Below are 72,089 nucleotides of genomic sequence, written 5' to 3'. Positions count from 1 at the left end.
AGCTGTGCTTATAGAAACAACATCTGAAAACATCATTAAAAAATAAATAGCACATCACACAATCAGAAAAATGCATGCATACGATTTCAGAACCCTCCCCAAATCAGGGCAGGCCTGTCTTCCCAAGGAGAAAAGAATGAGCCCAAGGCCTCGGCAGCCCACAGCCGCTGGAGCTATGGTGACACAGAGGGGTGCAGGGAGCAGAGGCCCGCAGGTGTAGCAAAACAAACTTATAACTGTGCATGCTGCTGTTTGCAAATGTCCAGCATGCCCCACTCTGCATTTTGCCATCTGCCATTCAAAGTGTGAACTTCTGCTGGCTGGGATGATGATAAGGTTGACTTATTTTCCTTTTTAAAATTCATCTCTAATGTCCCTTTTGAAATGCCTCTGAAAAGTTAAAAAGACACCAGTTTCTTGCCATGAAACTATTGGGAAGAGTGGAAAGTGTTCCGGGCACATCCTGACTCTGAAGGTCCATTGCGCCCAGATTCCTGGCAGAGCAGCCCACAAAGCCCCTCCAGCCCAGGGCTCTCGCAGGTGGTGGCAGCTCTGGGGATTCTGTTTACAAATCATTAATGAAGTGACTGTGGCTCTTTTCACTTGCTCACACTTTGAACTGCTGGGAATGACACATTTCTAAATGGGGACACAAGAGCAGAGGAAGCCCACAACAGCCTCATTATGGGGGCCACACAAACACTGGCATGTGGGGTTTGGATTAACCCCATCAATTCAGGAGGGACAGGAAAACTCACCAGTTTAGGTTGCTAGGCAGGCCAGGCTGGTCCCCGAATTGTCCCCTCAGCCCCTGACCCACACTTTCTTCCTGCACCATGAAAGGCTCTTTCAAAGCCGAGGTTCCAAGCTGCACAAGAAGTGGAAGTCACTGCATTCTCTGAATGAAATAAATGTCTCTTTTTAAATCCTATAAGGTTTGTGTAAGTTCTCCCCAGTACAGCACCATTAGGATTCCGAGGAAAGACGCATACATTAGACTACACTGTGTCCCTTTTGTGCTCCAAACATCCACTCTCTCCTGCCACTGATAGAGTTTAAAAGCTTAAACAGAGTGGGGCTCCTGCTGAGGAGACAAGCTGCAGGGCCCACTGAAGCCACCTTTGTGTTCAGCGGCCCTGTGTGAATACACAGCATGTTGTCACTGGTGAGGGCAGATGGCTCCAGCGGGCCATTCCCGCAGGAGGATAGAGCAACACAGAGAAGTTTATTCATTTAGTTCTTTCATCACAATCAAACACTTCTTGGACTACCAAATTTCCCAAAGGCACACAAATACACCCCAGGGGAAATGGCACCCACCCTATTTGCAGGGTTCAGAGGTGTCCCTGCGGTGGGAGAAGACATTCAATTACTTTGCCCCAAGATGTCTCTCTCTCTCTCTCTCTCTCCTCTCTCTCTCTCCTCTCTCTCTTCTCTTCTCTTCTCTTCTCTTCTCTTCTCTCTCTCTCTCTCTCTCTCTCTCTCTCTCTCTCTCTCTCCTTCCTCTGTGAAATGCTCGTGGAACTCATGGTTTCATAAACTGCTCAGGAAATCGCCGAGGAATATGGGGGAAGCGGTTCTGGTCCAGGATGTTTTCACGTTGTATTTTCAGCTGCAAAGAGACTTAAGTTAAGTGCCGCATCAGGGGTTGAATGAGTGGTCAGGGAGATTTAAGACTGTACGTAAATTGTCAGACTTGAAAGCCTCATTTCAAGTCGTATTATGTTCTCTCTTTTAGGTTGGCAGGTGCTCGTCTTCAACAAGCGAGAAAGATTTGCATCTTTGCCCTCAAGTTGTCAAGAGATTTCAAGCATAACTGGAGCTCCCTTGGTTTGGAGAGAAAGGAGAGATGAGGAGTCCTACTTCTGAATGTTCATATAATTTTTGATTTGCAGGAGGTGGTCCTGCTGACTGGGAAGATGGAGGAAGGGTCTCTGCTGCTTGGATCCTACCACTGACTTACCTACTTCTTTGATGAAACCCCACCAGTAGTGTCTCTGAAACCAGAAACTAATAAATCCATGAGTAACCCCATATTTTATGTCCTAGGGTATATTCAAGTAGGCTAACATCTGAGGGCTTCTGAGAAGCAAAGGATTAAGCAAAACATTATTAAATGAGTGTATGTGCAAAAATGTTTTCCTGGAAAATTCTCAGAGCCAAATTTACATTTCTTTTTAATATAGAAAAAAAGGATTTCTTTGAGCTCTAATTTTTAAAGTCTTAACTTTTTGGATTTAAACAAGGAGGAGGAGTTTATTTTAGAAAATGCATTGATCATTTACTAGCATTCTCAGAACTCGTCTAGCCAAAAAAAAAAAAAAAAAAAAAAAAAAAACTCAACTCAAAGGCACTTAATCTGTTTTAGGTTATGCAAGAAAAGCAAGGGCATTATACATGGGAAGACAACATTCTTTCCCCACCAGCGCAAATTTATTTTGCAAGTTAGAAGTATAAAAGTAACCTTAGCATAAAGTCTTTATACATAAAGTCTAGGTTATCAGGGAAAATATAGCACAAAGCTAGCATTCTGAACTTTATTAACATGGCTACATACACCATTTACACATGTAGATCAAACCATATTTAATTAAAATGCTAAATATATAAAAAATTATAAATGAGCCTATTCTGGTTTGTATGCTTGTATATTTATCTCGATTTAGTATTATCATATGTGTGGTGTTGATATAAGCCTGTGGGGGTTTTTTTGTTTGTTTGTTTTGTTTTTAAGTTCTATTTCATTAAATGTAAGACTGGGATAGAGCTTTACGAAACAGAGAAGATGCTGCTTGGCACGCCTTTTAGGAGAGGGTGTAAATACCTCCTAATGCATTACTGGAATCAAACACTTGACATAATTTAACATGGGCCATGTTCTCCCAGCATGTAAGTTAATACTTGGGTGTAAGGTCATGTCTCTGCACATTCTGTAAAACAGATCACAGAACAGCAAACACAGTTTATACCGTTCCCTGCTGTCAGTCTTCACAATTAATACAGATGGCTCAGCCACATCAGCTAGTCATCCACCTTCATCACTCAAGGTGGCTGAGGGGAGCCCATGCCTGGTGTCTGGGCTGCAACCCTTTGGTTTTGAGAAGGACCTTTAGGGGATCTAAAGGGAACAATTGCCTTGTGATTTGATCATCTTTTGTCAGATATTAGAACACAGAGGCATGGGTAAATTTGCAAAGTTTTCCAAAAGGCTTTACTAATAAAGGTGGAGGGGGAGATTCAACCTTAATAAAATATTAATTGATTAAAAGAGCAATTTTTATTATTTTGTATAAGATAAACTCTGGATTGAAGATTTTAATGTTCATTGGGAATTTTTTTTTCTACTGTTCTTCCTTCAACAAATAATTTGTTTATACATCCAAAGTATGCTACTAATGAATTGTTACAAAATATTCTCTGAGACTATAGAGTGGACTGACTTTGTAGAATATAAAAAGGTATAAACTAAATATGATGGAAGACAAAGTCAACACAACATTGGAAATGAGAGAGGTAAAGGATGAGTGGTATTCCATTTACAATTGCTGCATAGTTAAACTCCCAAACTGTGGTGTGCTACCACAACCATTTGGTTATATTTACAGATTCTCTTTGTCAGAATGTCTTGCTTTTGCACCATGATATCTGGGGCCTGAGATAGGAAGAGCTGAAATCAGTGTGACTGGAAGACTGGGGGGCTGGACTCTGATCACTCACTCATCACATATGTGTTGGTTAATTCTGGGTGTCAGCAGGGACCTCAACAGGGATTGTCCGTTGGACCTCTTATACATGGCCTCTTCATGTTGTTTGAGCTTCTTTCTAGTATGGCACCAAAGAATAAACAGATTTCTTACCTGGCAACTTAGGGCTCCATGGGTGAAGTCTTCTGCTAACAAGCTTAAAATTTCATTGTTTTGTTTTGTTTTGTTTTGTTTGCCCTAGACATGAAACTCATGCAAAATCACGTATGTTACATCTTCCCCTTACATCCTAGAAGTAATGCAGAGGTTCAGATTCAAGAGGAAGAGAATTAAGAGTCCACCTAGTAATAAGAGAATGGCCAGGTTCTAGAAGAGCATGTGGAATGAGAGATATCATTGTGGTCATCTTTGAAAAATACCATCTGTCACAAATGGTGACTAATGAAGCTCACTGTAGAGAATTGGAAACTAACAGCTTCGAGTGGAAAGAAAAAGCTATAAAGATGATAGTTGTTTCTTGCTTCAAAGCTTGGTGAGAGCAGGCAACGGAGGTACCAGATACTGCTGAAGGCCAGAGTGTAGAGGTCCTGAAAACTGGACCAATCTTTTTAAGGCGCATCTGCACTCCCAGATTCCTGCCCATCCATTTTCAGTCAGAAACCACTCTTCTCTACTTAGGCAGTGTGGAGAAGAGGCCTACTGGGATCATTGAATGGGACAGCACTAGTCGTAGTTCTCTAGGAAACCAGTGGTCAATAACTGTACTAACTGAACCCAAACTGGTGATTAAGTGAAAGTTTGCATTCCCAAAATATGAAAATCTATGGTCTCTTTTTCAATAGCTCCCCAAGTTCATATTTTCTTCCCTAGAAGTTACTGATGATTCCTTTCTGTGGTAAAAAGTTGAAATTGGAGAAAAGAGACAGATGTTAACATCTGGATATTCCTAGTTAAATAGACCCATCTATCCTCCATCAACTCAAAATAAAACCACCAACCAGAAGATTCTATCCTTCATCCAGAGCCTGGAAAGACTTTTCAAATCCCCTTCCCTACGCATGAATAGAGAGCCAAGAAGCACCAGACATTCAAGGAAAGCCAGACACCAGCATAGACAGATGAAAGGACATAGTAAACAGTGACAGAGCAGGGAGTAGAAGACAACTCAAAGTCTTTTCATCCACAAACTAAGAACCAGATTCTATAAAAATAAACATCTAAGAAAGAAGAAAATGTTCAGTGAAATTAATATATGTAATATATAAATGTTTATATATAATCTAAAAATGTGTTTATGTTCCTATATGATATATAAATTATACATGTGGAAATTTAAAATAAAACAATTGAATGAGAAAAATTTGAGGAAATCTTTTATATGGTAAACCAAAAGACAAAGAGATGGAAAATGGGAGGATAAAAAGAAAGAGAAAATTAGAGGAGCAATCCATGAGTTTCATTATCTGACAAATATAGAAAATAAGAAAATTAAAAAAAAAATAGTGTTATATCAGATTCCATATGAAGATTCAATTGGTCACTCAACACAATGAATGACTAAAAAACAACTTTAGGTATACCCATTTTTACAAAATTTGAGAGATGTCTGAGATTTTGTTGCCTATAGTTTCTTCTCAGGTTTTTATGTTTTTACTAGAGGCCCAGTGTGTGAAATTTGTGCACAGGTAGGGTCCCTAGCAGCTGTCGGCTGCCAGCTGGGGTCTTCCTTCATTCTACGCCGTCCCCTGGTGGTCAGCGCACATCAAAGCGAGCGATTGAACTCCTGGTGGCTCGAACTCCCCAGGGGACACTTTGCATATTAGTTTTTTTTATATATAGATGACTTACATTTAAGTCTTTTATACATTTTGTGTTTATTCTTGTATATGTTGTTAGTTGATGGCCTACTTTCATTTTTTTTCTATGTACCTGTCCAATGTGGTCTATATTTTATTTGGCTTTCAATTTGTCTTTATGAAATATCCTAGTAAACAAGTACAGTCAAAATGTAGTCTCTTACAATAAATCAGTTTATTTGTCAAATCTAAGGAGATTGAAATGATTTTTTTTCTCTGTGCGGTATGTAATCAACTTGTCATACAGTGAGGGTCATTAATTTCTTTTGTATTTAATTATAAAATACTTGGAATATTACATTTTATGAGGTGATTATTGTCTAATTCTTGCTAGGGTGCATTTGATTTCCTTTAATTTAATAATATGTGTTAATGCTTCCTTTTAATGGTTGTAAATTTGAAAACTTCATAAATTAATACATAAACTTTTTAAGTGTATATATTTATTGAAGCATGTTGTTCATAATTTAAAGGGTCTTTTCAGAATAAGTATTTATCTTAGTATTTTCAATAACATAAATTTACAATTATTGAAAAAGAGTAGAAAAATGCTAGATGACATATTCAATCCCCAGAGAATGCAATTAAACCTTGTTGTTACATTTTTGATAAGTGACTTATCCTCCTTGAATTTAAGGAAAGAGGCAGGATGAAATTTGAATTCTTGGATGACTCAGTCAGATTTCAATTCTTTGACTTAAGTATATCCAATTGCACATCCATTTATCATTTTTAAGTGCAATGTGTGTGAATGTGTTCTGAACTCTTTTGATTAACTTGGCCAAGTTGTAATCACTCTTAAAACCATGCCCATCATTAGATTGGGTTGCCTGACCTGGGTTTGCTAAACATTCACGAGGTATCCAATCATCACCTGAACATTAGGAAATGCTAACCACTCATATATGTGATGATAGGAACAAATTATTTAGGGTCAAAGGTTTTTGTTCTGATTTTTTCTCAAGTTAAAGGCAAATACCTCTCACATATTTTGAGTGTGGGGAATCAGTGGTTCTCTTTAAATCAGCAGAAGTTGGGATGTGTCCAGTTTAATCATGTACATTATCTCTTGCTTGAGTTCTACCAATATATTTAATAACCTTACTGGGTGAATACTATAGCTTTTCAACATATTGCCCTAACATTTGAGGTTTGCAGTTACATCATGCATTTGGTCTGGGGCCTTCTAAATTGAAAATAAGGTACAATCTTTCAATAGAATGTCCTCCTTCTGATGTAAAATTAAGACATAGGTATTTTTTCCCTTTCTTCTTCATTGCTCCAAACTGTGTCAGTTGTTACTGAGTGCCCCATAACTGTATTTCCAACAAAGATTACACAGATATTTTTGTCTAGCTACATGTCCTGCAGGGCTGTTCTGTGGTCTTCCGATCAGTAAAAATGTAATAACATTTTCACATAGTCAATATTTAATTCTGTAAATGCAACTGGTAGTTGTAATCTAGGTTATTAACCACACGGTGATTTATGACAGAGGGCAGACAGTGCCAGGGCTAGAGCAGTAAGAAGGTCCTCTGGTGACAATAAAAAGGTTATAAATTTCATAGCTCTGCCTGAGAAATGTATTTATATCCTATATTAAGAATAGCTTTTTATAAATTTTAATGATCCGTGTTATTAATGGGTCTGTCATCATCACTGCCTGTATGAGACTACAGTCCTTGTTTATTTCTGTTACTTTTCCATCAGCTGAAGGTCTTGTGAAAAAAAAAAAGCTCTTATTAGCAATTTGCCAAAAAAATATTCAAGAGTTATAAGCCTATCATTGTTTCCCTGGACTGCAAAGCCTGTGAGTGGTAGTTTGCATAAAGTTTTATGACCAAGGCACAGGTCGGGCTAATTGGATAGAGCACAATCGGAGCTCTATCATGTTTACAAAGGCCAAGTCAATATGCAGAAATAAAACCAAGGCCGTATCAAAATGGGAAATGTAGGGATGGAAATTGTCCTTCACTTCAGCTCCCTGTTCATTTGCTGGGAGCCCTTTTGCCTTCCAGCTAAGCCTGTGAGTGTACACATGCATGTGCCCAAGTGCAGCTCAACACCCTTCCAAGCCAACTCACTCCCACATCCACCCCCTTTCCAACTTTATGCCATAATGCATGTGAAGAATGAGAGAAAGGGCTAATTTTGGAAATTTGGAAATAGGATGTAATCTCCAGGGTGCAAGGTGTTCTCAGCTGGTGGGGCTTGGCAGTGTTTCCTATACTCAAACACCATTTTTTAAAACCAGATGTTTACAAAGCAATCTTACAACAGGTTTTGGAAATTGCTCCAAAGACTTCCTACAAGCAACGTAATGCAGTTAGAGAATGGGCTGTTTCCAGTTACATGATTTTAGTGTCAATCCAAGCCATGGTTTTACATCCAAAAGTTACACATGTAAAGGGAAGGATGATTGAGAGAGGCTATTTAAAACAAAGGAAACAAATAAAATTTTCTTATGTGCAATGTTTTTGACCATTGTTCTTTATATATAATACTAGAGGCCCGGTGCACAAAAATTTGTGCACTCGGGTGGGTCCCTCAGCCCGTCCTGTGCCTTCTCGCAGTCTGGGGCCCCTCAGGGGCCCCTTCCACTGGCTGCTGGCACCAGTTTTCCTCTGGCGCCCGGAACCCAGGCCTTCGCTCTGAGCCTGGGAGGGGCCAGCATGTCGGGCTTTGATCTGTGCTGGCCACTGGGGCCCCAGGGGCAGAGCCAGCGCTGCGGGCTCAGCACTTAGCTCTGCGCCCACAGTGCGGTCCCCGGGGGTTGAGCCGGCGAGGCGGGCTCAGCGCTTAGCTCTGCGCCGGCCGAGTGGGCCCCAGCAGTGGTGCTGGCGCGGCGGGTGAGGGGCTTAGCTCTTTGCGGGCTTCGCTCTTCACTTGCCACATCGGCCTTTGCTCGCTGCACCTGCCCATGGCCAGCAGGCTTTGCTCTGTTGCTTGGTGCCTACATATGCAAATTAGCCGCCATCTTTGTTTGTGGTTAATTTGCATATCACCCTGATTAGCCAATAGGAAGCATAGCGAAGGTACGGTTAATTACCTTTTTTGTCTTTTATTAGATAGGACTAGTTTATTGCAGTATAACTTTATTTCAGTTAAATTATTAGGGGCTACATTTTTAATGAGTAATTTTCAAGTTGTTAAATAGTATCTCTGTATAGACAAAGGTTTTGAAATCTTTATTTTGTGGTTACTCTAAATTTTAAGCTGAAAAATAATCTCTACATTTTCTTAATAAGAAGGTATAGATTAGGAATATTAGAGAAGACAGTTCTTTTAGACACTTGTTAAAATCTCTTTGCCAGCTCTGTGCATCCCATTTAACCACATCAGGTACGTAATGCCAGGTGGTTTCCTCATTAGTGATGCCAATCTTGAAGGTAATAACAGACTGACCTTGCCATGATAAATGAATGATTTTTTTATTATCAACTCACAAATAATGGTTTTGGTTATCCATTAACAAGCTTTGCTGGCATTAATTGCTTTTGGGGGGTTTACAGAATAGTGATTCTCTAATACTACTATTCTTTTCCTTTATTCGATAACATTATTTTATAAAGAACTTTCCTTTATCAACTGGGGATGAACTACTGTTTCTCTCAGAGGAAAATACACCTATCAAGACCTATGCTTAATTCTCATCAATTTTTACAACTAGATTTTGTTGTAAACTTTGTAAATAAGGCACCTTATCTCTTTTTGCTTTCCTCATATACCATGGTCTCAAATACATTTTTTTCTTTTTTATTATTTAGTGTACATTTTGTTGCCAAATCAGTCTGATTTTGTTATTGGTCACCAGATCAATCTACCTTTAGTGTTCTTTTGATATGCTGAGATTTTCTGGCACAAGACATCCAGGTTCATTTGCTTATTGCATGCCTCACACACAGAATCATCCATTTCTACAAGGAACACTTGTTCCATTTAGTGAGGTATTGTATTTAGAAAACAAGTTGTGGGTGCAAGGTGTGCTCATTACTGCTAGGTGTTATAGCTTCTGGACCTTTCAGTGTACAGAGTAGTAAAAATGCAAATACATTTTGAGAATATATTAATATGTTCAAATATAATTTAAACTGATAATACTCTTATATTTGTATCTCTTTTCCCTTAAACTGAAATCCATGGTTTCTAACATTAGTATATTTGTTTGTCTGCTTTATGCAATATATGAAATGATTTGAAAAATCCTATGCCATTGTTAATGTATTCAATAAAACCAATGAATGAGGTTTGACATATTTTTGATTCTTTTGTTGTCTTTAGAATCTGATACACTGAAGCTGACACAGTGTTCAAATAGTATGTAGAACTCTTCTTTTCGCTGGGTGGTTATGTTGTCAATCTGACATGTTATTGGTTTTGTATGTCTCAGTTTGTTTTACTTTTAGGTATTGGCTTTTCCTCTTTTTACTTTAATCACCTAATGTCATACATTTGCATGGTTTAAATAATAAAGCTATAGAAAGGGGAATATTCAGAGGATCCTCAAGTATACACCAACCCTCACCAGCCAAGTCACATCACTTCTGGTTATCATTCAAATGCTTCTTCATGCAAATATATCTATATACTACATTTCCCTATTTTCTCTCTCTGATATTGACATTTTAAACCTCACTCATTGGTTTTATTGAATATATTGACAATGGTATATTTTCAAATCATTTCATATATTGCATAAAGCAGACAAATATACTAATATTAGAAACCATGGCCTTCAGTTTAAGGGAAAAGAGATACAAATATAAAATAAAATTGTTAATAACCTCTAGACTATCCTCAATTTTTGTATTCTGATTTTTGTTTTGTAAATATCAGAGTGGAAAAGTTAGGCAGTGATCAAGAGTTAGGAACCTAGAGTCAGATAAGTTTGGCTTCAGGCCTGCTTCACTATTTACAAACTGTGATTCTAAGCCTCATTGTAGCTCAGTTTCCTTCTCTAAAATAGGGATGACAGTAGAATCTATATCACAGGGTTGTTTGATTATTGAGTTAATTTTTAAAGGTGTGTAGAACAGTGTCTTGCATATAGTGAATGCTCAATATTTTAAGGTTCTTAACTAGGGAGAGAAGGGAGTAAATTGACCTTGAGGAGACACTTGGCAACTTCTGGAGACAATTTTGATTGTCACAACTGGAGTGGCAGTACTACTGATGCATCATGAATAGAAGACAGGGATTCTGCTAGACACCTTACAGCACACTGAACAGAAACTCCCAAGAAGAATCACATGGCCAAAACACCAACAGTGCTGATATGTGAGTGATAACCAAAGGAATCATATTTCCTTTTTTAACTCATGTGTTTATATTAAAGAAGATAATTTAACCCTCTCTACCTGAAAATAGTTACTAATAGTGTCCTGCTGTGTCTTTCAGAAACATGAGAATATTATTCCGAATATTTCCCCTCTTAAACATGTGACTCATTTAGAAAGAACTTTCCCTTAGTAGAAAAGTAACTTTTAGAACAGACTAGTTGCACAGAATTCCCTTCAACGTTAAAGGGAGGAGTTGTATGTGAGGAATAAAGAGCAGAGTATGTAACCTTTTTAGTTCTTAACAAAGTTGCAATCTTACTGTCATGAACCCAATAGCTTAGTGAAAAGGTCACAATTAAAGAATGGTCTTATTTCTCTATTCCATGGAAATAGGCTGAAAAACAGTAACTTCTCATGTAACTAGGTATGTTTATTATTTTAAAAACAATTATGTCAACTCTTTAGGTTTTCTAAAAATTGTATTTTTCTACATATTCTAAAGTTTAGGAAAGAATACATTTTTAGGGAAGAAGATTGGCCTATATAGATTGATTTCTTTAAAGTGTCTAGGTTTAATAAAGTGGACAGGGACAATCTGAACATTGGTGTTAAAATACTAGAATTCAAATTTCAGAGTGGATGGAGACTCCTTTGAAGACCTAAACCACTATATAATGCAGACTTTATGTGAGTTGGAAGAGAGCTATCATTTTGATGTTAGTGTTCAGGAAGTTGTGTGTTACAGTTGAAAGAGCTACAATTTTGGAACCAGGTCTGGGCTCAAGAGTCAGACTTTCTAAATTCCAGCTGTATGGCCTTGAGCCAGCTACATAAACTGCTTTGAGCTTGGATTGCTTCATATATAATAGGAAGAATACTCTACAAAACCTTTTTGATATGATTCAATAACTTGAACAAAACATCTAGCACAGAACATGCATATAGTAGGTACTCAAATAAATGTTAGTCACTTTCTTACAGCAAAACATAAAGATGCTATAATTATGACTTATAATACAGAGATTCAGATGTGTTATACCCCATTTCAGGCATCCCCAGATCAACAGAAAGAGGACCATGCAGTTAATGGAACATGGCCACACCTCTGATAAGAGGACAAGGTGTACAGAGGTTAATAAGCATCTTACCTCTCATTGTGGTTAATTTAAATATGCGATTAAGTGTCATGCTTGAGTATGTATCAATAGTTAGTATAGGGTCCAAAACACTACTTTTTAAATTCCTGTTGTGATGTAAAAACTACATGAAATGATTTTACTATATCTTTAAGAAATCTAATGCTTTATGGGAGTGCAAAAAATGTCCACCATGTCAAGAAGCAGAGACAGTACATTCTGAAAATCCTCATTCCGAACTGTCTCTGGGAAAACCTAGTTGAATGAAGAACAAAGGTAGACCTGACTGCGTACACTGAATAAGCCACATAGCAATAGGAGGAGACAGGTATTATTCTGAGAAGGTAGTAAAACTTTGGAACTAGGTACTAAATCTGATTCACACTATCACAGCATTTTAATGTGTAGGACAGGTACAGAAAGGTGGGAACTAAGATTGTCTTCATGATTTAAATGGCTTTCTTGTGCCACGTTGTACACAGAGTGTATTTTGATTAGGAAAATTGTGAAAACAGTAGAACTGATATTTTCTGTCTTTGAACCAATGAGTGATAAAATATATTGATAGATTATAGAATAATTAAAATATCAGAATGGAAAGTAAATTCAATGGGTCCTTAGAGAGTTGTCATATATTTAAAATATAAGTTTTTGTTTGTTTGTAAATAGCTGGTTTTGTTTACTTTGTGTTTTTTTTTTTAGAGGTTTAGTCTTTTTTTATTTTAAATTAGATATGTAAAAACAGGGCTTTAAACTGAGATTAATGGACTCAGTTTAGAGTTTGGAAGACTAGAATGCAAAGTTTGTACTTTTTTTGGAGGGGGGAAAAAAGGATGGATAACTTTCAACAAGTTTTTAAATATGTTTTGGATAAAAAAAAATATTTCAGGAATAGTCTCCGTATACATGAAACAGTATGTTAGATTGTCTTACATGAAGATTCTTGGTATATTTTATTTTATTTATTTATTTATTTTTTAAGATAATTTGTTATATATATATATTTCTATTCTTTTTTTTAAATTTTGTTTTATTGCTTAAAGTATTACAAAGAGTATTACATATGTCTTCTTTCCTCTCCCTTGACATTCCCCCGGCCTCCCCTACCCTCCAGTGTCTTGTGTCCATTGGTTATGCTTATATGTATGCACACAAGTCCTTCGGTTGATCTCTTACCCGCCCCCACCCCACCCCCCATGGTCTTGTTTACTTTGGAAACACTTATTTTCTAGACTTTGAAACATAAATTTAAATATTTAAATACACAGGAGAGTACATTTTTATAACCTTTCCAGATTTGACAATATAATGTTCATTCACTCTAAAAACAAACAGCTATTGATTAGGAAAACCTTCAGTCTATTACTAATCTGGGGTATCCCATCAGGAACCTCTGGGCACCAGTATTACATAGACTAACAGGACAACACAGCATAACCACATGGGGAAGATTGGATCATGATCCTCAAACAAAGGGGTTACAGAATTTCTTCACAAAAAAATAAAAATAATATTTCAAACACTCTTCTGTTTTCTAGGGCATGTGTTTCAATATCCATTCCCAAAGAAAAAACATGGCCCATTCCCAAGCTATGGAGAGAGGGCACCATGCCTCTGCCTTGGCCGCTTCAGTGGTACCCATGTTTATATTATTTTTCTCTACAAATTTGGTTTGGTGAACTTCTTTGTGTTTAGGTATTTCTGCCTGTCCTATTTCTAAACTGGGTTCTGGGTTCTTGGTGGGCAGTAAAATGGTCTCTGTTTCCTGTACAACCCAAAAAAGATGCCTGGTCCAGTTTCAAACCCTATGTGTTTAGTAAAACATCTTACTAATTCAAAATGAATTCTTATTCAAGGAAGTTCATTCCACTATCCAATTAAGAAAAAAACATTATTGTTTTGGCCAGGTCAATAGATGAGAATATTATCAAGCCACATTTTTCTGGGTAGCTGCACGATCAAATTACTGGACAATAACCTATAACTCCCATACCACATGCAGAGTGCTGCCTTGTACCTACTGGGTTCGCTCTGAATATTTGCTGATTTAATTTGATGTCCTGGTAAATATATATTCAAGACTAGAATAATTTATATGCACTAATGTGAACATAGACTTCAGTTTGAAAAACTGAAAATAAACATAAGTAGACAGATTTTAACCAGAGATTTTAAAATTCACGGTAAGTAGTAATCTGTCGTCATCATCTCTGCTGTGACATTTGTTTGGAGGTCAGGAGGGGCTCACATAAAGGCATAATATTAGCTTCTCATCTAGTTTAAGATTCTGGGCAAAATAGTTAAGACCTGGAATCTAGGCATTGTGCCAACACTGCTGGGTGAGTTTCAACTTTCTTATAAAATCTACACATAGCGAAAGGTAGCCAATAATTCAATGTCACTCTTAAAATCTGCACTCAGCAGCTCAATCTAAACTTAAATTAATACCTTTATATACTCACATACAATGAAGAATCCACCTATCATCTAGTAATTTGTTCTAAAAGACTGGGCATAGAGTATGAGTTATATGTGTTAGTTCCCATAAACTGAACTATAGGAAAAGTTAGTTCTCTAAACCTTGAATCTACACTCAAGGGGCTGTTAGCTAAGATAGCATTATAACCAGAAAGACCAGACTGCAGTGGTCACTGCCACCAAGGAAGATGTTTTACTCATCAACACTAGATATGTTTCTACTTTAAGTTCTAAACATCAAAGATGGCTTTTTCTTTGGAAGGCAGGGTCATGATAATCAGCACAATTGATGTCAGTAATAAGCTCTCATTAGAATTGTCTCTTTGCAAACACCACCACTAAGCATGTGCCATGGACTTACCATCCCACAAACTACTCTCACATTTTTTAAAATATATTTTTATTGGTTTCAGAGAGGAAGGGAGAGGGAGAGAGAGATAGAAACATCAATGATGAGAGAGAATCATTGATCAACTGCCTCCTGCATGCCCCCCACTGGGGAATGAATCCCAACCTGGGCATGCGCCCTTAACCAGAATCGAACGCGGGACCCTTCAGCACACAGGCCAGTTCTCTACATGCTGAGCCAAACCGGCTAGGGCAATTCTCACATTGTAGTTCTTCCTTTGTTAGTCTTCTTAATAGGTTGTCAACAATGGTTGTCTTACTTAACCTTTTCTGACTTTTGTCTTTGAAGTGGCCGGTTATATTTTTGACATTTTTAAAAGAGAATAGACCTTTCCCCATACACTCAAAATTTCAATGAAAATTAGTGAGACCCTAAGGGCAGAAGGAGTTCCAAGACGTAGGTTTGGTGACCAGTCCATGAAGTTGGACTGAAGCAGGGAGGAATTCATGAAAACAAGGTCTAAAATATCTGATTTCAGTTTAACTCAGTCACCCTATGAAGACAAAGTCTGAAATTGGGCAAAGAACCTGGTTTCCAAAAACAACATATGCAAAATGAGGGCATCCATTTTATCTTTAATTTGTCCATCCATTTTCAGAGAAGCTGCAATTAGGCTGTAAAATATTACCCCAAATATCAAAAGACCCTTTAGATTTCAGAGATCTCTGGTGGAAATGGCTTGATTTTAACCAATTTTCAGTCTTGATATTATTAGTTTCTTTTTCAAACTCAGAATGCTTGACCAGTAAGTTTATAACTTGGCCCGGATAAGAAGCAGTTAGTCTAGGTTTACAGGACCTGAGTCAAGGGTGGCCGTGTTCGGTTTGGAGTGCTCACTGATCAAATGGTTCCTTTGCATTTCAGTGAATGAAACTGCTCTCAGGTTTCTCCCATGGCAGTCCTGAGGTGCACTCTAAGGAATTCACAGTATAGAGCAGTGGTTCTCAACCTGTGGGTCGCGACCATCGGATAACACATATAGCATATCAGATATTTACATTACGATTCATAACAGTAGCAAAATTACAGTTATGAAGTAGCAACGAAAATAATTTTATGGTTGGGGTCACCACAACATGAGGAACTGTATTAAAGGGTCGCAGCATTAGGAAAGCTGAGAACGAGCCAGCAGTGGGGATTTCTTTCATCTTTAACACCATTCCTCTCCATTTTAGTCTTATGTCCTCAGCCCTCTCTAACTCCTAGGGCTTTTTTTCACTCAGTAATGACTAAGATTCTGACGAAAATGCCTTCTGCCTTCACTGAGTTGCTACAAGAAAGCTATTTGAAAATAGAGTTTGGCCTGATAATAAAAATGTATCACCCCAAAATAACAAGGCCCTCCTCTCACCTCCTCCTCTCACCTCCTTTTCTCACCACAACCAGCTCTGCCCAGTGGTGCTGCAGGATAGAGTGCTGGGCAGTAAGGAAGGATGCTCACCCTCAGGACTTAGTTATCACGCCATCATCAGACACCCACCCGTGACTGCTGGAAGGCTCATCCACCCCGTGTGCTCAAATCACCTTGTTTTTGTTGTTGTCTTTGTTTGTTGTTTTTACTTTTGCTTTTTGTGAATGTCAAACTATTATCACAAATTGACAGTAAACTTAGCCACTTCTGATCATTGATCCTGATTATTAATATAGAAGTAATTATAGGCTCAATAATATTCTGAAAACAATCTGCTTACTACTTATTGTATTGCCCTCACTTTCAATTATTAGAGGAAAAACATTGAATGATGTCAGACTGTGATTTCCTCAGCATTGCCCACTGAAAGCTTGCTCTGGGTGTCCTGGCTGACCAAAGGCCTGCACACATTCCCATTATGAAATCCATATTATTGAGAGCAGAGAAATTTGATATCATTTTATTTCATTGCTCAACCTCTACTAATGATTTTGAAGCTAACTACAGAAAACTATCTACTGTCAGGAATCGTATAAGGAAATTTTATAATTGGGGTTGTCAGAACAAACCAGAAAAATATATTATTTGAGAAAAAGTATATTCCATATAAAATTTCCAAAGCTCTAGCACTTGTGCATATATTTTGTGTGTATGTCACAAAATATTCCACTAGTGGCCCAGTGCACAAAATTCGTGCACATTAAAAGGGAATTAATTAGAGGAAATATTTTAATATTGCTATTTGCCCTATCTCTATAATAGAAGTGTCAGATATTGAAAGAAAATTAGTAAAATATATATGAAAATCTCCCTCCTGTCAGAGTCTGGGGCACTCTGTGGGACCCAGAGTCAAGTCCCCGCTCACCCACATACTCCTCAGAATCACGTGAGATCCAGACCAGGCCGGCCCCACACTCATCAAGCCCCACAGGGATGGGGGCACAACCTCAGGTCCCCTGGCCTGGTGCAGGTGGGGAGCACAGCCTCAGGTCCTGCATCAAGTCCCGCCAGTCAGGGTGTGCTGCCTCAGGTCCCCTGGCCCTGGCACCAGGGGCATGGCCTCAGGTACCCAGGCCCAGCCTCAGGTTCCCCAGCCCCGGAGCTGAGGCAGGAGGCACAGCCTCAGGTCCCCCGACCCCGGTGCATGGGCACTAGGGTGCGAGGGTGTGAGGGTGTGATGATCATTTGCATATTAGCTCTTTATTATATAGGATATGTGTGTGGGTGTGTGTGCGTGCTACTACATATACTAGTAGCCTGGTGCACAAAATTCGTGCATGGAGGTGTGTCCCTCAGCCCGGCCTGCACCCTCTCCAATCTGGGACCCCTCAGGGGATGTCCGACTGCAGGTTTAGACCTGATCCCACAGGAGCAGGCCTAAGCTGTCAGTCAGATATATGTAGCGCTGCCGTGGAGGCAGGAGAGGCTCCTGCCACCACTGCTACGCTCCCCAGCCATGAGCCTAGCTCAGGGCTTCTGGCTGAGCAGCACTCCTCCTGTGGGAGTGCACTGACCACCACAGGGCAGCTCCTGCATTGAGCATCTGCCCCCTGGTGGTCAGTACACATTATAGCAACCGGGGTTCCACTGGTCGGTTTGCATATTAGCCTTTTTATTATATAGGATGTGTGTGTGTGTGTGTGTGTGTGTTGATTTTAGAGAGAGATATAAACATCAATGATGAGTGAGAATCATCAATCAACTGTCGCCTGCAGTCATACTTTGTTACAGCAGCTCTAGCAAACTCATACAGCTGTGTTAAGGGGGTGCTTAATATAAGATGGGCTGACCATTAGGGAGGTGAAATTATCCAGACCCTTGTCTTTTGATGCAACACAGGGCAGCTTTTACATTATCCTATAAAAGTAATGTGTTGGATATTCACATTTGCATTAAAAAGTTCCCCTATATCAATATAAAGTTGATTTTGAAAGTTGTAAAACTAAATGCAGGGTTCCCTCCAAGATTTAAGCCCTAATTTTGGCAAATCAGAAAGAGAAACAGGTGAGATTCACAGAAGGGAAAATTCAATAGGAGGGTTTTGGGCGTCTGGAGTTGGAAACTTAGCAGGTAGTGGAGCCATTATGTCAGAAATATGGCAAAGAAAACAATAGAGGAGGAAGAGGAGGAAACTGGAGGGACTGGGAAGAGCCTAGTTTTCTGGCTGTGGGTTCCAGAAGAAGACATAGATTTTGGAGTTGCCAGTGTAAGGTCAACAGACAGGAGAGAGCTAACCAGAGATGGGACTAGGACATTGACTAAGGGGACCACTCACACCCTGGAGAAGTGGACTGAAAGCAGAGAGAGAGAAGTTAGTCCAGGGGCTGAATCAACAGACACCGAAGGAAGGCAAGGAGCCAAACTTAATGCTCCAGTAAACATTTTAATAACTTTGACTGTAAACAATGATATAAGTAGAGCCACTCTAAAATGGAGCCAGAGATGTCATCCCAGAGGAACTGCCTTACACTTCTTAGGCCTCAAACCTTTGTAAAGCTAAAACAGGGCAAACTAACCTGTGCACTAGGCCTAACCAACTTTGTGCCCCGATAACTTTATGACAACTGGGCTAATGACTACTGGATTAAAATTTTGAAACACATAGAATTATTGTCACCATGATATCTTATCTGCACCAACAGAAATGTTTTTCTTCTATTGATGTAATTCTTCCCCTTCCCTTTCTCAAACATACCCTTTGCTTTTGTCTCCTAATCAGAACATTATGTGGGCATGTGGGCTTCTGCCTGAATTAATTATGTCCAGAATGTCATTTTACTGATCTCAAATAAATGTTTGTTGTCTCTCACTTAGAAAGGCCTTTTTGTTTTAAAGTTTTATCTAGAAGTTTCCCAGGAACACCGACCTTATGTGTCAACTTATTTGTACAAAACTCAAGTAGCCAACATGGAAGTTTGCATTCAAGTGCAGAAAGAAATCAATTCTCTCTTCACTAAGTTTCTTTTAATCAGTCCAGATGGATTCAGAGGGTCTCTTCTGTAATCAAGCTCCCAAATCTACATTTTGTCACCTCCACAGTATGTGGAAGCTGTCCCATGGGCATAGCTTTGTGTATTTCAGCAAATATACAAACTGTTCTGCAGGCAGAGGGGAGATTTATTTACAAGTTCTCAAAGTGGCTTGGAAATTCATATAAGACATAAATATTGATATATGGGTAATGGTTAAATGGATGAGTGCCTTTTATTATTATAATAAACTTTTTAAAAAGTAATTGTTTTTCTATGAAGTAAATATACCAATTGCAAACTAGTGATATATGAATATAGATCTAAATAAATAAATTGTTAAAAAGATATTTTATCTGCTATCTTAACCATGCAGACATTATAGAAGCTATAATATCATTGTTGCAGCAATTGTGTTAGTTAATTTTTTGTTTTTTAGAAAGCTGGTATCCACCCCTTGGAGATCAAAGGGGTGTTGGTTAAAATATATCTGTCTGGCCCCACCCTCCCTCACTGAATCAGAATCATTGGGGGCTAGAGGTTGGACATCCCCATTTTTAATTAGCTCTCTTAGAGAATTTTTATTTAATCTGATAGTTGAGACTATTGGCTTTTAGAGATTAAAAAGTGCTGGGAAAATAGTTAATGACCTCATAACTTCTGCATGTCCTGCCACCCATTAGAGATACACATACATTACTTTATTCCAAATGTAAGTCACTCACTATTTGTCCTCCCAAGAAGTTCTCAAGCCCTAGCTGGTTTGGCTCAGTGGATAGAGCATTGGCTATGGACTGAAAGGTCCCAGGTTCGATTCCGGTCAAGGGCACATGCCCGGGTTGTGGGTTTGACCCCCAGTAGGGGGCATGCAGGAGGCAGCCGATCAATGGTTCTTTCTCATCATTAATGTTTCTCTCTCTCTCTCTTTCCCTCTTCCTTCCTCTCTAAAATCAATAAAATATATTGAAAAAAAATTTTTAAAAAAAAGAAATTCTCAATATCTACGAGATGCTGTCTTAACTCCACACTCTTGCCTTGGGCTGGGGTCCATGACTCCCTGGGGATCACCTCATCCCTGGGTGACCTGACCTTCACTCTGAATGCATCCCTGGCTCTTTCTGTGGCTACAGAACTGCCCATCACACACTGCAAATAATCTCCGCACCAGAGTGTGTCTATTAGGTAGTTTGTTATTTCCAAGCACACATCTCAGTTGATTTTTATTCTTTCCTTAATTTTATGTGAAGTTTTCTGATTCATATCGAGCAAAAGAGTAGAAAAAAAACCTGACACAGCAGACCTCATTGTATCTTTATCACTCCTATATTGGCTCTAGGGGGGTTAGAAAAGTAGGCACAGTCCTCAAAGAATCCCCAGTGATACAAGGCTATTCTTAATTCTATAATTGGTGTCTGTATGTTTTTCGGGTGCAGACTTTCTTTTTTCTGACCAATGCAAGGTATATTTGGAAAGCATTCTCTCCACAGCTTCCCAAGGCGCCTGGACAATCTATGTCCTTCTGTTTCAGGTGCTGACCAAACACAGGTAACTTACTGTAGGGGCCCATATGGAGGGCAGCTGGGACAGTGCATTACTTCACTGCTTGTGCCTCAGCCTTCATGGGGCTGCAGGTGGAACCGACAAGCATGGCTGTGTCCTCCCATTAGCAGGATGGGGAATCCTTCACAACACTTACCCTCTCTCCATGTGTAATTGAAAATAATTTTGAACCTAAAGATAATGTAAACAAATGTTTTCCATTCATAGACAAAGAAGTGACAGTACTCAAAGACATCCTCTGATGCTTCTAACCAACAAATATCAGGGGGGAACCCTCATGATCCTGTTTTGAGTACTTAGGGGTAACCGTGTTATGTGGGACTGAGGGTGCTGGATGGAGAACCCCACTCAAGTTAACATGGGCAGAAGGCTGAGTCTGGGAAGGAGGTCATGCTTGCGGTGGGGTCCGGACACTGGCAGCAGGGCATCTCAGGACGGCCCCTCTCACCTCTGTTGCTCTCAGCCTACAGATGGGTTCTTTCTCAGGCTGACCTGTTTGCTCTGCATTTGAAAACACATCTGGCTCTCCTGGGGAAGAGTGATATTTACTCAGTACTTATTTGGAAATCCTGAGAGAGGACTCTAGTTTCCCAGAATGGCTTGGTAATTATAACTGGTGCAGCCCAGGTCAAGTGTTCACACTGGGGCCACCTGCTTAAGGGGGAAGGGGTGGAGCTCTGGGAAGTCCTAGCCTTGGAGGTGATGGCTTTCCATGAAGATAATGCAATGGGAGTCTAAATTGTCATTTATGAATACAAAAAAAAAAGAATGCTATTGAGTCACAAAGTCTCCAACTAATGGTAGGTGATTAGAATGCTCAGAAACCTGTCATTTTCTTCACTAGTGAGATCACCCAAGACCTGTTTAAACCTGAGATCATTTAATTCCTTATCAAATTAAGTATTAGATTTTAAAATAAATGAGAATAAAGTGACCAATGATTACAGAATATTTACAGGGCCTTAACATTTTTTTTCTTTTTTCCTATAATGCCCTTTAACTATGCAAATAATATTTTATAGGTGATAAACCAGTCTATCTTTAGTACTTTGGGCCATAAGTGCAGAGGAACATGTACCTTCACAGAGCCTGAGCCATACATCCGGGGCGCTACTGGCTCTGCTGGCACTGTGGTTAGTAGTTCACATATAATAAGATATTTGATCATATGAATCCCTTGTAGAGTACCCATCAGACCCACTTTACAGATGGAGATACTGAGTCTCAGGGGCACCCGTGATGGTTGCCTGGCAGAACAATTTACATGGGCCTAGTGCTCAGCTACTAATTATTTCAATCACTGCTTTTTACTCTGTTGTCCAGGCTGGATATCTGTTCTCTAGGAGGTGTTGCCTCTCCCTGCCCCAGTGGGTGCCCGTCTCAGGCAGCAGTTGGAGGGGCCAACATGTGAAGCTGAGGAGGCCACATCCTGAAGGCAGGCACCACCAAAGCCTGGTCTCAAGGATCAACGGCTATCTCTAGTCACAGCTGAGCAGGGAAGTCAGGCAGCCAGGTCAGAGCTGCCACATGGCTGGGACTGGCCGGGTAGTCCAGAAACTGGAAAGCAGTCACTTCAACTGCAAGACAGAGAGAAGGCGACAAGTCCCGGAAGGTCAAGGGAAGACATGAAAGAGAGTGAAAGAATATGGTGTACCTGAGACCAGTGATGTCATTTAAGGTCTTCCACCCCACCAAGGACTGAGCTGTATTTCAACTCTATCATTAGCATTTACATATATAACTGTATTTTGTTTTACAGCTGGCTGGATAACTTAAAAATCAGTTCACTGAAAACAACAGGTCATGAGTGACCTGGATTTCAGCATCTTCAACCAAACATTAAGCTAAGAAGTTTTATAAAAGCTCAACCCAGGTTGACTTCTGAATGTTCTAGAGCATTTCCCCGTTATTTGCAGAGAAGTATTGCCTGAACCCCACATTTGAGTGTGGATGTGTATTTTGTTTCATGCAATTTTATCAAAGTTCTCTGCGACTTTATCAACAAATGAGAAAGTGATTATTCCTTTGCTTTACAAAATAAAAATATCCCCATACAACACTTTTTAAATAATTGCCTGATTTATTTTAATAGGATATGTATTCACTTGCTATATATTCTGTAAGATAATATAAATATATGACTACATTCGAACATTTTCAATGTCATGCTAATTTGAAATGATCTTTAATCTTAAAGACAAATGAAACAACTGGAGATATCTAACTTAAACATTGGCACAAGGTAGAGATGCTTATCCAAACTGTTTGAAAAGACGTGCTACATATAGGCAACTGAACAGCTCTATTAAACAACATAAAACTCCCCACTCTTATCACTTGGTTCAGCAACCATTAATTAGTCCTGAGGATAGAAATGCAAAATCTGTTACAGCATCTGGAGATAGGGTCTTTAAGGAGGTAACCAAGTTAAATAAGACCATAAGGTTGAGGCCCAAATCTGATGGGACTGGGGTTTTATGAGAAGAGGATTGGAGAGAGATCTCTTTTTCTCTGACATGTAATATGAGTAAGAAGTTGGTTGTGTGCAAGTCAGGAAAAGGGCCTGACCAGAAATAACCCTACCAGGCCAGAGCCCTGATCTCAGACTTCCAGCCTCCAGAACCAAACCTAGAAGTAAATGTTTGTTGTTTAAGATGCCAAGTCCATAGTATTTTGTTATGTCAGCTGAGCTGACTAAAACAGTGTCCTTGTTCTGAGTGTTAAAGCCTGTGCTCTAGATCTTTCTAGAAGGGCAAAGCTGCCCCCTTGTATTCCCTGTCTGTGCATTTTGGGTGCCCCGTGGAAGGAGGTCTGACAGTGCCTGAGAAACACATATTAGTGTCCCTTTGCAGTACTTTTAGCAATTCAAATTTGGTCCCTGGGAAAACACCACAGTCACAGCTTTTGTTTAAATCATTAACTTATGTGTCCTATTTATCAAATCCAGAAGGTTGCTTGGCTTCTGAAAAATAATATTAATGTTTTGTTTTGTTTTTAATTAAAGCTGGCATGGAGATTGCCACAAATAGTTAATTTCACACTGCTTTGTGGCACCCTGCAAATTATCATGTGTGTAAATTGCTTTAATGCTGATATTCTCTTTCCCATGAAAATTCAGTGATTCCCGCATGTCCTAAGGATTGTAATAAGAAATGAATTTTTCTTTAGCTTCATAGAAAATCATATTAGGTGTAATTGGATAAAACTAGGAATAAACAATCAATCATTCTTCGTTTGGGCTCAGGTTTATATTTAGGTCATTAGACTTAAAAAATATTGATTTTTAGAAAGAGGGAAAGAGAGAAGGAGAAATATAGAGAGAGAGACATTGATGTGAGAGCATAATATCTATCTGCTGCTTCCTGCACATCCCCTACTGAGGGTCGAACCTGCAACCTGGGCATGTACCCTGACTGGGAATCGAACTGGTGGCTTTTGGTGTATGGGATGATGCTCAGCCAATGGAGCTACATCAACCAGAGTTCATTAGACTTTTAAAATGGCATTGCTTCTGCTTCTTGTATTTGAGCAGTGGGTGCCATGGGTAATCACATGACTGGTCAATATATTGCAGACTTCTTCTTATATCCTCACATGATGGAAGGAGCAAGAAATCTCTCTTAGACCTCTTTATAAGGAACTAATCTCTTTCATAAAGGCTCTGCCCTGATGATCAAGGAACCTCCCAAAGACCCCACCTCCTAGTACCATCACATTTTTAGGAATTTAATACATGAATTTTAGAGGGACATAAACCATTAGACCATAGCTTATATAATTTCAGAAATTAAATTTTAAAATACTGTTAAAATACCTGGAAACAGTTTATCACTTTGGATCTTGCTATGGGAATTTCCTCGGTGGATCTAAGCCATGTTTTTTTAGGACTTATCATTCCCCACTTTCTGAGTGGTTCCCCCAACACTCCAGGAGTTATGAGGTTTTCCATTCTGTCTGTTAGAATCAAGCACAGATTCTGGCTTCTTGTGGAGGCTGGGTGCTATCCTCTTCTTTCCTTTCAGGTAGTTATTTCTCTTTCTTAGTTTCCTCACACAAAGGTACTGACACGTACCCTGCTGAGTACTCAGGAGAGACTGCCACACATCCCCAGAGAGCCTTCTCTGTGCAGTGGTCTCCCCTCCATTGCTATGCTCTGCAAACTACCTCCTTTTTTCTTCCTTATCTCCTCGATCTGTCTTCTAGAGGTATTGCTTTCAAAGTTCAAAAGTCATACTTTTACTCACCATGCAGCACTCTTTCCTTAATTCTGTACTTCCGTTAACCAAGGCATATATTTTTTGGTCTGTCAAAGAGGAAAATTATCTTGGGGATTAAAAAAAAAAGACAGCCCTTCTTATAAGTACCGCGCGCTAACCGATTGCGCCACTGGAGCTCCAAAAGACAGCCCTTTTTATATGAGACTTTATGATTACAGAGTGATTGCAGGTCCTTGGTAAGGTCTTATGTTGCAGGACGTATGTCTTCTTATTTGGCTTGTTATTATTTTTCAGCAACAAAAATAGAACCTCGTTGGTTTTCTTTCCACCTTACCGAGAGGCTGAGACAGTGCAAGTAGACAGGCATAGCCAGATCACCTAGGGTTCCATATATTCCTGCTTTTCATTTGTTTCTTATACAGCAGCAGAAAGAAGTTACTAAGATGTTTACTAAAATTTGATCCTTGGGCTCTGGGACGTATGAAGATAGATTACTTTTGATAAAGTGATTATATAAATTCAGTTATTCAGAAAAAATACGGGAAATTAATATAAGTATTTAATTCATGGTAAGCATGTGTATATGTTAGCATTTTGCTTTGCTAAGATTGATGCTACATTTTGCTGAATTTAGTTATTTGAAATGTCCTAACTATTAGATGAAGTCATTCCCATAGCAGATTCTGCTTTCCTTATCTTTACTCCAAATATTTATATTTTTACTATTTTACTTAGTTTTAAAATATTTTGGAGTATATATTACCAAAAAATTAAAGGTATACTTAAAACCTTGATAAGACATTGATCTTTATTATATTAACCTTTCCAAATTGTAAGGTTCAGCTGTGCCCATCTATCAATGTCTAACTTAATAGATCCAATCACTGGTTTTAAGTTTATTTTAATTAAAACTTTAAGCTGGGTCGTTGCATTAACACTTACATTTGTTCTTTGTTTAAATATTCCCTAAATGATAAAACTCTCAAGGTATTTCTTGAGGACATGATCTACCAAATTGCTTTAATGGATATTATACAACAGAGAAATAGTAAATCATAAGGAAAATGTGTGGGACACTTTGAACATTACTTTTATACAAATATTTGGGAAACTCTTGTGAACTATAATACTATTTCTTGGATCTGAAAATTATGACTGAGACATTATCCTATAAAATTATACCCAAACTGGTCTAAGTAAAACCTCAGGTATATCTTAACAGCCTCTCTCTCAAAGGGGATGATCTCAGATTTCCTAAATTGTTTGCAGCAAGGCAAGCCAGTGGAGGGGAGAAATAAATAAACATATATATATATATATATATATATATATATATATATATATATATTCACCAGGATTTTTTTCTCCAAAGCAGGAAGGCACTATCCACATATTATAAATGTTACACCAGCCCTGTGTTTATTCTCTGAGATGGCGAAGCAAGGGTCAGCTCTACCGAGTGTGGACCGGGTATTGCCAGGCTGTCAGAGTACTGCATCTCTCGATTCCCAGTGGCCTCTCCTACTCAGGGCCACATAATTGTGTTATCCTCACATTTTTGACAATCATCTTTTAAGTACACAATCCAGTGCACAATTCAAATCACCTCCCCAAAACATGTCACTCATCATAGCCTATTCAGGAGTCCTACTTTGACCCACAGATATATATAATCATTAGCCACAGAACACTAAAATAAAGTTGTTTTTTATGTGTTTTTTGTTTGTTTGTTTTAATAAAGCAGAATCACCACCCAGTGTGTTTCCTAATGCTCTGGTAAGTGTGAGGACATATTGTTCCAAAAGTCACCAGCTCTGTGTGGTATATCTGTGTCAAGAAGTGAACACTGTTCCTGATTTGGGAATCCCATTGGAGAACCACACCCTCACCACTGTTTGTAGGGTTGACCATTGACCCTAGTTTCTAGGAGGAGGTACATGCAGCAGGAGTATAAATTAGAAAAAAATACATACACACCAAGTTGTTAGAGGTTGTTCATGTGGCTATATAGCCAGGTTAGCAGACAGGAAACTGCTAAAGTCCAGAATTCCCTTGAGGATACACATTTGGGAGAAAAATTAATTTTAGGATAATCCTCTGACTCCATGTATGGTAACCCAATAATATCATCTACTCTGCTGCTTGGTAATTGAAGCACTTTAAGCAAATGTTGCAGTTAGGTACACGATTGTCTGTTTTAGTCCCCCAAATGGAAGATGTAAGCATGTGGTTTGATTCTAAAAAATGATGTCATCATTGTTTTGAGGTTCCATTTTTTTGGAATAAATAATGAAATTCCTTTCTAATTTTCCATTGCAGAAATAAAACTATGACACAATGTCAATGATCAAACCATTATGTATTAAAAAGTGAGTAACCCATCAAGTTTCAAATACCTTCAATAAAGGGGCAGGGTCTGAGGTCATCTCTGTCTGTATGGCCCTAGCATGGGGCCTTTACATAGTAAGGAGTGCAGTAAACACTTGATCACAATGCTAAATATGAAGCTGTTCATTATTGCTTTGTTTGATTGACAGTTTCTCTTTATGGCATATTCTCATCTATGTACTAATGAGACAAATTATTGATGGGATTTCCTAGTTATGAAGTGGAATATCACCATCAACATTATACTGTGTGCCAAATCTCCTTCCTCCCTCTTCCTTCTCCTCCTTCTATCTTCTCATCTTCCTGTTTTTCCTCTCTCTCTCTCTCTCTCTCTCTCTCTCCCTCTCTCTCTCTCCCTCTCTCTCTCTCTCCCCTCCCCCATTTTCTAGATGTGTGTGGGCCCTGTCCCATCATTGGCCATCTATTGGTTCGTGAAGTGAGGAAAGAGGAAGCCTGTGATTCATTTATTTACATAAAGTTGTCTGTTGAGTCTTCTTGGAAAAGTTGAACAATGGTTTTTGTTTTCAAAGTATTTAACTTTTGTCAAGAAGTTATTTTTTTCTGAGCATTTATAATTTGTCTTTCTCTTACCATGAATGTTTTCTTTTGATAGCAAAAAAACGAATGTTCTGTACTCTAGGTTATTATGTTTCTAAACAACTCAGCTGATAGGATAACTTTTCAAGCTTTTTGATACTTGTGAACTTATTTGAAGTTTACTCTCTCTAACTTCACAGACCTTCATGTAGTGATTTCAAAGTCCCAAATAAAAACAACACAAATTCAACATTCAGATATTTTCTATTATGACACAGCTTTCAAATATGTGAATGTTCATAGAGGAAAGCAGCTAATTTTTTTATCAAGGGACATGGAATCAACTATAGAGGAAATGTGAAATTAACAGATCACAGATAGTCATATTTTTTCACAATTATACCAGTTTGAGTATTCTGAAAAGTATGTCATAATGTAAGTTAAGATCAAATTGTATGTTTTTTACTGCTGTCAAATATCAAAGTAGTTGTCATTGTTAGTATATGAATAAATACATTATTTCAACTTTTGGTGCCATTGATATTATGGGCTGAATAATTCTTTATTGCTGGAGCTGTCTTAAGCATTGTAAGAAGTTTAGCAACGTCTCTAGATTCTACCTGCTAGATAGATGCTGGTAGTAGAATTCCTCATCCCCATCATGATAATAAAAAATGTCACCAGTCATCACCAAATGTTACTTGAGGAGGCAAAAATCACCCTTGATTGAGAACTACTGGTACATGTAATAGAATCAAACACCTCAAATAAACACACAATTCCAATATCAATTTAGGAGAGATATTTTTATAACTTTGTGTCAAATGTTAAATGATCAAAACAATTCACTTAATTGATTTTTCTCCTTTCAAAATTTTATGTATGTATTTATTTTTAACTTTAAATAGGCATAATAAGAGTTCATATTCTGACCCATCAATCAGTCCCTCATAGTGAGTTCTTTCATAAGCCAGTAGAACTACACAGATGAATGTACCTTTATAGCACTATTGGACATTTAGACCAAAACAGGAAGACAACATTTAGTCTGCATACAAAGTCATAACAAGGAACAGCTACAGGGTGAGCCCTACATAAAAGTCAACCTAAAGCCACTGTCAATTTAGCATTTGAGAAAGATATTGATGCTACAATGGGCTAGCCATCCTGGGCATTAAGGTACAATGAAAATATCTATAATCAGGGCATGGGAAAGCCACCCTCCCCCTTTATTTAACACAACAAAACGTTTTGTTCTAATGGTACATTTTGAAAAGGTATATTGAAAGATGTCTTAAAAAAAGGTGTCCCTAAAAGAAAGGTACAGCGGACTCTGCCAGGTGGAAAGAGGAGCCACACTCATTCAACACCGGGATGTACTTCTGGGAGAAGGGAAAGTGTGAAATGCAGACCCACAGTTAATATACTTGCCCTAAAATTATGTCAATTTATTTTATCTATATAAATGTATCTGTATACATTTTGTATATATGGTGAAGAAATTTGGTCTGTTTAACACAATAAATGGGAGAATATGTGGACCACAGCTGTTGTTTATACGGTTTCAAAGGCTGCCTTGCTGAGAGAGATTGCATGAACTCCGTACATAAGAAGAACTAGGATCAACCAATGGAATTGTCTCACACGGCACCCTAAGGTGTGAAAGTGTGGTCAAGTCCAATCCTAATGGCTTCCTTTTCCACCTCAGGATTTCTGTAAGCTCTGAAACAACTTTCCTGCCATGAGCACCATAGATCACTGTGGCTCAACGAACCACAAAATCCGTTCCAGTGATTGGCTATGGCAGTTGATGGACTGTGAATGCAGAGAAGCAGAAAATAAGCTCTGCAGCAGGCTCTTAATCAAGTAAAGACTCAACAGTTTAATAAGTCTATAACTTTCTCCCCTTCAGTAATAGTAGGGCAGTGCAGCAATATTGTTTCAGACGAAGCTTGATATGTTATCTCAGTAGATAACTTCATCCATATTTCACAATGAGACCATGGTTGGAATTTATCTGAGTGAATCACTCCATTTCTCTTTTCTCTATGCTTCTTAACCATATGGCAATAGTTCATCTATCCAATGTCCATTTGTACATACACACCCTTGAGAATGAAAATGTATGTCTCTGCCTTCTAAAAACACAGCTGTAAATTTCTCCCATCAAGTCTAGAATCCCTCTTGCAAATTATCAAAAAGTTTAGCATCTTCTTTTTGAGCACTCCACCCCTCCACTACTTTCCTCAGAACTCTGGTATTGGACTGTACCCTTTGATTTCAAAGACAGGCAGAGAAATAATGCCGAGTGGAAAGAGTTGACTAGAGAGCTTATAGTTTGGAATCACCTCTGCATTTATTGTTACCTGACTGATCTTTGTCCACCATGGTGCTAATTTGCTTCTTTAAGGCTGTCACCTGCACTGATCCCTGAGGAACTCTATGCTCTGGACACAAGGATGGTTCTCTTCAGCTGGTGATGTTCAGACTTCCCAAAGCATGACTGTCACATCAAGGTGGGTGTGTCAAAGGATATTCCAGCCTTAAGCCACACACTACAGGAAGCAGACTTGCTCTGTTAGCACACACTCTGAGCATCAAGCCAGAATCCCACTGCACACTTCTTCCCTGTGGAGAGCCCACTGTCAGTGCCCGACCCTTGTTCTATATCAGACAAGAGTCTGAAGCAACCCATCCCACTCACTCTCTTGTACTTCTGGCTATTTACAATTTATTTCCATAAAGGTTCTTGGCAGAGCTAATGAAGATCTTTTCTAAGATGACTATGTGTGACTCAAGTTTTTTTTTTGTATGTTTTTTTTTAAATTAAGACTCAAGCAAGCCATACAAAACTTCTACACACCCACATGCACTGTTATACTCACACACTCACATGCACTCATATATTGCACTTTAATTAATCATATCAATAAATCATGTGAATATAGAAATAAAAAGTACTTCAGACTTACTCAAATCTATAGGATGTTCCTTGCTGGTTCATAACTTAGTCTTCCCATTATTACTGTTTTCAGTTAGCATACTTAATGTATGGTATATAATTTCTATTCTTTCCATACTTATTTTTTTCTCCTTACTGGAAAATGTATTGCTCTCTTTCTGTTGGGCTGAAATTGAGTTGTGAACATTTCTTGGAAGAAGAGGCATGGGTGACAGGAGCCCCTTTAATATTCTTCACTGTGGGTGTGTGAAATCTAAAATGACCATGGAACCATACTTCTAAGCCCTAAATAAGCTTCCCTGTGTTGTATACTATACTGGATAATTTAAAAACAGGCCACGTATTGGGCCACATTGTTATAGGTTCAGTAAAATTTGCATGTGCTTCATTTCTGGTGGGATTTTAATCAGGCATAACATTCCAGAAATTTGATTTGTCAAAAAATAAATTTGAAAGTAAGAATATCTGTTAAGCCAGAAATACTTTTCTTAAGATTTTTTCCTAAGGAAATAAAGACATAAACTATGTAAGAATAAATATATTATTAATTCAATGTAATGCATAATAATAAACATTGGAGACAACCTAAATTTCAATACCAATGAAATTTTTAATTAAGTTAATAGTCATAAGATCAGATGCAAAATAATCATTAAGATTATTGTGTTTGCAAAAAAATATTTAATTGGTATGAAAATTATTCAGTATGCAATATTTATTGAAAAAATATGTCCATGCAGTTATTCTATTTTATACATTATATGCATAAAAATGACTGGAAGGAAATACAACAAATCATCATGTGTTTATCTGTAGGTCACAATAAACAGTTTCATTCTTTTTCATACTATTCTGTACAGTGCAGCTATATTTACTATGCATGTAGATTCCTTGAGATGATAACTATTGGGACAAGGTTTTGTAATGCAGTCAGTCTCTGCCAAGACCAGTTTTGCCTTCACCTTTCAGGGGACATTTGCCACAGCTGGAGACATTTATGATTGTGATGACGGGATGGGATGTTTGTTACTGGCCATCTAGTGAGTAGAGTCCAGGGGTGCTGCTAACATCCTACAATGTACATAACTTCCGCCCCCCCAAAAAGAACATTCTGGCCCCAAATGACAAAAGTGCTGAGGTTGAGGAACCCTGAAATAGTAAAGAGTACTAGGTCAGAAACCAGGTTTGAAATCCTGACTTGTCTCTTAACTGCGGGGCCTCAGGTGAATCGTTTGACCTCTTGGTGATTCAGTTTCCATGTCTGGCAAATAGGGATTACAGCAGTCATCTCACAGAAAAGTCATGGTACTGAATGGATTAATAAATATTAAAAAATAAATTAATAAATACTGAACAAGTATGAATAAGTACTTTGGTTATCCACATACCTCAACCATTCATTTCAACATTGTGAAAAAAACACAGTGCAAATAATAAAGCAAATACCTAAAATAGTCAAGTAGTGATACTTATCTTATTTTCTTCAGATTTAAAAAAAATTAAAGTAGCATTACACTTAAATGATATGTTAATTAGATTGTACTTATTTGCTTTCTTTCCAGTCCAGTTTATCTTCCTACCTCCGAATCAAGAATATTACAGACATTTTTCTTATCAATTATTTAAGCTTTACCACAAATAAATATATGTATCATTTATATCTATTATGCACCTATCAAGTTATAATCATCTTTTCATCCACCGCCTATTTATTTATCCATCTAGCTAACATCTAATTATTTTATGGATTTTTAATATCAAAATAAGTTTGTCAATTATGTAAGCTTATTCCTTGTTCTGCTCTTGTTCAGAACAAGGCAGCAAAATAGCATGGTTTAACGTGGTTCCAAATACACTTCTTTTAGTTGTATGTTGTGGTTCCTACTTTTTTCATCCTATTTTTAGTAAAACATAAACAATACATTTATTATTAATATTTATTTTTTAATTTTTTTAATTTATTGACTTCAGAGAGGAAGAAAGAGGGAGAGTAAGATAGAAACATCAGTGATGAGAGAGAATCATTGATTGGCTGCCTCCTGCACTCCCCGTACTGGGGCTGAACCCCGCAACCTGGGAATGTGCTCTTGGCCAGAATCGAACCTGGGACCCTTTAGTCTGCAGGCCGATGCTCTATCCAATGAGTCAACCAACTAGGGCATTAATAGTTAAATTTATTATTAACATGATGTATTATTTTTGTTATTTCTATTAACTTTCATACATTTTTCTTTTCCTTAAAAAATATTTTCTTAATTAATTACATGGTAAATTCTTATCTTTTTTGCATGTGTGGGAATGTCCTTATCGTGCCCTCACACTATAACAATAGATCAAGTGGGTTTGAAAACAGGTTCCACCATTGTTTTCCTTCAGCCCTTTGCAGACATATATTTGTATGATGTTCCAGCTTATGTTGTTGCAGAAGAGATTCTTATTGTCTATGTGTTATTCACATTGACAATTATGAGTTTATTTTGTTAAACCTCTGAATACCTTTTCTATTTATAATTTTATTAAAATATGTCTAGTGTGGACTTATTTTATTATTCCTATCAGCACTAGACATGTGCTGAATGTCTAAGAGCCATGGAATAAAAGCATGGCTGTTATCACTTAAAATATTGTCCCTCCACTATTTCTTTCTTTCTTTTGTTTAATCTTGAAAACATTTATTAACCTTTTAACCCCTGCGATGTGTTTTTATAATTGTTTTACTATTAACTAATTTTCTCTTCAGTTGTTTCTAATCTAGAGTTCATCTTTTCATTGAGTTTTTTTTTTTTAACAATTTGTTTTTTTATTTTTAGGATTTTTAATAGGTTCTTTTTCATACCAAATGTATTTTTCAATCCTGTCATTTTCATTAATTTTATGGATGTTACTTAACCCTTCATTTGTTTGTTTCTTCATTAATTTGAACATATCCTATTAATATTATTTCCAGACTATTCTGTCATTTCCATTTTCTGATGAGACATTTCTCCCATTTTACAACTTTGTTTGTTTTGTGTGTATATTCTCAGCCCTTCATTTTAAAAAAATGTGTATCTCCCATGATCTTTGGCCACTGGGAGTGAACATCAAAGTTTTTTCCTTTGGCTTCTGCTTAGTTCATTGTGATCCATTATTCTATTCTCACTCTTTGGGCCAATTGGTTTTACTGTATTCCATAGCTCTGGGCTCCCTATTACCCCCTGTTTACACTGCAGGGTGCTAAGCGCCATGGAGGCTAGGCATAGTTAAACAGGGGATGTAAGGAATAGGTGGTTATGCATTATGTCAAACTAATATATTTATACCTGATTTATTGGACTTGACCTGAACTTACTCTTCATAAGGGCAGGGACCTGTGTCTGTTTGTTCTTGACAAACCTCCAGCGTGTAGAGCTGTGTCTGGCAGCCAGCAGAGACTGAGGGAATGTGTGCAGAATGAATGGATGAGTCCTGATGCTTCTGCCCCATCCTATGATCACAAAGATATTGTGGCATGTGGTTGTCAGACTAAGGATGCAGAATTGAAAATGCCTCATGAATAGGATTATTGCCACATCGATGTTTTATATCACTTCTCTCCTTCACTCCCAGCATGAGGCTGTTCTGTTTCTATTTAAATTTAACTCAAATGTTCCTTGGAAATTCATGGATGATTTCAGAGCTAAAAAAAAAAAGAATATTCAATTGGAGCCTTTAAGGTAATTTCCATTCAGTGTGTTGTTTGATAGCATGAAAACAGATGGAAAGAAGCATCTTTATCTTCTCTTTATGGTGCACTCGAAATAAAAACTTAGAAAGTTGTCATGAGATGAGGCCTATAATTAAAAACAATTTGAGTTGATTTAACAGTTGGCTAAGCAATACTTTCAGTTTCTTTTTGCATCATCAGAGAGTAAGATGGAAGCTCCCCCTTTGATTGTTAATTATTCTTTTTTTATTACAGTCATGACACTTAAGATTTTTTTGTGTGCTTTAGTCTTCTCTGTAATTTATTGTTATAGTTAAAACCTTTATTTCTGCCTTGCCAAAGTTGCATTTTTTTTTTGTTTTTTTGTTTTCTGCCTAAATCTTCCAGCAGAAAAATTACCTCCAAGTCTCCCTTAAAATCTAGAGCATAACTTGGCAGGACACCTCTGCTATGGACATAGCATCAGATTATGGCCTCCACTGCCTTCATCACCAAGCCCCTTGACATCACTCATTGATTTCTCCCCATACCTGGGAACTGGGAAGGTCCCCTGCCACTCACCAAGTTGTCCTGACTATTTCTGTTCTCAGTGTAAAAAAAAAAATTCTTTATGAGGTACCTAGAGAATAAGAAAAAAAATACATAGAGGAAAAAAAAGTCAAAATCAACTGTAATTACACCATCAAAAGAAATGCTCATGGGTATTTTTAAAGGGATAGCTAGTTTCTGAATATGTTCTTTTGAATCTGTTTAACCAGTTACTACTATACCATGAGGCTTTTTCCCTATGCAAAAATAATATACTCTGAGAGTGCTATTTGCTGGCTGAATAAAACCCCCTCTAAAGATATATTAATGTGATTTACCATCCCTTTCATATTGGATGTGAATATTGTTTAAAATCTATATATATAAAAGCCTAAGCAACCAACCGAATGATCAAATGATCAGATGACTGGTCACTATGATGCACACTGACCACCAGGGGACAGATGCTCAAAGCACAGGATCGAGCTCCCTCCTGTCTGGATTGGGCATGTGGGGATTGGGCCAAAACTGGCTATCTGCATTCCCCAAGGGGTCCCGGATTGCAAGAGGGTGCAGGTCAGGCCGAGAGACCCCACTGGTGCATGAATCCGTGCACCAGGCCGGGCCTCTAGTGTTTTATAATAAGTAATAATGTCTGATTATCTTTACAAATATACATCTGTTTATATCTCATATTTATCAGCAAACTAGTACATTTCTAAAAGTCCACAGCTTTTAGGAATAGTTACTAATTATTAGATTTTTTTTCTTTTTGGTAAAAACAATTATTTTCTCTTATCAGGATAATTGAAAATAGGGTGTTATATTAAGATGAAGAATTTGACTGAATAACAGATTTTAAATGCCTTAGCATTCAGCTAATTATTATTTGTACTAGAAGTTACAGCAAATCACAAAACCACAATTTGAGTTGACATTCTCAGAAACACAAATTTCTTCTTCATTTAAAACATCTTCTAATTTGGGGGTCCCTTCTTGGGCTGACCCAATGCCACTCACTATAGGTGGCAATGCAGGCCAGGGAGCATGTGAGTAGATGGTGCTGGGGAAAGGGGTGAGGGCACTGTCCTTGACAATGCTTTACATAGTCACCTGAAGATGGCCAGTGAGGCCATGCTGCAGCAGCTGTGCTCACTTCCAAAGTCAGTGAGCACCTCTATGGGTTAAATTTTGTAGCCCCAAAAGTTATGTTGATTTGCTCTTCCTCGGCACTGCCTACAGAGGTGGCAGCCATCTCCTATTAAGCACCATGGCTGTCCTAAGACCCCTGGTGAAACCCACGATTATCAAAATGAGGACCAAGAAGTTCATCCGGCACCAGTCAGACCAATATGTCAAAATTAAGCGGAACTGGTGGAAACCCAGAGGCATTGACAACAGGGTGCGTAGAAGATTTAAGGGCCAGATCTTGATGCCCAAAATTGGTTATGGGAGCAACAAGAAAACAAAACACATGCTGCCCCATGGCTTTTAGAAGTTTCTGGTCCATAATGTCAAGGAGCTTGAAGTGCTGCTGCTGTGCAAAAAATCTTACTGTGCTGAGATTGCTCACAAGGTCTCCTCAAAGAACCGCAAAGCTATTATGGAAAGAGCAGCCCAGCTGGCCATCAGGGTCACCAATCCCAATGCCAGGCTGTACAGTGAAGAAAATGAATAGACAGATTGTGTACACATTGTATGTGTGTTAATAAAACCACAAAATTCTGCAAAAAAAAAAAAAGATATGTTGATTTGCTAATCCCTGGTAACTATGAATGTGACAATATTCCCAAATGACATCTTAGCAGACATAATAATCCAGTTAGAGTGAAGTCATTAGTGTGGGCCTGAATTCCATTTGATTGCTGTCCTTATAAGAAGAGGAGAAGACTTACAGACACAGATTTACAATGTCATGTGAAGACAAACATGTGCAGGTAGAGACTGGGATGATGTGTCCAGAAGCCCAGAAACACCAGGATTGAGGGCAGCCACAGAAGCTAAGAGGAAGGATGGAGCAGGATCCTCTAAGAGAGCAGGCTCCACTGACACCTTGATGTCAGACTGCTGGTCTCCAGACCATGAGAGAATAAGTTTCTATCCTTTAAAACCACCCAGTTTGTGGGCCTTTGTTACTGCAGTCCTAGGAGCTAACTCAGGACCCAAGCAAGCTCGCTGTTCATCGAGGACAGAATAGTACCCTGGGAACTCTCAAAAGAAACAAAAGCTGAAAACGTACACATTCAGACCTTGTATTCCTAGTCCAATGCTGGTTTACTTGGTGTGTGGGGGCTTATTAAAATGCTGATATGGCTGATGTGTGCAGGTGTGCGTCCCCCCTGCCTCAACCCGTTGATGGCAATCATCCAGGTGTGCCCCCTCCCTTAAAGTCTTAGGTAGCATGTTTGAGACGCATGCACAATTCCAGCCATTGTCACAGGTTAATATATTAGCTAGCCCAGACCCTAGTGACATGCTGACTTGTTTCTGCTTATTTCCGTCAAGAGCATACATCAACCAATAGTTTCTGGGTTTTTTGTTTGTTTGTATGTTTGTGTGTTCCTACTTCACGTTAGAAATGGCATAGTCATGTATTCAATATTCGATGGCATTCAGGTGAACAACAGTCTGAAGGAGAATGTTTGCAATGTGTTGTTGCTTTCTCCATCTTCTGCTTCACTCTTTTCTGGCTGCATTTATTTCTTGTTCCCATCTGTCTCACTCCTCTTTCGCCTTCTGCTTTATGCATACTTTTCCTCCTCTTCTTTTGCATTTCAAAATATTTGCAAACTGTTTTTGCAAACTATCTGTGAAATATGTGCAAAGTAGTGGCAAAATATTTACAAACTTTTATCAACTGCTTTGGAAGGAACATAGTTATACCTGGATTTAAAGAATTCATATATAATTTAAAAACTTTGAATGGCTTGTCCAGTCAATTATATAATAATTGGTAATATGTTATAAATATCTTATTTCCCCTGTCATGGTGAATGTCTAGCAGCATCTGACTTCCCATAAAATTAGATTCTTTTTTATTAATAATTTACTGAGTTGCACCTTTTTTGTTTATATAAATAAAATTGTTCTTTCCAGTCTGGTTAGAATACCAAAGAGAAATTTAAAGTAATTCAATTTGAAAGAAAATTTAGCAAACAAACATAATTATATTACCAGATAGGGTCCATATACACCTTCTGAAATATTAACAGGTCACTTGGATCTTCAGATTTCCTAAGGTATCAAAAGTTTCCTAGAAATAAAAATGAATTCCAATGCTTGTCTATGTTTAAAGTATATAAAATTGATTTCAAAAGAACCCATTGCAGCACTTTCTAAACAATGTCCCGTAAGTCACCCTGGCTTAGGTGTTCAAAAAGGGACAGAAACACATTTAAATCCTGGGTTGAGACATGACTGGAGTCACTAAAATGGCAGAGCAGAGGAAGACGAGCCGTTTTCTCCTTTTCCAGAGTGAAGTGTGCTCCATGGACCCCAGGACCTGGGTGCCCAGATCCTGTCCTGCTCGGTGGTCCAGGGGCAGAGCACCGCCTGTAAGCCTGTAACTATGTGTGAGCTCAGTGCCCGCAGAGGGTTAACACAATGGCACTCAATTGAGAACCTCCCAGATAATAAAACAAACCATTAGGTTGAGAAAAGAATGTCAGTATGATGTAGAGAGTCCCCTGACAATCAATGACTCTGTAGATTATGAAAAGTATAGAGAGTTTCCCAGGTGCTGGCATTTTGTTCTAAGTGTCAATTTGTCGATTAGACGCAGGTCACTTTCTCCGATGGAGCTCAACCACGGGGCAGAGAATCCTATATCCACCTATTAGAGCCAGTCAAACCCACAGCTGTGAACCCGAGAATGTGGGCATTTACCTATGAGGTCTCACATGCGCAGGGCATGGTGATCAATTTGCCCTCCACTCACTCTGGTTGGCTGCAGGAGAAGTTACTGATTCTACTGTACTAACGTGGAAGGAAAAAAATGTAACCAGATGACCTAAAAAGAAAAACTTACAAAAATTTCACCTTTGCTCTTTTTTAGTATATAGTCAAAGGCATATGGGAAGGAGCTAGCAGGGCAAAGTGGGCAAAGATATGCTTATTATTTACTTTCCTTATAAACCAAGTTATAAGATTAATTATAACTTGGGTTTGCCATCAATATTACTAGTAAAAATCTGTGAGGATAGAAATCCCCACTTCCTGACACGGTCCTCCATGGCTAAGTGCCCCACCCCCCAACTCTGATGTCAAGCAATAGCACTGCCACCTCCCTCTGCCCTGAACATTAATCAGCGATTTAGACCCACTTTCCCAGTTGTTGGCGCCCTATTCCCCCATTATTGCTTGTGGAAAGACAGTTTCTGAACATTTTCTTTTCTTCTTTTTTTAACAATACAGTTAGTCTGGGAATTGGATACATGCATAAGTGTCTTCGCTTAAGTCTTATTTCTGTCACTACAAACAAATTTACCACTTTTGTTCTTTTTTTTACCGTAATCCCCTCTGACTCATTATTTCAGACTGAAGAGCGGATCAAGCCTTCCTTCATTTCCTTAAGTGCTCTGAGGACTTAAGCACTTACGTGAGCCTGTGCTCTTCAAATGTGCTGAGTGGCCATCTCGGAAGAGAGGGTTCGAGCAGGAGCTAACAGCTTTCATCCAGAGATTGCAAATGCTGTGCTCTCTCTCTTTCCCTTCCTGGACCCAAACTCTTCCCACTGCACCCTTCAGTAGGAGCTGCTAATGGGACCCCCCCCCCCCCCAGGGCTTTATCTTGGGTGTAGGTGAATTCAATGGCTCATTTTCACCCCTTCCAATATTCTGTTTGAACCATTTCTTTTTAGAGACTTCTTGGGATGCAGGGAGGAGGCCTGGGAATGGCACTCCAGGTTTTACGGTGGCCTGAGAGGATGGAGACTGACAGCGGACCTTCCAGAAGGTTCTTATTTTTGACAACTTGAGGTCCACAGGCAGCAGGGAGGCAGAGTGTGGGGTTAGCCAATGTGGACAAAGCTCAGGGACACAGGGACACAGGCAGTCATAGCTATGGAGTGTATGGAGTTCATTTTCCAACTTTATCCCAATCAGTCTAATAGATTTATGTCCTCATCCTTCTAGTGGAGCAAAAGAGTTTTGTCAACTAGGCCCAGGCTTGGGTGGTTATTGTGGGTTGTGGATTACTTACGTAGGGTCCCATAAATCTCCAGCCTGCTCCTCACACACCCTATTCCAAGGCAGTATGATCATCTTTTGTTAAAAAAAAGGAAAAAGAAGTGTTTTCATAACTGGGTTTAGAAACCATTCCCACAGTATTTGTGTCTTTTGCCCCATTTAAGAATAACTAAATATGGCTTGTGTGTGGCATACACAGAATATATTGAAACAATCAGGTCACAAGTATTTTCTATAATCATCATTCAGAAGGAGCAGAGACCCTTAAATATGGTCAAAATTACTACTTTTTAATCATATCACTGAGTAGATTGCAATTTTATACACTGACTGACAAAACTATAGCCTGCAAAATGAAAATGCTTACAAAGACATTCTGCTGGTCTGGAAGTATGATCAGGAGGGAGCCTCTAACTTCCCTTAGCCTTTCCGCCTCAGCCTCAACCCTGACTCTGTTCTGTGCAATGATTCCAGGTCTGGCCCATCCTGTTGGGGACTGGAACCAGACATGTCTCTGTGCTGAGCGGAAGTGCGAGCAGTGCTGAGTCCATTTGGAAAATCAGTCATGGGCCCTGTAGGCGTCCATCAAAGTGTGTGCTTATATGAATTTTATCATTAGGGCATATCTTGTCACATGGCACTTGTATCATACACGTGAATTAGGTGTAACAATTTTTAATAAGGGTCCAGAAAATTCAGTCCCTGTCTCATACCAAATTAGGACCATCCACTTACCCATTTATCCATTTACCCACTTATCCATTTGCAGGAACCTTTGATCATCTTTCTTCTTGGCAAAAACAACCTCTCTGCTATGTTTTCTGTGACACTGGCTTCCACAAAAGCAGCCAGTTTGTGCATTCATGTCTAGGGTAAGAAAGTCTTCTTGTAATCAACTGAACTGATCCCACAGATTTGGCAGAGGGGGGCTCTCGCAGGCAATTCATAGGATGCCTACAAGCTCGCTCCTCTTCTGAGCTCTCACTCACAGCTTTGGGTTTAAGATTGCAGCTTACACTGTCAAAAGGCATGCTGATTTGATCCTCTTTCTCATAGGGCTGGATTCATAGAAGAGCTGGCTCTGTTGTGGTGATAAAGGCCTATTCAATGTGGGGTCTGACCCGTGGAGACACAGCGCAGCCCCGGAGGAAGTGGAGCTCTTGCACCCCCTACAGTCCAGATGCTGTACATTCACCACAAAGGCTGATTTTTCTTTTTAAATGACTGTGTCACAACTAGATCATTGAGTGATTTATTGATCATGATGCGTTAGTGAGTTTTAGAGTAATATTTGTGGAGGCCCCAAAGTCTCTGATATAGGAATGGGGAAATAATTTACCTCCCTCCTGTGCTCAAGCAGCTGTGGCCGACCTTCCCAGGCTGGAGGTCCTGCTGCCTGGCAGTGACTGGACCCTCCTGGGAAATTAGCTCCCTGACAACTGCACAAGCCAAGGAGGGAATTTCACATGGTGTCCCCATGAAATGTCACCCCTTTCAGCACAAGGCTGCAGTTGTCACTTTTTCAACAGTTCAGGGGAGGCAGTTGAGGAGTGGAGAAGCCGCTGGCAGGTGGACAGAGCTGGATTCAGTCTCTCTCTTGTCCAGGACCTGACCGTACTTTGTGTCAGGGCAGCTAAGGACCAGCTTCCCACTGAAAAAGGAGGACGTGGATATGGAAAGGATGTTAAAAATACAAAAATGAATATCCCAGCTCCCAACTCCTAAGCTCACATTCGAAGTTTATGCTATCAGCCTACTTGTCAGGGCTGAGCAAGGTAGATGGGTACAGAGTGAGAGCAGGAGCATCCTTTTCCTGGATGGGCCTCACATGAGCAGAGAGGGGCCTTTTTGAGCCAAGTCCCAATACAGAGACACACAGAGATGGAAACATAAAGAAAAACTAACTTGTCCTATTTAGTTTATTGTGTCTCCTTTGGACAGAAAAAGGAAGTGTATGAACTGTCCTCCTCCCTATTCCTACCTCTCAGAATAAGCTGGCTTGAGTGCCCTACTCAGCCATAACCCTGACTGACAGGCTCAGTAAAGACATAGGCTCCAACTCCTTGTCAGTTCTTGTGGAACCAGCTCCAGGCCACTGTCAGGCGGGGTCTTTACCTGACCACCCAGGACCACATATGCCAGCCTGTGAGATACTTTCTCATAGGGATATGGCCTTCAGCTGTCCTGCTCATCACTTTGGATGATGCTTACACTTGAACAGGTACACAGTAGAGCTCTCCTTCCCACAGGATGGCATCCATGGGTATAAGGAGAGGCGACTTTGTCTTCTGACTGGCGAGGTTCAGAATCATCCTAGAGCTCCATGGCCCCCTCTTTCTACTGGACAAACTTGTCTGATTCTGTCCCAAAGACAGCCCCTAACTCTCTAACACATTCTTAGAACTACTTCATAGCAACTCCCATTGTGTATAAGGAAATGTAGTGGTAGAGTTTAACAGAGTGCTTTTAATAATGCATGCATTTTGACTGCAGTTACAGTATGAAGTTCAAGCAGCAGCTCAGCATAACTCCTGCATCTGGTGTTAAATGTCTATAATACCGCCAATAGCCCAATTAGCAATATATTTTCGTACATAATAATTATAAGAAATTACTATAATGTTTTATCATTAAAAGTAATGAAAACAACATAAAATTGTTATAGAGAAAACAAACCTGGGTAAACATATAAAGCAAATGATCAGTACTGTCCTTTGAACCTCCCCCATCCTGCTTCTTGGAGGATCCCGGTGGTGGTAATGCTTTGTTTATGTTATTTGAATTGGAACTCTTGACGAAGACTCCAAGGGCCCCATCAAAACTCCACTTAAGACAATGTCAACATTATAGAAATGGTTCTGCCTCCAAGCTGCAAAAAGCCTCAATAAAAAATAATAACAAATTTTGAGCAATGTATTTGTAATAGTTCTGACACACATCATGGAAATCTATACATCTTTCATATCTACAATTAAGAAGAAGTAGAAATATGTGGTCCCCATTCCACTAGATTACACACACAAATCTCTCACTCCCAGGTTGGCTTTCCTTCACTTATTTTTTTTTTCTTGACATTGAAAAACTGGAAAATATTCACATGCAAAGACTGATAAATTTGTATAAGAATATATGAAATTAAGGACCTATACAAGAACATCTTGTAAAAGGGTATAAAACACAGTATAAAAACACAATAAAAAATAAAAATATATTTTCCACAAATAAATTATGTCCCTAAAGATTTGGACGTATTCAAAATGCAAAGAGCTGCTAAATAAAGTGTTTTTATGGAAGCTGCAGGAGGGTTTTAAGAATGTTTCTTAGTAGGCAAGGAATCCTATTTTGCAGAGCTATAAAAGTTGCTTTCTTTTCTCCCCCCTCAGAAAAGTTCTAAAAAAATCTTTCCAGATTCTTGAACCTGCTGAGAGTCTGCAAAAATCCAAACAAACATTAAATTGCCCTCGCAGTACATCCATTTTTAAGAGTCTATGATAAAACTTACTCAAGAGACAAATAATGCCTTTGCTATGATTTATGTAGGTAAATAAATAACTTAAAATACAAACAACAAGAGGTACTGGAAAGAGAATTGGGGTTGTTCTGGCTCCCGTAGCTATTGCAGAAAATAACACTTGCCATCTTTTCCACATTAAAAATGCTCTGCATTATTTTAGGACAGAAAGACAGCCCACCTGAGCCTTCTTTTTGTAAGCATCAATTACAATAAGGGGGCATCTGCGTATTGCTGTAAAGGCATCAAAAGAAATGTGATGACAGAATTAAAGACAATGTCTTTTGAGAGTCAATGGCCAGAGAGGTAGAACCACGCGAGGGTTCCAGTTAAGGGACTTTTCATTTATTCTTAGGATTCTTATTTTTTTTTAAAATATGGTTTTTTTGATTTTTTTTTTTTTGAGAGAGAGAGAGAGAGAGGAAGGGAGAGGGAGAAGGAGAGAGATAGAAATATCTAAGATAGAGAAACATAGATCTGCTGCCTCCTGCATGCCCCCTACTGGGGATCAGGATCCAGCCCTCAATTTGGGTATATGCTCTGACCTGAAATCAAACCATGCCCTCTTGGTCTATGGGACAACGCTCAATCTACTGAGCCATACCAGCTGAGTGGATTTTTCTTAAATTGTGTCTCAAAAGACTTTGTATAGATTACAAGATTAATTGCTCTTGGAGAATTTAAAGGCAAAATCACATTGATCTCTTCATTTTATAAATGAGAATTCTGACACAAAATGGAAACACACTTCTTTTCATCAAACGATGTTATTGAGAGAAGAAAAAGGCAAGCTACAAAGTGGGATGTGGTAGTTGAAGTACATATACTTGGTAAACACTTCACCTAATTTAAAATGGACAAGAAACAAATATTCATAGCTCACAAGAAGCCTTCCAAATGGCTATTAACATATGAAAAGATATAATCTCATAGTTATCAGAGACATGAAAATCAAAAATGCAATGACACCTACTACATAACCAGTATAATGTTTAAAATAAAATAAAATAAATAAGTAAATGAACAAGTGTTTCTGAATTTGTGACCAGAAGTCTCATATAAACTCTGTGGAAGTGTAAATTGGAAGGGCGATTTTGGAAATTATATGTTAGTGTCTACTAATGCTGAATGTATACACACACATCCTATGACCCAGCAACTCCTTTTCTAGGTATATACCCTACAAAAATGTGTACATACAAGTCCAATTGTATACATTAACACTCACAGTTCCTTATTTAGATTGTCTAACAGCTTTCAGAGTGTCTAACAGCTTTCAGGTTGATTATATTTTTATTCAAAATAACAGCTTTTGGATTGATTATATTTTTATTCAAATAATGATTTTATTAATTGAATTGATGTGTTTTTGGAAACATTTGATAAACTATTTAACTGTTATATACAGAAATCCTAGTCTGTGCCAGGCAATTTGCTAGAGATTTTCATATCTTTTCTCTTCCTAAGTTTTACTAACTTGATTGATAAAAAATAGATGACATTATGGTCACTGTATAAGTTAGGATTAGATTTAAGTATAAGTAATAAGGACCAAAACTAAATTTAGGTGGCTAAAACAAGATGGTCTTTTCGCCTTCCTTTTTAAGAAGTTTGAAAGTTGTTAGTTCAAGGCTGGTGAGGTCTATGATGGTGTAAATGACCCAGGTTTTATCTTGAGGACATCCCATGGTCCAAGATAGCTTCTTAATATCAGCTTTTACACTATCTTTGCATTTAGCAGCAAAGAGACAATGGGTGAGGAGCAGAGGAAAGAAGTGGAGGCTAAAGAATACTTCTTCTAAGGACCTCGATTTTTTACTTTCCTATAGTCCATTGGTCAGAATGTAGGTACATGGCCACATCGTTTATGAGGGTTGCTAGGAAATGTAGTCTTTGTTACCAATAAACATGAGCCTGACCTAAAAAATCAAAGGGTGAAATTACTAAGGGAAAAGAGAAAAGTGCATTTTTGCAGATAGTTAGAAGTCTGCCATAATGTATGTAATAATCTTTGCACTATAACATGAACATAGAAGTCAAGAATTAAAGACTATATCCCTATAGATTCTAATGTTGACTTCCGTTTGTGGTTCTGCTTTTGGAAATTCAATGTAAGTACCTGCTATAGTTCACAGTTGTGGTTTTGGCAACAAAAACTTTTCCTATTCGAAGAGATTTTTGACATTGCAAATATTTCACCTAGAGATTAGTTTTCAAGCATACTTCCAATTTGTGGGAACTGTATGAGTGGTAAAACCAAATGGTACAAAATTTTAATAAAAAAACAAACAAAATATCCCATGTTTTAAAATATATTTTATTGATTTTTTTACAGAGAGGAAGGGAGAGGGATAGAGAGTTAGAAACATCGATGAGAAAGAAACATTGATCAGCTGCCTCCTGCACACCTCCTACTGGGGATGTGCCTGCAACCAAAGTACATGCCCTTGACCGGATCCGAACCTGGGACCTTTCAGTCCACAGGCCGATGCTCTATCCACTGAGCCAAACCAGTGAGGGCATAACCCATGTTTTAACAAATTTGTAAAACCCTCCACTTCTTTTTTTGGAGGAGATATGGGCCTAAGATAAGTCTTTGTGTAGTGATGAGGAGGGAGACAATTTCTGCTTATTGAAAGATATTTTCTCTTAATTCTTTATGCTTACTATTATTCAATCTTATCTATAAATTTTAAACTCACCCAGAAGTTGTGACAAAGACACTCAGTAATACTGGTGGCCCATTAGGTCAAAAACAGCATCATTTTAAAGATGGAACCAGCTATACCCTGGACCTACAAACAGAAGCATGGCAGCAAGAACCATAGGAGAGAAACAGCAAACCTCAACAACTAATAAAGTTCCTTTCTTCATTATCCCATGTCAAGATTCTCTAAGAAGAGGAAAATTGTTTGGGTTGAAGCTTAAGGTAATCAGACTCTTATTAACAATAAATGATTCTTTCTGATATTTACTTTAAAAAAAAAAACAATTAACTTTAACTTTCCATTCTTATTGTTCCACTTAGTTTGTAACTGTCCTAAAGAAAAGTGAAAAAAAAAATCAGATAAAAATGTATAAGGCCCCAAGATTCCATAGTAGCCTCCTAACTCTGTTTGCAACGTTAGTATGCAATCTTCCAATAGACTGAACATCAGAAACTGACACAAAGCACCAAAAACAGAAAAATAAAACATTTGAAAAAACATGTAAGGTTTGGATTTCTGGAACTTTAATGGCTTTCCACTTAAATTTTTGGCTATCATGCACTTTAGCTAAGAGAAAAAAATAATGAGTTTTACAACATTCAACTTGCTTTATAACATATTACATAATGGTGTAAGCTCCATAAAGAAGGTTGTGTGCAGTGCTGTAAAACTTATTAGGTCACCAATATTTCTAGTTTCATATTAAGAAATTAGAAATAATGGTTCAGATTAGAGTCAAATTGTAAAAAAAAAAAAAAATCCTTTGAATTGAATCAGTCATTCCCAAGGATATACTAATGAATTTGTAGCCTTAAAAAAGAAAAAAAGTTTCATTTATAAATTCACCTGAGGTGAAAGAAGTCATGTTAACATTTTAAGTTTTATGTGGACTTTCCATAGACTACAGTATTCTCTCCACTTTGCCTCTGTTCTATATAGCTCACCTTAATTTCTATTTTGTAGGCCCCAATGTGAGAATGATTCTTAAAAATCAGACATTTAGTCTGAATATAGAAATGTTTGAATATAGCAAATCCTCCTCCAAATATTATTTTAGGTATAAAGTGTTTAAATTACATAAAGTAGTTTAAGGTCCTACATATTCATCAAGTTTCCCTTTTTATTTCATCCCTTCACTCATCTTCCCTTTTCTCTGAGTTCCTTATTGGGATGTCTCTCAGCTCTTTGTCCCAGAGATGACCTCTGTTGATAACGAAGCAATACAACCCTCCTCCCATGGTACACATTTGTGCTAAAATAGTCTCATGATTTTGCCTGGTATTTCCAATTACAGTGAGAATTTGTGGCTGGGAACTGTAGCACATGATAGAATTTATAGAGAATAGGGACTCAAAAGTGTTTCTATTAAATGTGAGTAGGAGAAAAGGAGGGAAGATAAAAGAGTAATGTGATAGTTTAAGTTGAATGCTGCTTCAAGGAATTGTCAGCACCTCTGTGAAAGCCAGATGTGCAACAGGTAAAGGATTGATTCTTGACCCAGGATATAATTTAGTTGTCCTCCTTTCAAAAAGGAAAGAATGTTTAGACTACACAAATTGAATCTTCCTGTTTTTCGGGGGAGAGTAGCAAAATATAGAATATTCATTTATTTATTAGTCTCACGTCTCTTGAGACGATAGCCCTCTTTTGTTCCCACATAAATCCTTACTTATTGAACCATTGATTCATCAACTTATCCAACCAACCATCATCCACCATTGACTCATTTATCTAACCAACTTTCTATCCATTTTTCCATATATCCAACCCTCCCATCCTTTCAACCATCCACCTGTCCATTCACCCATCCAACCAACCAACTACCTAATCTTTACTAATACACCAAGTACTGAAATGCTATAAGTGTAATTGATAATTTCTCTTCTCTCCAGGAAGTCACCATAGGGTATATATGGAACACAGGCAATGGCAGGAGAAGTTGTAATATATAGCTGGTTAAGATTTTGTGGAGTATGATCTCCAACAAAAACTCAAAGGAATTCAAGTCCACTTAACCTCTTTAAGGAATTAATGAATTGTAGGCCAATACTTAATACTTAATAACTTTTCATTTATGTTTGACCTAATGTGTGACAGAGTGGATATATGTATTTCCTTACATCAAATCTAAGTCATGTTGATCTGTAAATGTATCTCTATTTTTTGTAGTATTGAGCAAGACACACACACACACACACACACAATCACTCTTTCTTTTTAATATATTTTATTAATTTTTTACAGAGAGGAAGGGAGAGGGATAGAGAGTTAGAAACATAGATGAGAGAGAAACATCGATCAGCTGCCTCCTGCACACCCCCTACTGGGGATGTGCCCGCAACCAAGGTACATGCCCTTGACCAGAATCGAACCTGGGACCCTTCAGTCCGCAGGCTGACGCTCTATCCACTGAGCCAAACCAGTTAGGGAATACACACTCACTCTTGGGAAAGCTCATAAGAGACCTGCATAAAATGGGGTGATCAAAGAGTTATAACCTCAAGAGAGGATTAACAAATATAAAGCCAGAACATAAAGAAGAATGTAGAAGAAACTTGAATATTTCAACTTTGGCCAAGGGTGGAAGAAGAGCAAAACTTATCTAAGGATTTGTATCTCTGCTTTCCCACACATGGAAATTTAGACTGCTGGCAATGTCCAAATTTCCTCAGGCAGAGAATTAATCCTAAATGGTTTAAAGCTACTAGGGCTCTGAGATTACACATAGTAGCACATGCTAACCTCTTCAGAAGACTCTGATCTCCATACAGGCTGACAGTGATTACAGGATGCCTTTAACAGAAAGATGCATGTCAATTTATGTCAATTTCAGAGATAAGATAAGGCAAACATAATTAATTACCTTAGTACCCATATTTGTAGATATATTGTCATATACAGAGTTGTGGCTCTATATTCAAATTTTTTTTCTCTTTTATTTGATACAACTGAATATGAGACTTATATGGACTGGCCATGTTTATTTAGATGATGTAAATACATGGTAAGACTTTGGTAAAATTTTTATTGAAGCCCTGGCCGGGTGGCTCAGTTGATTGGAACTTGTTCCTATATACCAAAAGGTTAGGGTTCAATTCCTAGTCAGGACACATACCTAGGTTGCAGGTTTGATGGTTTGATTCCCAGTCAGGGTGCATACAGATGGGAGCAACCAATTGATGTTTCTCTCTTACTTTAATCTCTCTCTCTCTCTCTCCTCTTCCTCTTCTCTAAGAAGATGAATAAAAACATATCCTCAAGTGAGGATTAAAAACTATACACATAGTAAGAAATATGCTATAACTCTTTTCTACTTCAGCTGTAGATTTCCCTTCATACCATCATTCATGTATGTGAAAGAGTCTGTAGACATGACCCTGTTTATGTGTGTGGATTTTTATAGCTGATAGTTAAGTATCCAACATCATCCTACAAGGGAGTGGGATAGCTTCACTTTGTGCTGGTCAAATAAGATAATTTTGATTAATTTAAAAAGCATACGAGGATTGATGTATATTGTCTTTATAAGAATGGGTCTCTTTTTTAGGATGTGTTTGAGGTTTTTTAAATCAGATTTTGGGATGGGTATTAATAAGCTACCCAAATTTCTTTGATAGAGCTATTAGAAGGCAGGGATGGGTGGGTGGGTAGAGATTAACCAAAGAATTATATGAATACATGCATAATCCATGGACATAGACAATGATGTGGTGAAGGCTTAAGGTGGGGGGGAGGCAGGTGCAGGGTAGAGAGTGTCAATGGGAAAAAAAGAAGGAAATATGTAATACTTTCAACAATAAAGATAAATTTTAAGAAATTACTCACTTCTGCAAGTCTGTTTTAGAGGTAAAGTCTAAGTGACAATGACAATCACTTTTAAGAGTAAAATTAACTTTGGGACCCGCAGCAAGGAAGATTTAGAGTTAATTACGTAACTAAGCACCACCAACGCTTCCAAGGGGCTGGTCAGTGCAATTGCCTTTGCAGAAATTCATGTCACTTAACCTTGTGCTCTGGGTCTGAGAATTGAGGAGAAAACATATTAGTATACCATTCATTCAGCAAATATTTAAGGAGTTTGTCCTGTGCGTCAGGCTCCATTCTAAGTGTTGGGGGAAGTGTGTATGGGGGTGGGGGGTCCAGGTCTTCTCTTAAAGATACCACATGCTGGTAAGTCCATATTACTCTTGCAGGGATGTAATGCCTCCATGACGATAGACCTACAGTGGCTCCTTGGCAATGAGCAATCACTAGTACTATTGTGATAAGAACCCATAGAGTTCTCAACCACTGAGTTGATAACCTGAGAATATTTCTGAAAGTGGAACATTTCAAAGAGGCAGCACTGAGACACTTGGAAAAAACATTTATGATGTCAGGGAACAGAAACACTCTTTAGACTACTATTACATTATATTCCGAGGCTATGATGTGTTACTTAATGTTTTACTTAACTCGTCTATGTATATTTACAAATTTTACTAGTGGTATCCTCTTTTCTTATCATTTCCTTTATTCTTGGTTTCCCCCCTATAACCTGCATTGAGTGTCTACTATGTACTAGGAGAGTGCTGAGTTAGGCCTATGTATTACTCAGGACCATGCTTCCTAGAAGCTCACAGTTCAGCAATATGACAGCGATGTGATGACATATTTAAAATACCCTGTGACCAGTTTTATTATTTAAGTATGCCGTAGGCCTGGGTGTTGGCAGTAGTAGGTTGATGGTTATGCTTGCTTAGAGTCAGTGAAGGGGTGAGGGGTATTAGGAGAGAAAAAATTAGAATGTGAGCAATATCCTGAAAACAGAATGGAGGACATCCTGTTGAGTTGACTTTGCTCCTTTCAATGAAGTATTTTTCCTTTCCTTCATATCTTTCTTTCTTTCTTTCTTTCTTTCTTTCTTTCTTTCTTTCTTTCTTTCTTTCTTTCTTTCTTTCTTTCTTCTTTCTTTCTTTCTTTCTTTCTTTCTTTCTTTCTTTCTTTCTTTCTTTCTTTCTTTCTTTCTTTCTCCTTCCTTCCTTCCTTCCTTCCTTCCTTCCTTCCTTCCTTCCTTCCTTCCTTCCTTCCTTTTTCTTTCTTTCTTTCTTTCTTTCTTTCTTTCTTTCTTTCTTTCTTTCTTTCTTAATAATCACCCAAGTATATTTTTTTGCATTGATTTTTAGAGACAGTAGGAGGGAGGGTGGAAGGGAGCTAGAAAGAGAGGCAATTAGAAAGAGGGAGAGAGAGAAAGAGATATTTGTTGCATCCCACACCCACTTGTACTGGGGCTGGGATCAAACCTACAATCCAGGTACATGCCCTCGACAGAGAATCCAACCTGAGACCCTTCAATGTGGGGCCAATGCTCTAAGCACTGAGTAACACTGGCCAGGGCAAAATAATCTATTTGTATTCTTTCCCCATTTAATGTTTCTAACAGGGCTTGCAAGGACAGATCTCTGGGGTGGGTGAATAGTCACAAAAACACGCACTGATACAATTCACTCTCATTGCTTTGACTGCACATCAATTCCAAAGAGCTTCAAAAATATATGGAATTGGAGACATGTTTTCATGATGTTCTCTAAACAGAGCCCAGAGCTGAGGAACCACAACAGGTCAGGAGGAATCTAGACATTATTCAGTTCTCTTTTCTCATGCTGCACTCATTAATCTTTTGTCTATTATGCCCTATAAATATATTCTAGCCCCTAACAAAAAAGCACAGGCTTCCAACGTTATAACTATTCAGCCTCACTAAAGTGATATGAATGGATAAATACTAGTATGTGAACTCTGTTTCCTGAACCCATCACCCTTTGGTTACTAGAAAGTTCTGAGTTCTTTACCTTTAAGATTTTGCCCTAGACCCCCCAAATCCTGCAGAACTTGACTCATGTTTATTTTTATGAACTCAAGTTGCATTCTTGAGGACCCAAATTAAGGTCTTTTCTTTTTGTTTTTCAAATAAAACAAATTGAAGGTAAAACTAACCACATGTCTCAGTTAAGTCAGGCTGCCTTGTAATTCTTAAAAAATAAAAATAAGTGAGTAAGTGTTTTTTCAAAGTGATATTTTAACCTCCTGCCAACACTGCTGTAGTAAAATATGATTTTTTATTATTATTCAAATGTGAGTTTGGGGACATGATTGAGGTTTTCCTATAAATCAGTAAAAATGAGGAAACAACTTAAAAATGTTTGGGCAACCTCCAAATAGAGGGGGAAAAGTTTTTAAAGGTGAGTGAGTTAATGTAGCACATGTTATAATAAAAAGCCAACAAAAAGTAGCCCTTATAGTCCAATATTCTGGCACACAAACTCAGCCATTCTTCAGGGAGACTTTACTACCTTATTTCTAATAGAGAGCCCTAATTATAACACAAACAACATGAGAGAATGTTGAGAAGGTCTGAATAATTATCTAGTGCTATGGTCACAAGTGGGTGTACCAGAGCCTGTACCCCATCATTGGCTTTTTCCACCCCTTAAAAATTCTTTCGATTTACAATGTGTGACATTTAAAAAAAACACCACAAACTTGACACTAAATATAAAACGTGAGGGAGCAAAGTAGAACTTTCAACTTCACTGAAAGCAGTCCTTTTTCTTGAAGGTGGTAGTGTCTTTTGATTTTTTCCACAGCTTTCTTTAAGCATCACATTTTTAGTTGTCCTTTCATTTCCAAAGCCACCAAACAAAATGAAGATATGTTTAAACGGGTCATTTATAGTCCTTTGCTCTCATAATTGAATCTAACAGTGGGTTAGTTTCATCTGAAGTGTTTAAATTGCCATCAATATAAAGTAATACTTTCTAACTTTGCTGTTGTACCATTGGCTCAAAGTTCATGGTCAAAAAAAGACATTTTGTCAGCCACTAATGACATACACCACCACAAAGGAAGATTCATGTGAACTCTCATAAAATAGTCCCCAGTGGCTCCGGATTAACAGAACTGAGTGACTCGTGCTGAGATTTTGTGAGTGCAGCAGATAAATAGTCCTACTACTGAGGAATCAGGTCTGAGTGAAACTCAGGGTGAGTTCTATGCTTATTTTACCAAGTGCTACTCTGCCTACTAATAGAGCTCAGTGACTTCAGTCTTAGGTTGAAGGGGAAAATTGATCAAACCAGGAATAAGTGATATTAACCTGGTCAATCCAGGTTCTTGAAAGGCCAGATACAAATTAGTACCATTTTCAAATTCTAAAGGTGTTTCTCCATTTCCACATAAATTATCACCTACTGTGAAATCTAGGTCACTGCAGACCAAAGGAAAAGATTGGCCAGAGGATAGTTGAGACATAGAATTGCACATGGCAGGGAGCACTGGGGATCTCAGTGGGAGCCTGGCTCCCATGAACAGGGGCCATGGAATTACTATCCTTCTTCCTAATGACTCTAAAACTTATGTGGGAGAAAAACTCCCCAGATGGAAGTGAAAATCACATGGCCAACACCCAAAGCTCTGATGCAAGCAAGTGGAGGCAAGACTGTAGTGTGAGTATTTGAAATGAGTGAGGAGAAATTTCCCAGTTGAAGTTAAATATAAGGAAGTGAGTGTGTCAAGGAAATAGGCACCCTAAATCAAGTATGGATCTCTAGGTAATGGTCAAGCAGGGACTGTCATCTGGTCAGGAACAGGTAAGAGACAATGATTTGTTGCCAGAAAATTATCAGTTGACTGTCAAGTCACTATTCAATGTCTAACTTATACATAGGTGGTTAAAAATGATACTATTAATCATTTAGTTTCTAAGAAATATCTTATATTGAATGGTAAAATGTTGAAATCATGATTTTATATATTTTTATCTAGATGTGTGTGGATATATTTAAGCAAATTATATTTAGTCATGTTTTCTCTAACAGTTACATTTTCCACATTGGGTGCACTGATATAAGTAGGATGTGATCACCTAATTAAAGGTTTATGTGCAGATTCATCTCAGTAGTGACCAAAATGTTCCAATGGACCCATATTTAATCAGAAATCTTTCAATTGCTAAACTAATTGTTGTTTCTTTAATGCATATGACTAATAAGAAAATTCACTGAACCAAAACCTCATTTTATTATTGTGAAAATATAATACGTTGTCCTACAGAAAAGAAATAAATGAAAACTTGCTTCATAAACAGGACCCATGTCATATTTTGAAGAGTGAAGGACAGCCCTGAAGAGAAAGGTTGTGTATGGTCTATCTCTCAGAGATCCCAGGAGTCATCTACTCTCCAGATGCTTTGATCTGGGTCCGATGAAAACACCTACATTGAAAATAACTTCCTTGAAATGTCATTGTGTTTTAGAGAGAATCACTGACTCTAATTCTAACATTAACAAAGTGACAGTCAAGGAATAGGATCAATTACTTATCTCCCATCCCCTCAGAATGCCACATCAATTATGTTCTATGGGGATAATGTAACTTCAGGGACTATTTATAAAGAGTTAAAAAATGTTTTCCTTTAAATAGAGGCAGTTGTGAATTGGAGGTATACAATTTTGAAAAACCAGGCAGTGTATCTTAAAAACTTCATCATCATCCTGAAGCTCTATCTCTTTTGGGGGTATTTTCCCTCTTTATAATTCAGAGCTTAGAGGGCTTCTGAAAACCAACTTGGGAAAAACACCATTAGTCTAACTCTAATGTAGAACTTTTAAGTTATGTTAAAATTTAGGCCTAAAGGTTTAATTTCCATGCTTCCTGGTTGTAAGCCAGGCAGACTCCAAATATTCACTTAATATGCTTTCTTATGGTTTAATGTGTAGTAATTTTAGCATTTTAGAAATTTACTTTTCTGAGAAAAAAATGTGTTCCACTGGTATTTCAGGGGGAGGAGCAGGGTGGGAGGAAGGTTTAAGAGCCAACTTCCCAATTAGAATTATGAAGTTCACTACTATAATTTGAAAAAAAAAGGATAAAAATATTACACATGACTTTTTTTTTCCATTTTAGCTATATCTCATCCCCAAAATTGAGCAACAGGATTAATATTAAAGCTATGAATGTGAATTTCTATTAAAACTAAAATGATTTGACAGGCAAATAAGAAAGCCTTGTATGTGTGTCCATGATAGAATGCAACATTATCTTATTTCAGAGGATTCAGTACTGAGTCACATGACAGAGCCTCACCTGCCCAGGAACATCTCCATCTGTCAGAATCAGCATGGTATTGGGGAACAGGTTATCAGCCAAGGTCCTAGGCCCATCTTTACTGCTCAGCTTTTCTCATAGTGCAATGAAGGAGGATGAGGCATGGGTGCCTGCATGTGGGCCCTGGTGGGTGCTTACAAAGTATTCACACCACACTCTGCCTGCTAAGAGCTGATGGGTAGGCCAAGACAGAGCTACAAAAGGGAAAAAAATGCTTAATGGCAGATAATTTATGAAAGTTTTAAGAGGCATAATACTGGTACCATCATGCCAATTTATAAAATTTTATGTAGGAAATTACTTTTCAGCATTCTCAGAATTGTTGCACATTAAACTGAGGTGGATGGGGGGATGTGCCTTTCCAAAAAAATAAAAAACAAAATTTAAAAAAAAATGAAAACATGGAAAGGGAAATAAGTTAAATAGTAGGCAAATAAGCACACAGTTAGGGTAAGAATTAGAGGTGGGGATTGTGCACATGTTTCCTGAAGAGGTAAAAGGGCGCTTTCTAGTCCACACTCTTTTCTCCCCTTCAGCCAGGAATTGCACCCTTAGAAATTCATTTTTTTTATTTTGCCTGCTCATTCTTTTTATACAATGTCAACATTCTTGGGGGATGTGTGTTGATGATAAATTTACTCAAGATTTAATGGGTCTATTTCTCAGGTTTCCTTTTTCCCTTGGAGAGAGTGGCATCCACATCCTGAAAGTGCTGAGTGGTGGGCAGGGCACTTTCAGGATTTGGAAGTCACTCTCTCCGAGGGAAGAGTGAGGTGGCTAAAGCTCCAGTTCACCCTTGCAGAGGAAAAGGCATTCACGGTTATGGCTCATGAGTGAGGTCACTGGCAAGAATTGAATTATATTTCCCTGAAAAAAATACCTTTTGGAAGTGTTCCTCAAAGCTTGGTCCTGGTGTGGCACCAGCAGCAATAGGATCACCTTTACAGGGGGCATTTTTAGACATACAGACTCCTCTGTCACACCCAGGCATATTGAACTAGAGACTTGGGAGGCTAAGCCCAACACTCTGTTTAACAGGCCCTCAGAGTGGTTCTGATGTTCAGGACAATTGGTTATTTATTTCAGAGCCACCCCCCCTCACCAGCTTTGTTCAATGGGAATCTCTGGAGAAGTGGCTTTAAAACCTGACATTTTAATCACCAGGTGCTTCAGGTAATTCCTCTAATTAGGAAACTTTGAGGTCTGGGTCTCACTCTCCACAATAAAGAGCAAATCTGGGCCAAGATGGAGTCTGTCTAGCCCAGGGTCATTCAGAGTGCTCCGTATCCTTTACGTTCCTCTTCAACATAGTTGTTATTTCATGGTATCTCCTCCTTCAAGAGTTTCTATTAATTAAATACGGTGAAATGGACTTCTCCTCTAGAATTATGTGCATCTATTAAAAATAGAATAGTTTTGTTAAATTTTTAGATCATAAAAACAGTTTCAAGTTCAAATGTACTTTTCATAAGAAAGTGACTACTCCTTCATTAAACTGTATAACTATTCTGGGTGCAATTGTGGGGAAAAAACAATCTTTGTGTAAAAAAAAAATGCTACTATAGAAGCAATGTTAACCTGACCACTCATTTATATGAAGATCATTCTCCATTATCTACTTCCTGCCCACAAATGTCTCCCAAATATCGGGTCAGAAATCTCAAGAGCATGTCCTTGTTCATCTCAGAGTCATCTTGTCAGCTACACATTAAATTCTACTTTTTATAAAGCAAGCTTACCTTTAATCCTCAAGTCTGACTCTCTCCTGAGTCCTCCTGAGAAAAGGCACCAATATTCTCACCACCAGAAAGAGCAGATTCTCTGAATCATTCTGCTGGCTCCATTCTTCCCATACCCATTGTCCAACTGGTCCTTTGTATTTTTTTCTTCCAAAATCCCAACATTTCCAACTTTGTTTTCCTTTCATTGACTCTCTTTTGTCTCATCTATCTGAGAAACTCAGCTTGTGTCTTTCCTTGCACTCTCTACTTAAGGGGTAAGATCATGTGTATTTAGTGATTTGTTCAAGGGCGTTCTTTTGGAGAACCAGAGTTTGAATGTGGCGCTGCCTGTGTGACAACGGGCAGGTGTGACCTCCAAAATCTCCAGAGAATGTCAAACAGTGATTGTGTCCATTGTGTGATAATAGCTCTGGGCAGGGAAAGCAACCATAAACATACTCAGAAGTAGCATGTGCCCAGGGCCCTAAGAGCTTTATCACTAGTTTTCACAACAATGTTTAATTTAGATTTTATATTTTGCATACAAGAGTAATGCTATTAATTGAATATGTGTGTCCCTTCCAAATGCTTATGTTCAAATCTTAACCCCCAAATGTGATGGTATTAGAAGGTAAGACCTACAGAAGGTGATTAGATTACCAGGATTGAGCCTTCTGCACTATTTACAGTGGCCAAGACATAGAAACAACCAAAATGTCCTTTGATAGATGCTTAGATAGAGAAGATGTGGTACACATATACAATGGAATACTACTCAGCCATAAGTAAAGATGAAATACGGCCATTTGCCACAACTTGGATGAACCTTGAGACTACTGCACTAAACAAAATAAGTCAGTCACGCAGAGGCAAACTCAACAAGATTACTTCCTTTACTCACAAGGGCCAGGGCCCTGGGGATGTCTCACCTAGATTTCCTAGCTCTTGTGGGCTGCTCCTGCCTGTATGTGACACTATGGGGATGCATCTCAGCACTCTTCTGCATCAAAGTTAATTCCTGATGTTTCATTGCTCCTAATGATATCGTTCATTTTAATACATTATTTTATTTTCAATGTTTATACGTTAAGCTCTTTCTTCCTCCACCTAGTCAAGAGATTTATAGCTCTTCAAACATTCAGATCTTAGTTATGGGAATTTTTCAGGGACCTTGACAGTGTAATAGGTACAATACAAATGCAGACTAAGAACAAGCCAGATGCAGCCTTATTTGAAATTGCTTTGTTTTGTTTTTGCATGCCACCTTAGGTGCCATTTGCTTGTGACCCTGCCATTAAGCCAGTTTGAGTATCCCTATCAATATTGGAGGTCACACTGGTTTCCAATAGAATATAATTAGCTTTGTATTAGGTGAAGTTCAGTGAGGCTATAGATTTTAATGTCTGTAGTCTCCAGCAGTAGAAAATTTCCAAGAGAAGATTTCAGTTGCCTTTGTAAAGCTCTGTCCTGGAAGTGCGACTTGCCAGAACCAGGAGTCTGTTTCCAGAACTTAAGTAAAATGATGCTCATGGGTATTCCAGCAGTTCAGAAGTTGGAATTAGTCATGATAAGCCTATTGAGATAGATCAAGTCATCTGTTGCCAGTGTGACAATGGTCTGTTGTGGAATAATATCTTTCTGCATAAATTAGAAATTATAAGCATAACAGCTCTCCTTAGAGGAGAGCTGATTGCAAATTGTTCTAACAAAGATGATTTCTTTCTATTTCATGCATAAGATGCCCATGGAAAATGATGTTTCTCTCTCTGCCCATCATTTTTTTTTTTCCGGCACAAGCTGAGCTTCCCCCAAGAAAAATAGTAAAAGCTATCAAGACCAGAATTGCATCCTAACTTTTATTGTGCGGGTTGCCAAAGGCCACTGGATTTTGATTGTGCAGATTGTGCAGAAACAAGATGGCAACAATGTTCTGGCAATTGGCGCTCCCATGACAAGCCTACTAATTTATCGGCGCTGGGAGATCTGTGCAGTTGTAGCTCTTGGGCTGATAATAGCTGCGCTGATCTTCTAGCTTGGAGGCAGGTCGCCTCGTATTGTGCAGCAGACTAATGCTAAACGGCCAGAGCAAAGGTGCTGTGCTCAGCCATAATTTAAGAGACACTGACATGAAGAAAGTGTTATGATGTTTAACTTATAGGGCATCCAAATGTCATAGACCCAAGCAAGTTCCTATTAGCAATAACTCAGGGCCTCTGAAGGGATGTGACATTCAAAACTGATGAGCACTGGCCCCCTGGGCCTGCTCCGACCTAGCCTCACCCAGGCCACTCAGTAACCTGAGCAGCCCAGGGGTCAAACTGTGATAGCCCTCTTCAATTTAAAGAGTGGCTTCTCCCCACTGCCGAGGTTCTGACTCGGCACAATAAATTTCCCGAAGAGCATAAAGAGCCATCTAGTGTATATCAAATCAATATCATTGTGGCTGGCAGGGATATCTGAGGCCTCAGTTCACAAAACAAACTAGGCCAGGGGCTGGATTTCTGCCCTTGGCAATCAATCAGGCTCCGGGGTCATGGATTTTAGTGTAAATTAACACAGCAGGAACCATCATGCTCCCCAGACAATGATATAATACAGGATTGGCTTTTTTCCCCCCTAAACCCCATTTCATTGCTTATACTCTGTGGTGATGTTACACTAAGTAGGAATAACAAAAAGTAGGGTTAGGAAGGTGATGGAAATCGTACGTTGTTCTCAAGAATAAAGTAAATTAAAGACTTTCCAGATTTTACTTTCCAGTAAAATGTTAATATTCTCCTGATCAATGCACAGAAAGCATTTAAGTGGTTGTGAAGCATGGGGTGGGGGAAATATAATTGCACTGGAACCTACTCAAGAGTGTAAGACATTTCTAACTAGCCCAGTCAAATAGATAATACTAATTATATCCAATTACCATATGTGAGAAATGGAAAGAAGTGATGGTGGATATTTTGTTGTGGAAGTGTTCCTCCCAGTTTTCAGCATTGGCTCATTTCTGTGAAAGACCCAGTGGAAGTCCCAAGGAAACACCTTTATAAATAAGGCACAATGCACTCTTCACCCAAAGTCATAAGACATAAACACCCCCATAGGCTCTCAACTTGAAAAAACCATCTCTGTTTATTTTTTAACAAAGGGGGAAGTGATCTTATCGTCTTGTAGAAGGTACCTAAGTACGTCTAAAGAATAATTTGTAATGTTCAGTTACATATGGAGACCTATAAACAAAAATAATTTATAGAATAAAATGTACAGGTTTTAGAAAACTTTGCAAACATCATGAGTTGGGTTGGAGAGATGAATGTCTGTCCTGAATTTATTTTGAAAGAATAAAACAAACTACCCCACCGCTCATCATACTCCTTATAGAATTTTACAGTCTGTCAGTTCAAATTGCACATGTACACAGTGATCCACAGTCCGCATTTTCCCATAGCATAGAATACTTAATATCTGGACCTGGATCAATATTACAATAGGACCCAAATATTTTAATGAACACTTTTTATAATTAATACATTTTGTAACATTAAAATGCACACTGGTGGGCTAAATAATGTCTTTTAATGTCACATAGAAGTGATCTCATGATTGTCAGAGGTGAGTAACTGCATTATACAGATGACTGAGTCACTAACAGCTGCTGAGACTTCTGCAGTCTTCATTTTCTCAAAAGAAGTGGACAGGGTCATCTACTTCTCTTCATTATCTCAAAGGGTCTTATTGGTCATCTAGTGAAGCAGTGTGTGAAGCAAAACATAGTAAGTTTCTAAAGCATGAGTTTAACATAAGACATTGTAATATTGTCAAGTATAGACTTACATTCCTTAATGTCACTTCTTCTGTTTTCTTGGGAGTATAATTAAAACCTGCTGATGGCTTTAAATGAAAAAGTATTTTTAAAAATTCTTTTGGCCCACTCTGGCAATTTGTTTGAGATTGACTTGGACTAAGCCATATTTCTAAGACAAAATATCATTTAGCTGGAAATTCTTTGTGTGTGTATGTGTTAATCATCACCTGAGCATATTTCATTCCATTGATTTTTAGAGAGAGCGGGAGGGGGGTGAAAGTGAGAGAGAGAGAGAGAGAGAGAGAGAGAGAGAGAGAGGTGAAAGAGACACATCAATTGGTTGCCTTCCACATGTGCCCTGACTGACACAGGGGATTGACCCAGAATCAAACCTGTGACCCTTTGGTGGGCAGGGCCAATGCTCTAACCACTGAGAAACACCAACCAGGGTTTAAGACTCCAGCAAATCATCATCATTGTCATCATCATTATCATCATCCAAACAGAATAAAACAATTACAACAACACAATAGATATAGTGACATCAAGAAGAATTAAATGTTAGAAAGGAACACAAGAGCAGGTCATTCCTGTCTATAGCTGTCCATCAAAATGATGAGAGGTGACACTCTCTGCACTGTCCCAACAGTGCTGAAGTTCACAATGAGACACTCATATAGCAGCTTGTGTTTGTATTTAAATGTTAGTGATATTACTCTGTTGCCCAGAAACTTGTCAAACAGATAAGAGGCACATACTACAAGAAGCCAAACTCTGATTAGCTCCAGTTACTAATTGAGTTTTGAAAAGAATGCCTTAAATGTTTTAATGTTGGCAACAGAGACACATATGGCTAAGCTTAAGTTCCAAAATAGCCTGTGAACCAAGTTATCACAAATGGTATTTTCTTAAGGCAGGAAGGCTTAATTACAGGACTCTGAGAAGCTCACTAAAAAAAGTAAAATAGAGTGTAAAAGTAATACTTAACAGGCAATCTCTTCAACTCCGTTGTCATGAAGCAAGGACAAGGACTTGATTACAGTTTGGTGCAAGAATGGAGCAAGGCTAAGGCTAAATAAAACCTAGCCATAATCATTGTTTTCACTTTCCAAGATACATTAAATCAAGGCCGGTCAGGTATTTGTCATGCATACACCCAAGATGAGCTATGAAAAAGACATCAGACACCATCTTTATTCCTCTCAAATTGTCAAGCATGAGGCATAGCTTGAGCTTAACAATGGTGGGACTGCAGCCAAGACCCATTGTTCCAGTTGAGGATTGTGACCTTGCTAGTGCTTGAAAGAATAAAGAATAAAGAGAACTCAAAAATTCTTTCTGCGTACCTCAAGAACTGTGGGTTCTGGCTGTCTGCTCAGCATCTTAACCAAACGTCTGACTTGACTGATTGTTCATTTGATTGAGCATCATGGTGATTTTGGCACTGTGTAGACACAGCTTTAGTGGAAAATGCTAGTTGACTGAATTCTTGGCATAACAGAGATCAAACAATTGACTGATTGAGTGGAAAAACTACATTTTCATTTTTTTCTAACAGCAATTTTGGCATCAGAGAAAGTTAAACAATAATACTCTGAAACTTCCTATGAAAGCCATATAGCTGGACCAGTAACTATCAGGAAACATATCAGAAGAATTGTCAAACAGTGTTCTGTTTTATAACAAGGATTTTGAAAATTTCTTGTAGTTAAATATTTTCTTTTCTATATGGCCCATGCCATGCAGGTTTCCTAGTAATCCCTGTGAGTTTTCTAGGGTTTCTAAAAACAGTACTGTGAAAAGTCCTTTGCATGTAATGTGCAGGAGGTGACCACCAAGGCAGATCATGGACACATCTTGTCTAAGAGACCGAGTGACTAGCTAAAAAGTGGGTGAAGAAAGCATGGAGTAAGAGCAAGTAAGAAAACAGGGCAGAGTCCTATAAACAGTCAGCCACTGGAAATATAAGAAAAGTTACTGAGAGACCCAACGTCAGGAAGGAGATTATAGGAGCTGCGAAATCATGGTCAAGAACAAATAACAAACATTCAACATTCTAACATCCTCCCAGACCTAAACTCCTGAATCCATCCTTGAGTCTATGCTTTCTTTCACATCCTCTACACAGATCTTCAAGAAATCTTATTGAGCCTACCTTTAAAATATATTTAGAACCCACTTTTTTCTCTCCACCTTCATGGCCATGACCCTGGTCTGAGCCTCCGTTGTATATTTCCTGGATTATTCCATTGGTTTATGTGTTTGCTGGCTTCTGTCCCTGCCCTCCAGAGGCTATTCTCAAGGTGGTACTCAGAGTGAGACAATCATAGTATAAGCCAGATTGTAGCTCACCTTTATTCAATTCTGCAATGGTTTTCCCTTGATTTCCCTCCAATGGACCCCATGTCCCAACTCTGCTACTTTCCTCGGCTCACAGTGTCCTAGCAACACAGAACTACTTGCAGTTCAAACATAACATGTGCTGTTCTGCTTTCTAACCCTTTTCTGCATGGGAATTATTCTCATCACCCTCTTTGAATCCCACTTTCTCAATGAGGCCTACTCCACACATCTTATTTAAGATTGCAAGAATAATCTTCTTCCTGCTCCCTACACTCCAGCGTTTTATTTTTTTACACAATGCTGATCACTTTAGAAGGCAACATGGTATTTACATTTTGATCATGTTATTGCTGGTCTGAGCCCTCAAGAAGAATGCAAACTCACTGAGGACCAAAATCTTTTCTGTTTTATTCACTGATACACACAAAAGGTCTTAAATGGTGCCTGTCATATGGTAGGAAGTAAAACATATTTGCAGAATAAAAACATAAATGAATAATTGGTAAAGATTATTTTAAAAACACCAGAGAATCAGCCTGTTGCCCCAGAATCACCTGGCTTCACTTTTAACTTAATCAGGTATCAACTGTCCCTGAGGGCCTGAAGGTTAGAAAAGTCAAACATAGCTGACTCTAGGTAGAGGTGTATGGAGCAACAGCGATCAAATGAAGAAACTAACCTGATGTCGCTGCATTTTTTAACAGGTGTGTTGCATGCTGCACAAGATGGGCACTGTGGGGCTAGAGATTGGATGGACCTCTTTGTCCTCCAAGTTCTCTTTTTATTTTATTCTTGGGATAATTTAAGATCAAATGGAGTATCTGAGTATTGCTAAGGGATATGTGTTCTTGCTTATAAATATGCCCATTATATATTTATAATTTGAGGTAAAGACAAAGACATAAGAATATACTGAATAGCTTCAACTCAAGAAAATGGTCACTAAGATTTTCATTTCAAGATGATTCAGTTAATATTATGTCATTCTATTTTTCACCTTGTTTCAAACCTTCCAACTAGAAGCATATAATGATAACAGAATTGCCAAGAAGGCTTCTATTTCATTATATTATCTTATTTGTGCAGAAATATTAGCACATCCAATTCATGATAATCTTTACATGCAGTTACAGACAAGGCACCTATGAGATGAAAGCTGCAGGTTTGAGCATTTCAGTTTTTTATGTTCATGATGCCATATAACCACCTTGAGTGACTTTTAATTTATGCATTCATCTACTTAGATATCATAAAGAAAAAAAAATATCTAATTTAGAGGTATGTTTGTAATCTGTAAAAAAGATATAGAAATCCCAATAAATACAGAGTGTGAACAAAGCAGCCACAAGACACTTTACTAGATAAAGTGATGACGGTACCATCTGGGTTTAGCTGATTTATTTTTACATGAACTGTCATAGTTTTCAAGTTTCTGACTAGAAAATATCTACATTTTAACCTAATATAATTAGGAAATCACTGAAGTGAAACATTACATATGTTGGTTTTCACTATAATTTCTGCATAATACTACTCACTTTTTCTAGGTAGTAATTAGATGCATTCAAGATGAATGATTCCTTCAGGGCTTATTCAAGAGATTTTCCCCCCAAAATTTGTGTCAAGGGTCACCCAGGGTGGAGAACACAAAAGAAGACTACAGATAAAAGCTTCAGAAATGAATCGATGGTCATGGCCAAATATTTAGATGTTTAAATTATCCAAGCAGAATACTGATAGAGCATGATCTCAAATTTATTTATTACTAGTGCTTATAGAAAATAAAATAAGCATATAGCTTTATAAAAAACTGTATAACTGATGTCACAGATATAAGATTACCAAACTAATTTCAATAAGTAGGTAGATGTTAACAAAGGATTGTTTATTTTTAATCTGGGCTTTGGGGGGAATACAATTTTACTTTAGTTGCCCTGATTTTTGTAAGCCTTATTTTCTCATTCACATAATGGTGTGTTATATTATATAATACCTTACGTTTAGTCCAGTTACAAAATGTGTGATACTCTGAAATAATTTTATGTTAAAGTCTACCTAAATATCTCAGAGTATCCTTGAATATTAAAGAATTTTTGTTGTTGTTTCATTTTAAGAAATATTCCTGTGCATTTATCTTTTTAATTCACTCTATGCAGTTAATGTGATTGAATCAATTTTGTTTAAACTGAGTTTTCTTTGGTACCTGAATTCCAACTAGTTTTCTAAATTGTCTATTAAAAACTCACTTCTTTCTCTCCGTCCATCTGGCACAAAATAGTATTTGGAACACTAATTTAAAAGAAAAAATTTGAAAATAAAATAAGGTTTCCATATTTGTCAAATAAAAAATACAGGATATCCAAGTAAATTTCAATTTTAGATTAAAAACAGCAACCGTTTTAATTATACATGTGTTCCAAATATTGTGCAGTCCATACTAAGTGTAAAGTTACTGTCTATCTAAAATTTATACTGGAATGTGATTTTCTAACTTCAAATAAACTTCTTTAGAGAAGTAAACAAGCTACCATGAACAGGTTAAATCAGAAGGCACTGAGATGCATACAGCTAGAACTGAATAGTAGATTATTTGCTCTGTGAGGTGCAAGATAGCACTCTCAGCTCCTCAGCCGCTGTGCTGTTTCCAATTTATCCACAACTGGCTGGCCCGGAGGGTCAGGTGGTGATAGCATAAGGGTTGATTTTATGGGTCAACTTGACTGGACTACAGGATGCCCACATACTTAATTAAACATAATTATGTATATTTCTGTGAGGGTGTTTTGGATGAGTTTAACATTTAAATCATGTGAGTGAGCAGATTGCCTTGTCTATGTTGTGAGTGGGTCTCATCCAATTAATTGAAGACCAGAAAAAAAAAAAACTAAATTTGACCCTTCCATAAATAACCAGGAATTCCTCCTCTCTGACTGTCTTTGATCAGGAATGTCTTTTTTTTTTTTTTTTCATGCCTTTGGCCTCATATATTGGATTTTCCTGAGTCTTGAACCTGCCATTATCCCATTAGCTCTCATGGTTCTCTAGTTTGTCAACTGCAAATTATGGGACTTTTCAACTTCTATAACCACATGAGGCAATTAAATTCCTTATAACAAATTATCTATCTATGTATCTATCTTTATTTCTCTAGATAATCCTAACACAATTTTTGTACTGAGAATACTGGTGCTGCTGTAACAAATAACAACTGTGTAATGGGTAATGGGGCAAAACTAGAAGAGATTTGAGATGCATGCTAGAAAAATGCCTAGATTTCCTTGAACAGATGTTGGTAGAGATACAGATGTTAAATATCATTCTGGTGAAGTCTCAGATGGAAATAAGGAACGCGTTATTAGGGACTGGAGGAAAGGCAAACCTTGTTATAAAGTGGCAAAGAGCTTGGCTGAACTGTGTTCCAGAGTTTTGCGAAAGGCAGAACTAGTGCCTGGTGAAATTGGATATTCAGTTGAGATTTCTAAGCAAAGAGTTGAAGCAGCTTAGTTTCTTCTTACCACTTATAGCAAAACACAAGAGGAGAGAGAGAAATTAAAGGAATTGTTAACCAGGAAGAACTGGAGCTTCAAGGTTTTAAATATGCTCAGCTTATCTACATTGTAAAAATTGAAGTAGTTCTAAAGAGAACACTAAAGGTGTGGCTGGACAAACACTTAATGAAGAGATGGTAGGTGCTATTAATGGATTTAATAAGCCATCTCAGAAGGTAACAAGAGTGGAGATGGGATTTCATAAGCAGAGGCACAGCCAGTTGAACTAAAGTGAACAAAAATGAGATGAAATAAAGGCTTTTGCACTTCTGGCATTATATAGGATGGTGTGATAGGCCGATTTGGCTGTGTACTTCTGTTATTCTTCAAGAAAAGGACAGAATGACTCAGAAGAGGACTAAGAGATCATTAGGCCTGCTATCTCCACCACTGGTCCAGGGGCCAGAGCTGGTTATTCATTGGTTTCAAAGCTTGGGGGTGCCTGTTCAGAGCCTCAGAGTTAGGACCTTCTGCCATAACCCTTTCCTAGAGCCATGAAAGTAATGCTGTTGCCCAGTGAGCTAGGGTGGAGGGCTGGAGTATCAAACCAAAGACAATAAATTGTGAGCCTAAAGCTCTAATGGAATCTGCCTTGCTGGGTTTTGAACTTGCTTGGTGCCCATCATCCCTTTCTTTCTTCTAATTTCTCTCTTTGGAATGAGAATGTTTATATTGTGCCTGTCCTGCCATCATATTTTGAAAGCACATAATTTGTTTGATTTTAGAGGCTCACAACTGTGGAGGAATTTTGCCTAAAAATAAATTATACCTTGAGTCTTCTCATCATCTGAGTAAAATAATTTGAAGGTGAAACTTTGGACTTGAGACTTCAGAGTTGATTCCGGAGTGAACTAAAGTTTTGGGGGTTGTTGAGATAAAATTATTGTGCTTGGCATGAGAGATGAGCGTGAATTTTGGCATGGAATGCTATGGATTCAATGTTTGTGTCACCCCCAAATTCATATATTGAAGCCCTAACACCCAGTGTAGCTATATTTAGAAAGGGGACTTCAATAAAGCAATTAAGCCTAAATAAGGTCATAAGATGGGGCCCTGACTCAATAGAATTAGGGTCCTTATAAAAAGAGACACCACAGAGTATATAGTAAGCAAGGAGGTGACCATCAGAAAGTCAGGAAGAGAATCCTCACCACAAATCAAATCAGGGATACCCACCTTGGTCTTGAACTTCTAGTCTCTAGAAGTAAGAGATAATTATATCTGTGACTTAAGCCTTCCAGTTTATGGTAGGCCTGAGACTAATACAAATGAGATTCCTGTGGTGATGATCTTATAGACAATACTAGAGGCCTGGTGCCTGAATTCATGCACCAGTGGGGTCCCTTGGCCTGGCCTGCGGGATCAGGCCAAAACCAGTTCTCCAACATCCCCAGAGTGGTTCTGGATTGTGAGAGGGCGCAGGTCAGGCGGAGGCACCCCACCGATGCACAATTGGGGCCAGCGAGGGACACGAGAGATTGGCCAGCAGGAGGGTTCCAGGGCATGTCCGGCCTGTCTCGCTCAGTCCCAATCAGCTGGACCCCAATAGCAAGCTAGCCTACAGGTTGGAGCATCTGCCCCCTGATGATCAGTGTATGTCATAGCGAGTGGTTGAGCACCTTAGCATATCATTTGCATATTATACTTTGGTTGAACGGCCAACCGGTTGACTGGACACTTAGTATATTAGGCTTTTATTATATAGGATTGGAGAGTGCTGCATAACCTTGAGCTTGCAATATCTGAAGCTTAAACATAGGCTTTGAATGAGAATGCAGAATATCTGAAAAGGACACCCCAGGGTTCTACACCTGTCTACACTTCTGTTAACACTTCTTTTTGGAGGAGAGGAAATGACTCTAACTGATATTTCTGATCCCTGGTATTAGATCTGGAGTTGGGGGACCAACCATTAAATGTAGACTGTTGCATTTTTTATATTTTTTTAGGAATAGAAACTCCATTTCAGCATATACTGCTTATTTTGCTAAATATTATCTAATTTAGAATTGAAACAATAAGCCCTATCAGGAACTACTCTGAAGACAAAGCATTTACATTAAGGGTGGACATGTTTATGAATTATTTGTAGGAGGAGATTTCTGTGAGCTATTTTCAGGACTGTATTGTTCTCACCTGTATGAAAGTCACTGGCCTCCAAAATAATACATATTTCTTCAGATTGTCTACTCTACAGTTTGCTGACAAGTGGATGATATTGTATTTTTGGACTAAATAGGAAAAGGCATTTTCTTTTTGTTTACACTCAAGCAGCCAGCATAAGAATAAGTAATAGAAGTAACCAATTATTACAATATCTTGCTTATTTTCATCATTAATGGTGACAGGGCTGCTTCATAGTCATTTGAAATGACAAAAACTATATTCAATATATAATTTTGATATATTTTAGTGCTTTACCAACGGCACATCCATCTATTTAACTTTTTAATTATATTTATTTATTTTCATAATTACACAATACAATTTTAGAAAATGGGTCTAGCCTTTAATTACTTGGGTTGAAATATGACAACTCCAATTACTGCATGTCAAGGATCTGTTTATTTTTATTTTTCTTCTTTTCATCTTTCCTTAGAAAGTGAGGCCACTTCCAATTATCGCCCTTATTCTTCATGTCCCTTTTATTCATTGCAGCTGGGATATTTTTAATGTATTCACTGTGCTATAATTGCTTTGTGTCACTAGAACCTCAAAAGGAAGTTTCAAAGTTTTACACTTCTCGCAGTTTAATATCGATAGAATGTAGTGTCCACATTAATTCATTTGTTAAATAGTACCTAAAAGTTTTGATAAGATCTGATACAGCCATATTCTGTCCATTGAACATTGACATATGAGATATCATTATGTGAATGAAAATCAATCTTAGCATATTGATTATCATTCACATAATAAAAGTCCTCATATGCTGTTGGTGGTTTCCCTCATTACCTCTGAGCTCAGAATATGCACCCAGCTTTTCAGGGTTGTACTGTTGATGCATGACTTACTTGCAAAATTAGGTGTAATCATTCCTCCTGGCTTCCTAGGATAGCTCCTAAACTCTCAGGGTCCAATGTCATCAGACCATCCAAGATTTTGAAAGATTAACAAAACTGTTATTCCTCACTGCTTTGGTCAGTATAGGCTTCTGCCATGTTGAATGTAATGAAAACAATAATTATTAAAGAACAATAATATCAGTCACCTATGGTTCAGAATTTGGCAGTGAGAATTGCTACAGTAAATTGAATATTTTATGTCCTGAAGTTGAATGCGGTCTAGTTAAGTAAAAGGACATCTGAGCTCATATCACATGGAAAACAGAATAGAATCCGACTGGTAATATGCTATAGAAAATTTGAATATGCACAACTGGTTGACTTCAAAAAAATCTTCTCCTTACTTAATAAGTCATGTAAGAACTACTAACCAATGTGCAAAATGTCAGACTGGTCCCCCAATGTGCAGTGTGAATATGTAGTGCAACAGAAAAAAACATGCTTTATGATTCATGTACATGAGCTTCTAGAAACATTACAACTACGGTGACAGAAGCAGATTGGTGGTTATCAAGTGTTGACAAGGGAACAGAAGATCAACTACAAAGTGGAATGATGAGACATCTTGGAGTGATGGGAATGTTCTATTGAAGCATCCATCTTATATAAAAGCTGCTGTTTGAAATTTTAACCCTGCTATTCTGGCTTCTGTAAATACTTGCTTGCTTAAATAATAAGGAAAATAAGACTACTCCCATGCTAGAAAGGCCGTAAACTATACCCCAGACAGAGTTGTCAGTGCTGACACCTTGAGATATGGTCTCATGGCCCCTTCCCAGCATGCAGGCCTTCTTTCTCAGAAGGCCCGGAAGTCTCATTCCAAATTTGGGAGACAAAGGACTGGAAAAAGTATAAATAGAGATGTTTCCTCCATGTTGGGGAACCCAGAATTTGAAAGACACATTTTTCTCTGGGCCTGCACAGAATTTAATAATAAAATGTAACTCCCTTTCTCTAAGCGTGGCTTGGTTTTTCTCTGGCCTTCTGCAACAATATATCATGATGGATTGTGTAACTAGGAAGCTACATGTACTTGCCAGAACTCATTGTATTTTTCCTAAAATTGGTAGCTTTTAGTATGTCTAAATTGTATATCAATAAGCTATTAAGAAGAAAAAGACAAGTGAAGAATTGACTTGCCGACAATAAACTTTTTTCAGCTTAGAAATGAGTATAAAAGCATGTATTATTTTTTCATATCTCTTACCATTTTATCTTGTATGGATCTCTTTATAGAAAGAAATACAAAAGAAGAAGTAAGAAAATGCAAGAGAGCAAGGAAACACAGGATTATATTTTATGAAAATGTTTAAAACTGTTCTGTGATTGTGGTGTGACTGTGGGGGTACTTGTTTCTTGAAAATTCCATTTGCTTCTGGAAGAGAATGATCTGGTAGCCCCTCACCAAATCTATTCCAGAAGGAAATGTACAGCCCCATTCAGGAATCAAATGAAGCACCAGCTAAGGGTGCTTCAAAAATAGTCCACTTAATTATTTATTGAGCAGTTGTCCATAGGTAAATTATAAACTAATGTACTGCAATTAAGGAATAAAACAATTAACAAAATCAAGCTGTAACTATCGGTAAAGATTTAAAGGCAGTTTTACAACATATTATCCTCAATAAAGAAAGACCGACCAGTTATCTTCATTAAAGCCTTTTGGAAAATTTGAAAAGAAATCATAACACTAAAAAAAAAATCCAATGGAAATAAAAGCTTTTTAGGTCATTACAATGTATGTTTTCTTGACATTTGCAATTATTTATTAAAATTTCATATCTGGAAAACCTATTGTTGTTAGCTACATTTAGGCTTATTCTTCTAGCTTTTTTACAATAAAAGCTGCATTATTTGAAATTAGTTTAGAGGAGTATAAATATGATTCTTAGTCTACCTTTTAATGATGACTAACACTTCCAAACAGAGACATCTTCTATATGAGGCC

General features: G+C 38.1%; 1 pseudogene; it reads left to right on the top strand.

Moving 5' to 3' along the window:
• Nucleotides 1-36,374: 36,374 nt before the first annotated feature.
• Nucleotides 36,375-36,797, top strand: LOC139008046 (large ribosomal subunit protein eL32-like; annotated as a pseudogene).
• The last annotated feature ends 35,292 nt before the right edge of the window (nucleotides 36,798-72,089 follow it).

This window comes from Myotis yumanensis, unplaced genomic scaffold, assembly GCF_028538775.1.
Source record: "Myotis yumanensis isolate MYYU_CA2020_CCGP unplaced genomic scaffold, mMyoYum1.0.hap1 SCAF_4, whole genome shotgun sequence".
Lineage (NCBI taxonomy): Eukaryota > Metazoa > Chordata > Mammalia > Chiroptera > Vespertilionidae > Myotis > Myotis yumanensis.
Note: the sequence above shows the minus strand (reverse complement) of the source record. Positions and strands in the feature narration are given on the sequence as shown.